This window comes from Patella vulgata, chromosome 5 (genome assembly GCF_932274485.2).
Source record: "Patella vulgata chromosome 5, xgPatVulg1.2, whole genome shotgun sequence".
NCBI lineage: Eukaryota > Metazoa > Mollusca > Gastropoda > Patellidae > Patella > Patella vulgata.
In genome coordinates this window covers 34,919,245-34,991,333 of record NC_065883.2, presented here as the reverse complement: position 1 = coordinate 34,991,333, position 72,089 = coordinate 34,919,245, and the positions used below count along the sequence as shown (strand labels likewise).

The following is a 72,089-nucleotide window of genomic DNA, read 5'->3' as shown; positions in this document are numbered from 1 at the left end:
TCCGATCTACTATAGATGTAATAACAGGCATACCATTTACGCTTGATGAAACAACATACAGAACATCTACGGCAAATGTAATAACAGACATACCACCTACGACAGATGTAGCAACAGGCATGTCATCTTCGACAGATGCAACACCAGACAAACCATCTACCACACATGTAATAACAAATATAGCATCTACCTCATATGTGGCAACTGATATGAGATCTACCACAGATGTAATAACAGATACACCATCTACCCCAGATGTAATGAAGGATATACCATCTACCACAGATGTAATAACACACAAACAATCTACCACAGAGGAAATAACAGATATACCGTCTACCACAGATGTAACAACTCACATACCATCTACCACAAATGTAACAACAAATATACCATCTAAGAAAGATGTAACAACGGACATGTCTCCTACTACAGATATAAGAGATGTTCCATCTACGATAGATTTAATAACATACATACCATCTACAGCAGATGTAATAACAGATATACTGTATACGGCAGGTGCAACAACATTTATATCATCTTCCACTGATGTAATAACATATATGCCACCAGCCACACATGGATCAACAAACATAGTATTCACTACAGATGTATTAACAGACATATCACCCACAACAGGCCCAACAACGGATATACCCCCTACTCAAGGTTTAAAAATCTACGTGCCATCTACCACAAATTCAATAACACACATATCATCTACCCCAGATGTAATAACAGATATACCATCAACCACAGCTATAATGACAGATATATCATCAACCGCAGATATAAAAACACACATAGCTCCTACTACAGGTGTAACAACGGAAACACACCCTACTATAGATGGAGCAAACCTCCCGTCTACCACGACATATGTAACAACAGGTACACCTTCTACTTCACGTGTAACAACATACATACCCCCAACTACAGAAATAACAGACGTTCCATTTACGATAGATGTAATAACAGATATGCCATCCATGACATATTTAAAAACAGATATATCATCTACGACAGATGTAACAACACAAATATCATCAGGGGTAATAACAGAAATATCACCAACAACAAGTGTAACAACCGACATACCTATTACTACTGCAGATTTAAAAACACGCATAGATGTAACAGACATACCATCTACGACAGAAGTAATACCAGGTATAGAAGGCATACCATCTACCACCGATCTAAAAACAGATATGACATCTACCACGGATGTAATAACAGACATTCCATCTACGACATATGTAACAACACACATACCTTCGACAGATGTAATATCCATGATAGATGTAGTAACAGATACACCATCTACTACAGATGTATTAACAAATACATCATCTATCACAGATGTATTAACAAATATACCATCCACCACAGATGTATTAACACATATACCATCTGTGAAAAATATAACTGAAGTACCGCCTACTGCATATGTAACAACGGACATACGATCTACCACAAATGTAATAACACACATATCATCTACCGTAGATGTAATAACAGGCATAACATTACCGACAGATGTAACAACAGGTATATCCTCCACGCCAGAAGTAATACCAGGCTTACCATCTACGGCGAGTGCAATAACAGAAATATCATCCACAACAGATGTAACTACTGATATACCAGCTACGGCAAGTGAAACATCGGACATACCGCGTAATACAAATGTAGCAGACGTACTATCAACGATAGATGTAATAACAACCATACCAACTAGCACCGATGTAACAACGTATATACCATCTACGCCAGATAAAACATCATATATACCAGCTACGGCAGATATAACAACATACCTATCATCAACGATAGATGTAACAGACATACCGTCTAGGAAAAATGAAACAACTATAACTTATGTTAGCGATACGACTGTCAGTTCTGGTAAGTTTTTCAATACTTGAATGGTTTGTATCTATCGTGATTGATGCAAGAAATTCTGTAATGTTTTGATAACATTTCTGTCACACTTGCCATTATATTTACAATTGTAGAAACAATATTTTACCCAGACCATATTCGAAGCAATAATAAATATGGTTATTAAATAATTTTGTTTTTACAGATGCAATTTTATGTGTAACGTTATCGCTACAGAAAGACTATGATGTTAAATATAGTGATAAAACATCTACAGAATATATATCATTAAAGACAAGTTTAGAGATAGGGGTAAGAAATAAGTTATGTAGTCGTTTCTAGTTAAATCAATAGAAAATATAGTGTAGTATAACTACCTAAACAGTATATCTTTTTTTTATAAGACGAGCCAAATTTAATCAATATAAAATATACTCATATTAGAAAATATTGTCTTATAGCAACGTAAATATTATCTTTGATATTTCCAGATGAAGAGTTTCATAAATAGTTCAAGTATATTGACGACAGCTGTTACAGATATAAGGTATATGACAGCATCCCCGTTTTGAATGTTTTCTGGTAACAAATATCATTTTTCTATTTTTACTCGTTTGGATTTGTTTTGATTCGACTGCAATTGTCGATTAAGTCACATGATAAATCATATATATATTTATATGCATATATATTCATTTATCTACCGTAAACAAAGAAGTATTTGTACTTTATCTTTATATATGTTGAGCGCAGATTACCCACCTCGGACAGATTACTCCCGCGCATGCGCGAATCTCCGTCTAATTTCCGATGAGTAATCTGCGCGCGCAAAGTGAACTTTGTCTGGACTAAAATGGATTACCGCGATGATAATCCGCCTAATCTTACTCGGTATTCACTATCATTGCGTTAGTATTAGTCATTTTAATGATTACATTTTAAAGAATTTTGTGACCGTCAGTTTACTGGTCGATCAAATCGGGGCAAATCGATACGGAAAGAAATGTATCACCGCATTTGACTACCAGAAAAGAGGAAGTAGTAGAGGGCTTTTGAGTTATAAAACAGTTTCCGTCGAGAGGTCTACATGACACACTTTGTGAACCTACATACGGGTCTCTAAGACTTCGTTACTAAAGTAACTACAATCGGTCAAACTATTATTACACTACAGCAAATATTTTTGACATTCAGTCACGTGGTCAGCACCGATTATGAGATACTGCTGACTAGAATTAAAAATCTTATTTTCTAAGCACACACGATAGTTATGCAGTGATTTTGAAAATTATTTCACTACAAAGACCACAGGAGGCAGGTCATATATAATAGAATATATAGTTGCGTCTGACACACTACAATATCTCTAAAAACATCGTGGGGTAATCAGCGCAAAGTTGGCAATCTGCGCGCCAGCTTCATAATCGCAGATTGCAATCTGAGCAGGATGACAGCGCACATTCTTAGAATAATAGATTTCCATGACTTATGTAAGAATTAAATTTGCCTATTGCAGGTCTTTCTTTTGACCTCAAATGTTATATAAATTATAAATTAGACATTTATTCACGTGACAAACCCATAATCAAGTCTCTAGATCATTGGATTGTAGCAATTTTAATGAATAGAAACACGATCGCGATTTGATAATTTAATAGAAAAAGATAATCGATATTTCTAACTGTAACCATTGTACTTGATAATCCTGACTATATTGTGAAGACTTCAAAGCCTGGTAACGTGGCTCAGAAACAAGTAATTTGACTGAAATTTTAAATGTAATCATTTTTCATTATCTGATTTTGAACTAACTAAATCTTAACTAATGCATCTTTAACACTATCAGCATTAATGTAGTACTACAGTAGAATATGGATTAACACTGTCAACATTAACTAGTAGCATTATAGCAGACTATGAATTAACACTATCATGATCTGGTAGTATCACAGCAGATAATTAAATACCACTATCATCATTAATGTTTGTATATTTGTAGACCTGGTAGTATTATAGTAGACTATGAACTAACACTATCAACATTAATGTTTGTATATTTGTAGACCTGGTAGTATTATAGTAGACTATGAACTCACAGTATCAACAGATCCTGTTATAAAAGATTGTAAACAAGACCGTATTTGTCAATCAGTAGCTAAGAAACTAGTTACTATAGAGAATACCAATTGTTTTCTACTGGATAATGTTTGTACACAAATATCTGCTCCAATACATGTCTTTTATGGTGAAAAAACTGATAATTCTACTGAAGGTAAAGCGTCACTTTAACTGTCATTACTGTTATTTAGCTAAACGATTACCCCCTGTAAGATTTCACTGCTGGGAAGTAAACTTTGTTTACCTTACCCCTATGAGCCACTGACCCCATTTGTAAAATTTCAGATTTCACCACTATTTGATTTTCGATTTTTCAGCCCCACAATTGCAGATGTTAGCCGCAAAAATGGTTTGTTTCATTTGCATATTGTGCCTATGAATTATATTAAATACCAAATTATATGTTCAAATTCTTTCTACGTGTAACTTCACATCACACGGCGTCGTACATAATTTATATACGGCGTAGTAACGTAAACTGGTCCTTCCGAATATTCACTGCTCATCACTTTGAGAAATCAGTTAAAAATTAGTCTCTATCGCGTTTACAGGGTTTTGGGAAAAAGAGGGATAACTCTGGAACGGAAGGCCGTAGCACGCTTAATATGCTTCCCAGTATATTTGGAAACGTCCGTTAAAATTGTAGCCTCTACCGGGGGGATTACTCCGGGACGAAAAGTCACAGCGCTTTGAATTTCTCATGACCCGGATGCTTCCCGTCAATTTTACAAAAATCCGTTAAAGGGTATAGCCTCTGCAGCTATCAATAGTGTTCAGCCACTCATGATTTGAAAGAAGGGGGTTCACGGTGGCTAAATGGGTAAGACGCTGGCTGGCTAGCCTGGAGGTCGGACTTTCGATCCCTGCATTGGCCCAGAAGGTTCATCCAGATTTTCCGACGTGGTTTCACCTTTATAGTGATGCAGGAAGAAGGGCCTGACAAGGACAGCTGTCTATTCGTTCGGATGGGACGAAAAACCCAGGTTCCGCGTACACTTAAAAGATCCCTTGACAGTTGGAATCCGATATAAGAGTAGGCCGTAGTGTCGCTGTCCGGGCAAAATTTCCCTCATAGCTAAAACCGCTCTAGCAAAAAAGCTTTTTCGGGTACGGTATGAAAAAATAAAACATTTTTACTGACAACAGCTTTTGGTTTAAGTATATTGGGGTTTTAATGCCGTAATACCTTAGGGCAGAGATTGAAAAAAAGGTTCGCTATCTTCTTGAATATCAGCTCCTTCCATTTAGTCAACCATTTGTTAATCAAACTCAAATCTATAGTTCACATTCGCCCGTAGTTTCAATAGGTAGATTTAATGGCGTATCGCATTGGTTCCCAACCTTTTGTAGGTTGCGACCCCAATCCAGAAACCAGCATCTGATCCCGACACCTCGAAGAGCAAAGTCACCTTTTACTATGAAACATCATCATTGCTACATTTATTATTGTTTTACTTATTTGACAAATTATGGTTTACATTTTTACACATTATAAAAATTGAGGAAAGACGATTGGCAATGTGGCAAGAGGTGTATATCAGAGATTTATATACTTTTCATTAAAACATACCATTTTTTAAAAAGTTTCAGTGTAGTCCGCCACGACCCCACGAAAAGTGTTTGGCGACCCAAGCTGCGGTCGCGACCAACAGTTTGGACACCCAGGCGTATCGCCTGTAAATAAAAATATATTAGAGATAATGTTTTCGGTACTATCACTGATATAAAAAAGAAAAAAAAGTAGACCCAATATACTGATCTTTAGGAAACACCCGTGGTTATGTTATTCGGAATAGCACTGCCGCCTCTAATGATGACAAGTTGTTTTCTGTTCGACAAATAATCTTCAATAAAAATTTACTTCGAATACCGAAACGGCTCAGGTGCTCGTCGGGAAGTCGTAACTCACCGGGTTTGCATAGGCTTTGCTGATCCCGGCCTGTGATGCATAATTGTTACAATTAGGTTTTCACATTTCTTCCTTCATGTTCACGGTAAAATGTTGAGCCTACATCAGTTGATGCGTGTGCAATTTAATGGCTCATTCTGACCTTTGACTATTCGTTAAATTTCATAAATACATGACTTCTCAATTTTCACTAAGATGAAATGAAAACATGTACAGTAGAATCTGTATTCAACAGCCACTCAAGGAAGTTTTCTTGGCTGACCGCTTAATGACATTGACCTTTTCATAAAATCCCTGTGTTTATTTGGCCGTCGCTGAAATTCGCTATTTGAACGAAAATTCTTTGACTCAAATCTCCGATATCAAAACCTAGCGGAGGCTTCCAATTTTATTTGACTTAGATAATCATAAATCCCCCGACTCGCTGCATTACATATCTATAAGTTCAAAATTAACGGATCTTTGCTATTTGGAGAAACACTGAATACACCGTTTTGAAAAATCACAAGTTTTAAGAGGGAGCTCAAACACTGGAAGGTGTTAATTTTACACTAGTGTATCTACTGTCACTGTCCGAAATTAATCACCCCCTCATTTAAACCTACTGCAGAACGAGCAGTTAAAATAACTCAAAACTGAGCTAGGAAATAGTCTAAATATGTCTTCTGTGGCCTGCCAACTTAACACCTGGGTTAGTGGTGTAAAAGTGTCCATTAAGCCCAGTTTTATAAAAATCCTTCTAGTGCACCATAACATTTGCATGGTTTTCTCCCTGACTCGTCATTAAAGTGTGTTATTGCGATCTAGGATAAAGTTTGTGATGGCATTTAAACCCACTTGCTATGATTGTTTAGTGGGGCCTCGAGTCGAAATGCATAAATGGAGGACATTAAACCCCATTTTATTTCATCTCAATTCATCTCCTAAAATACAGCTTATAATAATCTTTTGTGGAATTAAAAAAGAATATTGTGTTACGGCCTGGCCTTACAAATAAAAGGAAATATATCTCGCCATGTTACTAGACTTTAGAGCCTTCTATATTTAAAACTTATATTTTAGAGACAGCGGCCCAGTGTATAACCTGTAGTGGTGAGTGTGTGCTGGTTGGAACACGGTATCAATGTATGTAAGTGTAAACTTTTAGATTTATTTTAGTGCCACAGTAAGTATCGCCATTGTGTTAAAACATAACTTTTACCAGTCGATTAATTATGGACTTTTATCCAATATTCCCTACATAAGATCCAATGGATTTTTTTTTTCTTTAACCTTTGCAGATTTGTCAAAATGAAGACCGATCTAAAGATTGTGGGGGTGAATTTGATCAAATCTTATATTTCATAGAAAATGATATATTTGCCAGGTTTTTATACAGATTTGTCGAGTAATATTCATTTTAATGTTACTTTATAGGTCAACATCAATATCGTGTAAGTATGGTTTACCTCTATTTATTAGGCTAACATGACAAGTCAAAGAATTGTTTTACGGGGTTCCTCTTAATTTCGCAGGATTTACGTCGATAAAATCAGAGAATTATTATATTTGGTCTGGAAATGTCTAAATTGATGGTCAAACTATTTTAATTTAGTTACATAACTTAAAAGGGCATTAGGTAAGGTTATATAAAGAGCTGACAGTTATCGCTATAATAGTTAAACATGGATATTGAAAACAGAATATGCTTAAAATTTCAGTCAAATTGCTTCATTCTGAACCGAGATATTAGCGATTCAATTTTAGGCTAGCCACGATCGTCATTACTACCCTTGGTACGATAATTAACAAATTCTCCATTAGCCCATTTACGTTAAAACATCCATCACAAATCCACTACATATTGTAGGCTAGCGATGACATGACTTAATTATGGTCTGGGTAAGTTAATTAATGTCTAATTAATAATTTAGATAACATTTAAGGCCTAAAGAAAGACCTTTAATAGGCAGATTTAGCTCTTGCATAATGCACGTTTAAACTGAGATTATTTAGTCCAGTTTTTAAACTGGTAAACGGAACTACGCCATTGTAGAAATGTCGCTATCTTTTCATTTTTCTGAAATCTGTTAGATGCGGCGGTTAAATGCTTACTACTTTTATAAAGACATGTAGCAATATTGTCGTTGCGACATTGTTTTCAATTTATAGGCAAGTCATAGAGGAATAAGATTATATTATATTCCATTAATTAATATATTTGTCAAGTTATTAAATTCACATATATGTAGAATTGTGCTAAATCAACTTAGGGTATAAGTGACAGGTTGACACATAGAGAGAGTTATATAGCCAAAACATAAATGTTTCTGTGTGTCAATAAAATACCACGAGATTACACGCGAGTGGAAATATTCTAATTGCATCATTTGGCTTACTTTAACCAATCATATCAGAAATTGCACAGGTTTAGGGCCATGAACAGGCTTTCTGTGCGTGATATGCATGAGCTCTATAAAAGAAATCATAGTAAACTTTTAAGTAAGACTCCCGTTAGATTCCAGAGAGGTCCCATATGAGTTCCTAGACAGCCACTTGGCTGGCTATAGGGTGGAGAATGACTGTAGTTAATATTGTAATATGTACTGTGCATTGTACCATCTGTAAGCAGCTATATGATATATAAAATGTAAAAACGAACTGTTGCATTGTTATAACTGAGAAGACAAACGTCTTAGGAAACCAGTAAGAAGTAAATACACAACGTGAAGGAGAAGCAAAGACAGTTAGAGACAAATTCTAGACGATCACAAGGCTACAGAAATATGTAGTAAGAAAAGATGCATGGGCCGTACGTAGGATGTGGCGACCGGCCTGCAATCTCCCGCTCTCCACGTCAGACAGAAGACCCATGATGCTACAGACTGTCGCCTGTCCAACCTCGTGTTTTCTCCGTGTCCTCCAGTATCCTCCGGTATCCTCCCACTGCTAAAGGCCCCTACGCTCAAGCGAAATATTAAAATAAAATTGAACCGTATGGTAGTCCCGAAATGACCTAGTTTTTGTCGAGTGGACGTTAAACCCCCTCTCTCTCTCTCCCTCTCTATCTCTCAACATTAACCGCAATCTAGCTGTTAACCGTTTGTAGGTAATAACTCAATACAATGGAAATGTATAAATGCAATTTGTATTATATAAGTTTATTATATAATACTGACGTTCTAGCCGTGATTTTCTGTTGAATGAGAACTCCCAGCTGATGAATGAATTCAGGTCAGACACTGATTGTTATACTTTACATTGTAACATACAGAATAGCCATTTTTTTTTCAAAATTTTGGCCAGAAATAAATTTGAAATATATTAATAATGCCAGAAGTGATTGCTGTTAGGGGAACTTTATTCATCAAATACGGTTATTTATGAAAAATATTAATTTTATTGTTTAGGACCACGTTCTAAAATGGCCACGTTCTAATTTTTATACATATATACGGGGGCTGGCTGAAAAGTTCTAAGGCAGAAAGATCAATTGAATTGAAACAAACTTTTACCGCCAACAAGTAAAGTCAGTGAATGAATCAAAGACATAAGAACTGCAACTGTATTGTTATTATTGTCGTCGTACCAGACCATCTTGTGAACCTATACCCATTGAAATCACCAGAAATGGACAAAACTGGCTATAGGGCAGTCATCAAGTACCTGCAACTGGAAGGAGTAGCCCCAACACAGATATAAACCGGTCTCCACTTTAGGGAATGATGTCCCTTCATTTCCCACAGTAAAGAAGTTGGTTGCGGAATTTATCTATGGCAGAGAGAGAGTCTTGACGGTGAACGGCGTCCTGGAAGGCCATCATTACCAACCAGGTGCATGACATGGTGATGGCAGATCGACGATTAACCACTCCACATATTGCCAGTGCAGTGGGAACCTCTCTTATGAGGGTTATTATCGCCAACGAATGACAAACGTTAACTGCAAGCTGGGTGCCAAAGCTCTTGACTGCGGATCAGAAACGTGTCAGATACCAGACGTTTTGTGACAATCTGCGCCATTTTGAAGTAGATCCTGATAATGTCTCTTCCAGATTTCTAACAATGGATAAGACCCATTTCCGAAAATTAAAAAAACTAAATGCAATGAAATGAAATGGGGGTTTTACGTTCTACTGTTCTGCTCCGAACTGGGCTAATGAAGACGGGCATACGATGAGTGAAATTTTGTCCGGACAGTTGCACTATGGCCTACTCTTATATCGAATTCCAACTGTCAAGGGATATTTTACGTGCACGCCAATGTGTACACGCGACCTTGGTTTTTCGTCCCATCCGAACGACCAGACAGCTGTCCTTATTAGGCCCTCCCTCCTGCATCACTTTCTCGGCCAATGCAGGGGTCGAACGATTTAACCCCTTTAAGAATTGCACATCCAACATGAGCACAAAAACTTGATTTGTTGTCCTATTTCAAGGACTAGACACTGTTCTTGCCAGGTCCTCTGTCCTACACCACTAACAAGTTGAAAATTCTTGACCAACACCGGGATCGAACTGACGAGGGGAAACCACGTCAGAAAATCCCGATGGACTTTCTCGGCCAAAGCAGGGGTAAAAAAAACTAGTCGGTCATCATTTTCAATTTTTTTTAAGGATGTCTGAAGAAAATATTACTCTTGACCGAAGAGGAATATGCAGAAAAAAAAATGGAATCCATCGACTTTCTACGGGTATTTTAGAGATAGTCTTAAAACTTTTCAGCCAGCCCTCGTCTGTATAGAAGACCAAATACCGAAATGGAACAATATTAATGATTTGTGTTTCCTGTTTGAATATATTATATACGAAAGCAATATTTTAAACTAATGATTCTTGTTTTCTACATTCTTATGTCACCATTTCATGCACAGAATCAACATAAAACAACGTTTTATATATACACAATTTAATTGGGGGAGGGGGGAGTAAGTGTTTTCTAGGACAATATAAAGCCTATGAAAGATATTTTCTAATGAATGTTTACCATTAAATTATGATTTACTTAGTCGAACTAGAGTTGGATATTTAGCAAAACAGTTTGTAATATAAGCAGTTACCTAGAAATGGGCAATTTTGCATAAGTCACTGTTTTCGTTATTTTGCCTGTAAAATAGGCAATTATTATTGGATTTTAACAAAAATGACAGCATTTGATTCAAAAAGCAAGTATGCGTCGTAACAAATTTATTACAGTTTAAAATTGACACCAGAAGTGACGGCATTTTGTCAAAAAATGCATTTTTAACTTTTAAAATCAATATTTTTTTCAACCAAGAATTATTTAATATGTTTTAATAATTTTAACTTTTGGTTTACATTCACATATTAATAAAATTCATACGGTTATATTAATTTCACAAAATTATTTCTAACTTGTTCAGTTGCGGAGAAATAGGCGATTTTCAATAGGTCACTTTTCAAGGTTTTTGGTCAATAAAAGTGTCAATTACTATTCGATTTTCATAAAATTTTCACTGTGTGATACCTAATGCCATTTACGTTTTAAGATTTTCATTATCACCGGAAGTAACGTCATTTTGGCAAAAATTGTATTTTTAGCCTTCAAAACAGATATTTTATTCAATTGAGTCGGATTTGTAATGTTTTTAAAATTATGATATTTTATTCAATCAACAAACAGATTAAACCCATACGATCATACAGATACCAGAAAATGGTTTCTAACTTGTACGGTTGCAGAGAAATAAACGGTTTTCTACAAGTCACTTTTCAAGGTTTTGGGTCTATAAAAATGGCAATTATTATTCGATTTACATAAAATTTTCACCATGTGATGCCTTATGCCATTTCTAATTTCATAAAACAAATTGAACATTTTCATTATCACCGGAAGAACTGTACACTTACATGTAACAAATGTATAAAATGAATTGATATTGCTGTATCTGGTTGATTCGGCGTCCAATTTATTTGATGTGTGCAGTGTTTATGTGGAAACCTGTTTAATGGTTTCATTGGTACCGGAAGTGACGTATGTTTAGGGTAACGTGGTTAAGAGATCTCAGTTACAGTAAACTTGTTCAGCATACCTACCCAGTTTTACATAGTTGATCATTTATAGATTAACAAATAATACATTTCATTAGAATATGAAATATATTTGCTTAGATAATAAAAATACAAAATGAATAGCAGTATGTTTCCAATTCTTACAGATTATATAATAACATGTTTTTCAGCAAGTAGTGGAACAGAATCGTCCACGATAAATGTAACAACTAAGTATACGCCTACTTCTGTCACAGATGTAACAACAATATTGCCACCTACAACTGTTACAGTTGCACCTACGATAAATGTATCACGAACGTACATACCTATTACTACAGATGTTTCAACTACGACAGACGTAACAACACCCAAACCATCTACCACGGGTGTAATAACAGATATACCCGCTACTCCAGGTGTAACAGACAATATACCATCTACAACAGGTGTAATAATAGATATACCCTCTAAATCAGGTGTAACACCAGACATAACCCCAACTACAGATATAACAGACGCTGAATCTACGATAGGTGTAATAACAGATATACAATCCATGACAGATATAATAACAGAAATATCACCCACAACATATGTAACAGACATACCCTCTACTACAGGTTTAGCAACCGACATTCCTACTGCTACAGATGTTCCAATTATGACGGATTTAGTAAAACACATACCACCCACTACAGGTGTATCAACGAACATACCTACTACTACAGATGTTCCATTTACAAATGTAACAAAAAAACCACTATCTACGAGAGATGTAACAACATACACACCCCCTACTACAGGTTTAGCAACCGACACTCCTACTGCTACAGATGTTCCAATTACGACAGATGTAGTAAAACACATACCACCCACTACAGGTGTATCAACGAACATACCCACTACTACTACATATATAAGAACAAACATACGTGATACAACAGATGTTCCAACAACCACAGATGTAGTAGCACACATACCTTCTGCTACAGGTGTATCAACGAACATACCTACTACTATACATGTAAGAACGGACATACCTACTACTAGAAATGTTCAAACTACGACAGATGTAACTACAGGTGTAACTGCTGACACACCTACTACTACAGGTGTAACAAACGCCCCATCTACGATGCATGTAATAACAGGCATACCATCTACGCCAGATGTAACACGACTCAATCAATCTACCACAGATGTAACAACAGATTTGTCATCGACCCCTGATGTAATAACAAAAATACCTTCTACGATAGAGGTAATAACAGATAAAACATCTACCCCAAGTCTAACAACAAATATGCCATATTCGAAAGGTGTAAAAACAGACATATCTTCAACAACAAATGTAACAGATGTTGACATACCATCTAGAACAGATGTAATAACAGATATACCATCTACAGCAGATGTAATGACAGATCCTACGTCAGATGTAATAACAGAAATGTCACCCAAAACAGATGTAACAACAACGAACATACGCCCAACTTCAGGTTTAACAAATGGCATACCTACTGCTACAGACATACTCAATACTACAGATGTAATGGCTGACACACACACTACAGATGTAACAAACGTCAGATCTACTATAGATGTAATAACAGGCATACCATTTACGCCCGATGAAACAACATACAGAACATCTACGGCAAATGTAACAACAGACATATCACCTCCGACAGATATAACAACAGGCATACCACCTACGACATATGTAACAACAGACATACCATCTTCGACAGATGCAACACCAGACAACCCATCTACCACACATTTAATAACAGATATAACATCTACCTCATATGTAGCAACTAATATGGCATCTACCAGAGATGTAATAACAGATATACCATATACCCCAGATGTAAAAACACACAAACAATCTACCACAGATGAAATAACAGATATACCGTCTACCACAAATGTAACAACAAATATACCATCTAAGAAAGATATGGCATCTACCAGAGATGTAATAACAGATATACCATCTACCCCAGATGTAATAACACACAAACAATCTACCACAGATGAAATAACAGATATACCGTCTACCACAAATGTAACAACAAATATACCATCTAAGAAAGATGTAACAACGGACATTTCTCCTACTACAGATATAACAGATGTTCCATCTACGATAGATGTAATAACATACATACCATCTACAGCAGATGTAATAACAGATATACCGTCTACGACAGGAGCAACAACATACATACCATCTTCCACTGATGTAATAACATATATGCCACCTACCACACATGGACCAACAAACATAGCATTCACTACAGATGTATTAACAGACATATCACCCACAACAGGTCCAACAACGGATATACCCCCTACTACAGGTTTAACAATCTACGTGCCATCTACCACACATTCAATAACACACATAGCATCTACCCCATATGTAATAACAGATATACCATCAACCACAGCTATAATGACAGATACATCATCAACCGAAGATGTTACAGCTACGCCAGATATAATAACACACATACCTCCTACTACACCCCCTACTATAGATGGAGCAAACCCCCCGTCTACCACAGATGTAATAACAGATATACCATTCACGACATATGTAACAACGGGTACACCTTCTACTTCACGTGTAACAACATACATACCCCCAACTACAGATATAACAGACGTTCCATTTACGATAGATGTAATAACAGATATGCCATCCATGACAGATTTAAAAACAGATATATCATCTTTGACAGATGTAACAACACAAATATCATCAGGGGTAATAACAGAAATATCACCCACAACAAGTGTAACAACCGACATACCTATTACTACTGCAGATTTTAAAACACGCATAGCTGCTACTACAGATGTAACAGACATACCATCTACGACAGAAGTAATATCAGGTATAGAAGGCATACCATCTACCACCGATCTAAAAACACATATGCCATCTACCACGGATGTAATAACAGACATTCCATCTACGACATATGTAACAACACACATACCTTCGACAGATGTAATATCCAAGATAGATGTAGTAACAGATACACCATCTACTACAGATGTATTAACAAATACATCATCTACCACAGATGTATTAACAAATATACCATCCACCACAGATGTATTAACACATATACCATCTGTGAAAAATATAACTGAAGTACCGCCTACTGCATATGTAACAACGGACATACGATCTACTACAAATGTAATAACACACATATCATCTATCATAGATGTAATAACAGACATAACATTTCCGACATATGTAACAACAGGTATACCCTCCACGACAGAAGTAATACCAGGCTTACCATCTACGGCGAGCGCAACAACAGAAATATCATCCACAACAGATGTAACTACTGATATACCAGCTATGGCAAGTGAAACATCGGACATACCGCGTAATACAAATGTTGCAGACGTACTATCTACGATAGATGTAATAACAACCATACCAACTAGCACCGATGTAACAACGTATATACCATCTACGCCAGATATAACAACATATATATCAGCTACGCCAGATATAACAACTGACCCACCATCAACGATAGATGTAACAACAGACATACCGTCTAGGACAGATCAAACAACTATAACTTATGTTAGCGATACGACTGTCAGTTCTGGTAAGTTTTCAATACCATCTACGAAAGACGTAACAACATACATATCATCTAAGATAGATGTAACAAAAGACATTCCGTCTAGGATAGATCAAATAACGGGCGTGCCTCATACTGTAATAACACAGATACCATTTACCACAGATGTAATAACAAATATACCAACTGATATATCACCTAAAACTGTTACAGGTGTTACAACAAAAATACCACCTGAAACAAGCGTGTATACAGAACGATCAACTGTACCAGTCAAGGGGGTAACATCTACAACGCGTGTAGGAGTAAAAATACCCACCTCTTTAAAACCTAATATACCACCAACAATCATCGGGGATCTAGCAACACAGTCGTCGTCTACTACAACTTATGTTAACGATACGACTGTCAGTTCTGGTAAGTATTTAAATACTTGAATGTTTTGTATCTAGTCTGTGATTGATGCAAGAAATTCTGTAATGTTTTGATAGCATTTCTGTCACACTTGCCATTATATTTACAATTGTAGAAACAATATTTACCACAGACCATATTCGATGCAATAATAAATCTGGTTATTAAAAAATTTTGTTTTTACAGGTGCTGTTTTATATGTAACGTTATCACTACAGAAAGACTATGATGTTAAATATAGTGATAAAACATCTACAGAATATATATCATTAAAGACAAGTTTAGAGATAGGGGTAAGAAATAAGTTATATGGTCGTTTCTAGTTAAATCAATAGAAAATATAATGTAGTATAACTACTTAAACAGTATATCTTTTTTATATAAAACCAGCCAAATTTAATCAATATAAAATATACTCATATTAGAACATATTGTCTTATAACAACGTAAATATTATCTTTGATATTTCCAGATGAAGAGTTTCATAAATAGTTCAAGTATATTGACTACAGCTGTTACAGATATAAGGTATATGACAGCATCCCCGTTTTGAATTTTTTCTGGTAACAAATGTCATTTTTTATTTTTACTCGTTTTGATTTTAAATTCGACTACAATTGTCGATTAAGTCACAGGATCAATCATATATATATATAAAGTACAAATACCTCTTTGTTTACGGTAGATAAATGAATATATATGCATATATTTATATATGCATGTAAATATATATTTATACATTCTTAGAATAATAGATTTCCATGACTTATGTAAGAATTAAATCTGCCTATTGCAGGTCTTTCTTTTGACCTCAAATGTTATATAAATTATTAATTAGACATTTATTCACGTGACAAACCCATAATCAAGTCTCTATAGATCATTGGATTGTAGCGATTTTAATGAATAGAAACACGATCGCGATTTGATAATTTAATTGAAAAAGATAATCGATATTTCTAACTGTTACCATTGTACTTGATAATCCTGACTATATTGTGAAGACTTCAAAACCTGGTAACGTGGCTCAGACACAAGTAATTTGACTGAAATTTTAAATGTAATCATTTTTCATTATCTGATTTTGAACTAACTAAATCTTAACTAATGCATCTTTAACACTATCAGCATTAATGTAGTACTACAGTAGAATATGGATTAACACTGTCAACATTAACTAGTAGCATTATAGCAGACTATGAATTAACACTATCATGATCTGGTAGTATCACAGCAGATTATAAATTACCACTATCATCATTAATGTTTGTATATTTGTAGACCTGGTAGTATTATAGTAGACTATGAACTAACACTATCATCATTAATGTTTGTATATGTGTAGACCTGATAGTATTATAGTAGACTATGAACTAACACTATCAACATTAATGTTTGTATATTTGTAGACCTGGTAGTATTATAGTAGACTATGAATTAACATTATCAACATTAATGTTTGTATATTTGTAGACCTGGTAGTATTATAGTAGACTATGAACTAACACTATCAACAGATCCTGTTATAAAAGATTGTAAACAAGAAAGTATTTGTCAATCAGTAGCTAAGAAACTAGTTACTATAGAGAATACCGATTGTTTTCTACTGGATAATGTTTGTACACAAATATCTGCCCCAATACATGTCTTTTATGGTGAAAAACCTGATAATTCTACTGAAGGTAAAGCGTTACTTTAACTGTCATTACTGTTATTTAGCTAAACGATTACCCCCTGTAAGATTTCACTGCTGGGAAATAAACTTTGTTTACCTTACCCCTATGAGCCACTGACCCCATTTGTAAAATTTCAGATTTCACCACTATTTGATTTTCGATTTTTCAGCCCCACAATTGCAGATGTTAGCCACAAAAATACCAAATTATATGTTAAAATTCTTTCTACGTGTAACTTTACATCACACGGCGTCGTGCATTATTTATATACGACGTAGTAACGTAAACTGGTCCTTCCGAATATTCACTGCTGATCCCTTTGAGAAATCAATTAAAAACTATAGTCAACATCGCGTTCACAGGGTTTTGGGGAAAAGAGGGATAACTCTGGAACGGAAAGTCGTAGAACGCTTAATGTTTCCAAGAATATTTGGAAACGTCCGTTAAAAATTGTAGCCTCTACCGGGGGGATTACTCCGGGACGAAAAGTCACAGCGCTTTGAATTTCTCATGACCCGGATGCTTCCCGTCAATTTTACAAAAATCCGTTAAAAGGTATAGCCTCTGCAGCTATCTATAGTGTTCAACCACTCATGTTTAGAAAGAAGGGGGTTCACGGTGGCTAAATGGGTTAGACGCTGGCTCGCTAGCCTGGAGGTCGGACGTTCGATCCCTGCATTGGCCGAGAAGGTTCATCCAGATTTTCCGTCGTGGTTTCCCCTTGTCAGTGATGCAGGAAGGAGGGCCTGACAAGGACAGCTGTCTAGTCGTTCGGATGGGACGAAAAACCCAGGTTCCGCGTACACATAAAAGATCCCTTGACAGTTGGAATTCGATATAAGAGTAGGCCGTAGTGTCGATGTCCGGGCAAAATTTCCCTCATAGCTAAAACCGCTCTAGCAAAAAAGCTTTTTCGGGTACGGCATGAAAAAATAAAACATTTTTACTGACAAAAGCTTTTGGTTTAAGTATATTGGGGTTTTAATTCCGTAATACCTTAGGGCAGAGTGTGAAAAGAATGTTCGCTATCTTCTTGAATATCAACTCCTTCCATTTAGTCAACCATTTGTTAATCAAACTCAAATCTATAGTTCACATTTGCCCGTAGTTTCAATAGGTAGATTTAATGGCGTATCGCACTGGTTCCCAACCTTTTGTAGGTTGCGACCCCAATCCAGAAACCAGCATCTGATCCCGACACCTCGAAGAGCAAAGTCACCTTTTACTATGAAACATCATCATTGCTACATTTATGATTGTTTTACTTATTTGACAAATTATGGTTTACATTTGAACACATTATAAAAATTGAGGAAAGACGATTGGCAATGTGGCAAGATGTGTTTATCAGAGATTTATATACTTTTCATGAAAACATAGCATTTTTTCAAAAGTTTCAGTGTAGTCCGCCACGACCCCATGAAAAGTGTTTGGCGACCCAAGCTGCGGTCGCGACCAACAGTTTGGACACCCAGGCCTATCGCCTGTAAATAAAAATATATTAGAGATAATGTTTTCGGTACTATTACTGATATAAAAAGGAAAGAAAAAGTAGACCCAATATACTGATCCTTAGGAAACACCTGTGGTTATGTTATTCGGAATAGCACTGCCGTCTCTAATGATGACAGATTGTTTTCTGTTCGACAAATAATCTTCAATAATAGTTTACTTCGAATACCGAAACGGCTCATGTGCTCGTCGAGTAGTCGTAACTCACCGGGTTTGCATAGGCTTTGCTGACCCCGGCCTGTGATGCATAATTGTTACAATTAGGTTTTCACATTTCTTCCTTCATGTTCACGGTAAAATGTTGAGCCTACCTCAGTGATGCGTGTGCAATGTAATGGCCCATTCTGACCTTTGACTATTCGTTAAATTTCATAAATACATGACTTCTCAATTTTCACTAAGATGAAAAGAAAACGTGTACAGTATAATCTGTATTCAACAGCTACTCAAGGAAGTTTTCTTGGCCGACCGCTTAATGACATTGAGCTTTTCATAAAATCTCTGTGTTTGTTAGTTGCATAGGGAGCAAGTACTGATATTCGCATCGGTATATTTGGCAGTCGCTGAAACTCGCTATTTGAACGAAAATTCTTTGACTCAAATCTCCGATATCAAAAACTAGCCGAGGCTTCCAATTTTATTTGACTTAAATAATCTAGGGATTATGTCCTAGAAGGCAATATAGTTCATAAATCCACTGACTCGTTGCATTACATATCTATAAGTTCAAAATTCACGGACCTTTGCTATTTGGAGAAACACTGAATACATCGTTTTGAAAAATCACAAGTTTTAAGAGGGAGCTCAAACACTGGAAGGTGTTAACATTACACTAGTGTATCAACTGTAACTGTCCGAAATTAATCATCCCCACATTTAAACCTACTGCAGAACGAGCAGTTAAAATAACCAAAACCTGAGCGAGGAAATAGCCTAAAATATGTCTTCTGAGGCCTGCCAACTTAACACCTGGGATAGTAGTGTAAAAGTGTCCATTAAGCCCAGTTTTATAAAAATCCTTCTAAGTGCACCATAACATTTGCATGCTTTTCTCCCGGACTCGTCATTAAAGTGTGTTATTGCGATCTAGGATAAAGTCCGTGATGACATTTAAACCCACTTGCTATGATTGTTTAGTGGGGCCCCGAGTCGAAATGCATAAATGAAGGACATTAAACCCCATTTTATTTCATCTCAATTCATCTCATAAAATACAGCTTATAATAATCTTTTGTGGAATTAAAAAAGAATATTGTGTTACGGCCTGGCCTTACAAATAAAAGGAGATATATCTCGCCATGTTACTAGACTTTAGATTCTTCTATATTTAAAACTTATATTTTAGAGAAAGTGGCCCAGTGTATAACCTGTAGTGGTGAATGCGTGCTGGTTGGAACACGGTATCAATGTATGTAAGTGGAAACTTTTAGATTTATTTTAGTGCCACAGTAAGTATTCTCATTATGTTTAAACATTACTTTTACCAGTCGATTAATTATGGACTTTTATCCAATATTCCCAACATAAGATCCAATGGATTTTTTTTTCTTTAACCTTTGCAGTCTGTCAAAATCAAGACCGATCTAAAGATTGTGGGGGTGAATTTGATAAAATCTTATATTTCATAGAAAATGATATATTTGCCAGGTGTTTATACAGATTTGTCGGGTAATATTCATTTTAATTTTACTTTATAGGTCAACATCAATATCGTGTAAGTATGGTTTACCTCTATTTATTAGGCTAACATGACAAGTCAAAGAATTGTTTTCCGGGGTTCCTCTTGATTTCGCAGGATTTACGTTGATAAAATCAGAGAATTATTATATTTGGTCTGGAAATGTCTAAATTGATGGTCAAACTATTTTAATTTAGTTACATAACTTAAAAGGGCGTTGGGTAAGGTTATATAAAGAGCTGACAGTTATCGCTATAACAGTTAAACATAGATATTTAAAACAGAATATGCTGAAAATTTCAGTCAAATTGCTTCATTGTGAACCGAGATATTAGCGATTCAATTTTAGGCTAGCCACGCTCGATCGTCATTACTACCCTTGGTACGATAATTAACAAATTCTCCATTAGCCCATTTACGTTAAAACATCCATCACAAATCCACTACATATTGTAGGCTAGCGATGACATCAAGACTTGATTATGGTCTGGATAAGTTAATTAATGTCTAATTAATAATTTAGATAACATTTAAGGCCTAAAGAAAGACCTGCAATAGGCAGATTAAGCTCTTGCATAATGCATGTTTAAACTGAGATTATTTAGTCCAGTTTTTGAACTGGTAAACGGAACTACGCCATTGTAGAAATGTCGCTTTCTTTTCATTTGTCTGAATTCTGTTAGATGCGGCGGTTAAATGCTTACTACTTTTATAAAGACATGTAGCAATATTGTCGTTGCGACATTGTTTTCAATTTATAGGCAAGGAATGGAGGAATAAGATTATATTATATTCCATTAATTAATATATTTGTCAAGTAATTAAATTCACATATACATGTATGTAGAATTGTACTAAATCAACTTAGGGTATAAGTGACAGGTTGACACATAGAGAGAGTTATATAGCCAAAACATAACAGTTTCTGTGTGTCAATAAAATACCACGAGATTACACCACGTGAGTGGAAATATTCTAATTGCATCATTTGGCTTACTTTAACCAATCATATCAGAAATTGCACAGGTTTAGGGCCATGAACAGGCTTTCTGTGCGTGCTATGCATGAGCTCTATAAAAGAAATCATAGTAAACTTTTAAGTCAGACTTCCATTGGATTCCAGAGAGGTTCCACCTGAGTTCTTAGACAACCGCTTGGCTGGCTAGGGTGGAGAATGACTGTAGTTAATATTGTAATATGTACTGTGCATTGCATCATTTGTAAGCAGCTATATGATATATAAATTGTAAAAACGAACTGTTGCATTGTTATAACTGAGAAGACAAACGTCTTAAGAAACCAGTAAGAAGTAAATACACAACGTGAAGGAGAAGCAAAGACAGCTAGAGCCAAATTCTAGACGATCACAAGGCTACAGAAATATGTAGTGAGGAAAGATGCATGTGTCGTACGTAGGATGTGGCGACCGGCCTGCAATCTCCCGCTCTCCACGTCAGACAGAAGACCCATGGTGCTACATATTCGATTTGGTGCACGTGACTACGAGATCGAGTAACCTGGAAGAAGATTAGAAGAAAAGAGAGTATGCATCACACGTTGGATGCGGGGAGTTCTCCCGGCATATTTTCTACATCTAACCAGCGACTGCATAGCACTGCATAGTCTTACATATTCGATTTGGTGCCGTGCTGAAGTGTTGACCTTTGGGGTAAGAAGTCACTTTAGAAGAAGAATACATATTTGATTTGGAAGACGTTAAGAAGAAGAAAACCTGTACAATCCAGCAACAGAACAAATTTTTGTGGAAATACGAAATCTGGTGGAAATAGTCGAAAAAGTCGGTAAATACATTTTGTTTGGTAAATTAAATGTATTATATTTGTTTACAGACCAAATAATATTAATTTAAGGTTAAAATCTGATTAGAATCTAAATATTTGAAATTTAACTGTATGGAGAATAAAATATAATCATTCATAAGTTGAGATTTATAGGTTTATTAAACAATATAATATCACTGGTCTGGTTAGGTGGTAATTGAAAGCTAGGAATGCTGTGTTTATAAAATATGGACGATGTTTCGAGTGAATGGAGGGTACAGCCATTTGCTCGCGATATAATTCTATGTAATAATGTAATGTCACACTAGTGTTTGAATAGGCAAGGGCCCTGTTTGTTTTAGACATTCAGTGGTGTACGATAACAGTATATTTGCTTTGGTTGACCTGTAAAATAGAAGTTAAAATTGTAAATGATAAGGTCAAAAAGGTCACATTACTGACGGGGAAATATGAAATAATAATGAAATTGTTTTGGCGGAATTCTAAAACAGAAACAGATATTATAAAATTATAAAATTGTATATTACTTACGTAAGGTCAAAAGGTCAAAGTTAGATTGAAAATTTATAATTAAAAAGACACATCAAAGTTTATTAATAATTAAATAAAGTTTAATTTTAATTTAAAAGTAAGAGTTACTACTAATAATATTAAACTAATATCAAAATAAAGTTTTAAAGATTTAGTAATAGTTAGTTCTTGGTCTGATGGCAATGACATGTTTGATTGCCGGATAAAATTATACAAACCAATCATACTTAGAAGAAAAAAAGAAAGTTTCAACTTGATACTATGGTAGCTGAAACAGACCAATAGAAATCCAAGAAGAAGAAATGATTTACCAGTTTACCAAATTGAGATATCCCGAGACAGAATTTTAAGTGAAACTGAACTTTATAAAATATTACGTGATGTGTTATAGTGTTTTGAAATTAGGACATTTGAAGATTTAAAAAAGACAATTGGTGTTTAGGTTTAGGCTAAGTGAATTGTCATAGGATTTTACAGTGATGAAATTTTCGGAGAGCTTTTGCATGCGACTTATGACTTTTGATTTTTGATTATTTGTTTTTTTCTTTCACAGCTTAGTTTTATAGTATAGTAATCATTTATATTTGTCTGATGTGTGAATAATTACTTATATATATTCTTAAAGGGGGAAGAAATGTGGCAATATTGTCGTTGCGACATTGTTTTCAATTTATAGGCAAGGAATGGAGGAATAAGATTATATTATATTCCATTAATTAATATATTTGTCAAGTTATTAAATTCACATATATGTAGAATTGTACTAAATCAGCTTAGGGTATAAGTGACAGGTTGACACATAGGGAGAGTTATATAGCCAAAACATAACACTTTCTGTGTGTCAATAAAATACCACGAGATTACACGTGAGTCGAAATATTCTAATTGCATCATTTGGCTTAATTTAACCAATCATATCAGAAATTGCACAGGTTCGGGGCCATGAACAGGCTTTCTGTGCGTGATATGCATGAGCGCTATAAAAAAAATCATAGTAAACTTTTAAGTCAGACTTCCGTTGGATTCCAGAGAGGTTCCATATGAGTTCCTAGACAGCCGCTTGGCTGACTAGGGTGGAGAATGACTGTAGTTAATATTGTAATATGTACTGTGCATTGTACCATCTGTAAGCAGCTATATGATGTATAAAATGTAAAAACGAACTGTTGCATTGTTATAACTGAGAAGACAAAGGTCTTAGGAAACCGGTAAGAAGTAAATACACAACGTGGAGGAGAAGCAAAGACAGCTAGAGACAAATTCTAGACCATCACAAAGCTACAGAAATATGTAGTAAGAAAAGATGCATGGGCCGTACGTAGGGTGTGGCGACCGGCCTGCAATCTCCCGCTCTCCACCTCAGACAGAAGACCCATGGTGCTACAGACTGTTGCCTGTCCAACCTCATATGTTTTCTCCGTGTCCTCCGGTTTCCTCCCACTGCTAAAGGCCCCTACGCTCAAGCGAAATATTAAAATAAAATAGAACCATATGGTAGTCCCGAAATGACCTAGTTTTTGTCGAGTGGACGTTAAACCCTCTCTCTCTCCCTCTCTATCTCTCAACATTAACCCACATCTAGCTGTTAACCGTTTGTAGGTAATGACTCAATACAATGGACATGTATAAATGCAATTTGTATTATATAAGTTTATTATATAATACTGACGTTCTAGCCGTGATTTTCTGTTAAATGAGAACTCCCAGCTGATGAATGAATTCAGGTCAGACACTGACTGTTATACTTTACATTGTAACATACAGAATAGCCATTTTTTTCAAAATTTTGGCCAGAAATAAATTTGAAATATATTAATAATACCAGAAGTGATTGCTGTTAGGGGAACTTTATTCATAAAATACGGTTATTTATGAAAAATATTAATTTTATTGTTTAGGACCACGTTCAAAAATGGCCACGTTCTAATTTTTATACATATAGACGGGGGCTGGCTGAAAAGTTCTAAGGCAGAAAGATCAATTGAGTTGAAACAAACTTTTACCGCCAACAAGTACAGTCAGTGAATGAATCATAGACATAAGAACTGCAACTGTATTGTTATTATTGTCGTCGTACCAGACCATCTTGTGAACCTATACCCATTGAAAACACCAGAAATGAACAAAACTGGCTACAAGGCAGTCATCAAGTACCTGCAACTGAAAGGAGTAGCCCCAACACAGATATAAACCGGTCTCCACTTTAGGGAATGATGTCCCTTCATTTCCCACAGTAAAGAAGTTGGTTGCGGAATTTATCTATGGCAGAGAGAGAGAGAGAGAGAGAGTCTAGACGGTGAACCGCGTCCTGGAAGGCCATCAACACCAACCAGGTGCATGACATTATGATGGCAGATCGACGATTAAACACTCCACATATTGTCAGTGCAGTGGGAACCTCTCTTAAGAGGGTTATTATCGCCAACGAATGACAAACGTTATAGCAAGCTGGGTGCCAAAGCTCTTGACAGCGGATCAGAAACGTGTCATATACCAGACGTTTTGTGACAATCTGCGCCGTTTCGAAGTAGATCCTGATAATGTCTCTTCCAGATTTCTAACAATGGATGAGACCCATTTCCGAAAATTAAAAAGAAACTAAATGCAATGAAACGAAATGGAGGTTTTACGTCCTACTGTTCTGCTCCGAACTGGGCTAATGAAGACGGGAACACTATGGCCTACTCTTATATCGAATTTCAACTGTCAAGGGATATTTTACGTCCACGCCAATGTGTACACGGGACCTTGGTTTTTTGTACCATCCGAACGACTAGACAGCTGTCCTTATCAGGCCCTCCCTCCTGCATCACTTTCTCGGCCAATGCAGGGGTCGAACGATTTAACTCCTTTAAGAATTGCGGCCTGTAAGCGACACACAAAGAGAAAAAGGAATGAATGAATGACCTACTCTCATTTCGAATTCCCGCTGTCAAGGTTTCTTTAACATGCACATCCAACATGAGCACAAAATCTTGATTTTTTTGTCCTATTTGAAGGACTAGACACTGTTCTTGCCAGGTCCTCTGTCCAACACCACTAACAAGGGGAAAATTCTTGACCAACACCGGGATCGAACTGACGAGGGGAAACCACGTCAGAAAATCCCGATGGACTTTCTCGGCCAAAGCAGAATTAAAAAAAAGGAACTAGCCGGTCATCATTTTCAATTTTTTTAAGGATGTCTGAAGAAAATATTACTCTTGACCGAAGAGGAATATGCAGAAAAAAAATGGAATCCATCGACTTTCTACAGGTCTTTCAGAGATAATCTTGAAACTTTTCAGCCAGCCCTCGTCTGTATAGAAGACCAAATACCGAAATGGAACAATATTAATGATTTGTGTTTCCTGTTTGAATATATTATATACGAAAGCAATATTTTAAACTAATGATTCTTGTTTTCTACATTCTTATGTCACCATTTCATGCACAAAATCAAAATAAAACAACGTTTGATATATACACAATTTAATGGGGAGGGGGGGTAAGTTTTTTTAGGACAATATTAAGCCTATGAAAGATATTTTCTAATGAATGTTTACCATTAAATTATGATTTACTTAGTCGAACTAGAGTTGGATATTTAGCAAAACATCAGTCAACTAACAGTCATCCAGTGATTTCTGCTTCACAAGCATTTAATTACTGATCAATGTAGCTGGTATATTTACTCCAGTGTTTTGATAAGTAGACTTTGCCATCTTATTAAAACTCAAAGATCACTCTTCTTAATTAAGTTGTTATTGTTGTTTTTGTTATTGGTTAAGAGAACTCAGTTACAAGAAACTAGTTCAGCATACCTACCCAGTTTTACATAGTTGATCATTTATTAGATTAACAAATAATACATTTCATTAGAATATGAAATATATTTGCTTAGATAATAAAAATACAAAATGAATAGCAGTATGTTTCCACTTCTTACAGGTTATATAATAACATGTTTTTCAGCAAGTAGTGGAACAGAATCATCCACGATAGATGTAACAACTAAGTATACGCCTACTTCTGTCACAGATGTAACAACAATATTGCCACCCACAACTGTTACAATTGCACCTACGATACATGTACCTACCATAAATGTATCACCAACCTACATACCTATTACTACAGATGTTTCCACAACGACAGACGTAACAACACCCAAACCATCTACCACGGGTGTAATAACAGATATACACGCTACTCCAGGTGTAACAGACAATATACCATCTACAACAGGTGTAATAATAGATATACTGTCTACTTCAGGTGTAACAACAGACATAACCCCAACTACAGATATAACAGACACACCTACTACTACAGGTGTAACAAACGCCCCATCTACGATGCATGTAATAACAGGCATACCATCTACGCCAGATGTAACACCACACAAACAATCTACCACAGATGTAACAACAGATATGGCATCGACCCCTGATGTAATAACAAAAATACCTTCTACGATAGAGGTAATAACAGATAAAACATCTACTACAGGTGTAACGACAAATATGCCATATTCGAAAGGTGTAAAAACAGACATATCTTCAACAACAAATGTAACATATGTTGACATACCATCTAGAACAGATGTGATAACCGATATACCATCTACGGCAGATGTAATGACAGATATACCATCTACGGCAGATGTAATAACAGAAATGTCACCCAAAACAGATGTAACAACAACGAACATACGCCCAACTTCAGGTTTAACAAACGGCATACCTACTGCTACAGACATACTCAATACTACAGATGTAATGGCTGACACACACACTACAGATGTAACAAACGTCCAATCTACTATAGATGTAATAACAGGCATACCATTTACGCCCGATGAAACAACATACAGAACATCTACGGCAAATGTAACAACAGACATATCACCTCCGACAGATATAACAACAGGCATACCACCTACGACAGATGTAACAACAGACATACAATCTTCGACAGATGCAACACCAGAAAAACCATCTACCACACACGTAATAACAAATATAACATCTACCTCATATGTAGCAACTGATATGGCATCTACCCCAGATGTAATAACAGATATACCATCTACCCCAGATGTAATAACACACAAACAATCTACCACAGATGAAATAACAGATATACCGTCTACCACAGATGTAACAACTCACATACCATCTACCACAAATGTAACAACAAATATACCATCTAAGAAAGATGTAACAACGGACATGTCTCCTACTACAGATATAACAGACATACCATCTACAGCAGATGTAATAACAGATATACCGTCTACGGCAGGTGCAAACACATACATACATGGACCAACAAACATAGTATTCACTACAGATGTATTAACAGACATATCACCCACAACAGGTCCAACAATCGACGTGCTATCTACCACAAATTCAATAACACACATATCATCTACCCCAGAAGTAATAACAGATATACCATCGACCTCAGCTATAATGACAGATATACCATCTACCGCGGATGTTACAGCTACGCCAGATAAAATAACACACATACCTCCTACTATAGGTGTAACAACGGACACACCCCTTACTATAGATGGAGCAAACCCCCCGTTTACCACAGATGTAATAACAGATATACCATTCACGACATATATAACAACGGGAACACCTTCTTCTTCACGTGTAACAACATACATACCCCCAACTACAGATATAACGGACGTTCCATTTACGATAGATGTAATGAGAGATATGCCATCCATGACAGATTTAAAAACAGATATATCATCTACGACAGATGTAACAACACAAATATCATCAGGGGTAATAACAGAAATATCATCCACAACAAGTGTAACAACCGACATACCTATTACTACTGCAGATTTAAAAACACGCATAGATGTAACAGACATACCATCAAGGACAGAAGTAATATCAGGTATAGACGGCATACCATCTACCACCGATCTAAAAACAGATATGCCATCTACCACGGATGTAATAACAGACATTCCATCTACGACATATGTAACAACACACATATCTTCGACAGATGTAATATCCACGATAGATGTAGTAACAGATACACCATCTAATACAGATGTATTAACAAATACATCATCTACCACAGATGTATTAACAAATATACCATCCACCACAGATGTATTAACACATATACCATCTGTGAAAAATATAACTGAAGTACCGCCTACTGCATATGTAACAACGGACATACGATCTACCACAAATGTAATAACACACATATCATCTACCGCAGATGTAATAACAGGCATAACATTACCGACAGATGTAACAACAGGTATACCCTCCACGACAGAAGTAATACCAGGCTTACCATCTACGGCGAGCGCAATAACAGAAATATCATCCACAACAGATGTAACTACTGATGTACCAGCTACGGCAAGTGGAACATCGGACATACCGCGTAATACAAATGTAGCAGACGTACTATCTACGATAGATGTAATAACAACCATACCAACTAGCGCCAATGTAACAACGTATATACCATCTACGCCAGATATAACAACATATATACCAGCTACGCCAGATATAACAACTGACCTACCATCAACGATAGATGTAACAACAGACATACCGTCTTGGAAAGATGAAACAACTATAACTTATGTTAGCGATACGACTGTCAGTTCTGGTAAGTTTTTCAATCAATACTTGAATGTTTTGTATCCAGTCTGTGATCGATGAAGGGGATCACGTGTCTAAGTGGATAAGACGCTGGCTCGCTATCCTGGAAGTCGGGTGTTCGATCCCTGCATTGCCCGAGAAAGTTCATCCAGATTTTCCGGCGTGGTTTCCCCTTGTCAGTGATGCAGGACGGAGGGCCTGACAAGGACAGCTGTCTAGTCGTTCGGATGGGACGAATAACCGAGGTCCCGTGTACATATTGGCGTGCACGTAAAAGATCCCTTGGCAGTTTGAATTCGATATAAGAGTAGGCCGTAGCGCCGCTGCCCGGGCAAAATTTCCCTCATATGTCCGTCTTCAATAGCCCAGTTCGGAGCAGAACAGTAGGACTTTAAACCCCATTTCATTTCATTTCTGTGATCGATGCAAGAAATTCTGTAATGTTTTGATAACATTTCTGTCACACTTGCCATTCTATTTACAATTGTAGAAACAATATTTACCACAGACCGATATTCGCATCGGTAAATTTGGCCGTCACTGAAACTCGCTATTTGAACGAAAATTCTTTGACTCCAATCACCGATATCAAAAACTAGCGGAGGCTTCCAATTTTATTTGACTTAAATAATCTAGGGATTATGTCCTAGAAGGCAATATAGTTCATAAATCCCCTGACTCGCTGCATTACATATCTATAAGTTCAAAATTCACAGACCTTTGCTATTTGGAGAAACACTGAATACATCGTTTTGAAAAATCACAAGTTTTAAGAGGGAGCTCAAACACTGGAAGGTGTTAATATTACACTAGTGTATCTACTGTAACTGTCCGAAATTAATCATCCCGAAATTTAAACCTATTGCAGAACGAGCAGTTAAATAACCCAAAACTGAGCTAGGAAATAAAATATGTCTTCTGAGGCCTGCCAACTTAACACTTGGGTTAGTGGTGTAAAAGTGTCCATTAAACCCAGTTTTATAAAAATCCTTCTCGTGCACCATAACATTTGCATATTTTTCTCCCCGACTCGTCATTAAAGTGTGTTATTGCGATCTAGGATAAAGTCCGTGACCGTCTTTAAACCCACTTGCTAAGATTGTTTAGTGGGGTCCCGAGTCGGAATGCATTAAAATAACCTAGTTTCTGTATAGTGCACGTTAACCCCCCCCCCCTTCTCTCTCTCTCTCCCTCTCTCTCAACATTAACCCAAATCTAGCTGTTAACCGTTTGTAGGTAATGACTCAATACATTGGACATGCATCAATGCAATTTGTATTATATAAGTGTATTATATAATACTGACGTTCTAGCCGTGATTTTCTGTTGAAAGAGAACTCCCAGCTGATGAATGAATTCAGGTCAGAAACTGACTGTTATAATTTACATGGTAACATACAGAATATGCATTTTTTCAAAATTCTGGCCAGAAATAAATTTGGAATATATTAATAATACCAGAGGTGATTGCCGTTAAGGGAACTTTATTCATCAAATACGGTTATTTATGAAAAATAGTAATTTTATCGTTTAGGGCCACGTTCTAATTTTTATACATATATACGGGGGCTGGCTGAAAAGTTCTAAGGCAGAGAGATCAATTGAGTTGAAATAAACTTTTACCGCCAACAAGTACAGTCAGTGAATGAATCATAGACATAAGAACTGCAACTGTATTGTTATTATTGTCGTCGTACCAGACCATCTTGTGAACCTACCCATCGAAATCACCAGAAATGGACAAAACTGGCTATAGGGCAGTCATCAAGTACCTGCAACTGAATGGTGTAGCCCCAACACAGATATAAACCGGTCTCCCTGACTCGCTGCATTACATATCTATAAGTTCAAAATTCACAGACCTTTGCTATTTGGAGAAACACTGAATACATCGTTTTGAAAAATCACAAGTTTTAAGAGGGAGCTCAAACACTGGAAGGTGTTAATATTACACTAGTGTATCTACTGTAACTGTCCGAAATTAATCATCCCGAAATTTAAACCTATTACAGAACGAGCAGTTAAATAACCCAAAACTGAACTAGGAAATAAAATATGTCTTCTGAGGCCTGCCAACTTAACACTTGGGTTAGTGGTGTAAAAGTGTCCATTAAACCCAGTTTTATAAAAATCCTTCTCGTGCACCATAACATTTGCATATTTTTCTCCCCGACTCGTCATTAAAGTGTGTTATTGCGATCTAGGATAAAGTCCGTGACCGTCTTTAAACCCACTTGCTAAGATTGTTTAGTGGGGTCCCGAGTCGGAATGCATTAAAATAACCTAGTTTCTGTATAGTGCACGTTAACCCCCCCCCCCCCCCCCTCTCTCTCTCTCCCTCTCTCTCAACATTAACCCAAATCTAGCTGTTAACCGTTTGTAGGTAATGACTCAATACATTGGACATGCATCAATGCAATTTGTATTATATAAGTGTATTATATAATACTGACGTTCTAGCCGTGATTTTCTGTTGAAAGAGAACTCCCAGCTGATGAATGAATTCAGGTCAGAAACTGACTGTTATAATTTACATGGTAACATACAGAATATGCATTTTTTCAAAATTCTGGCCAGAAATAAATTTGGAATATATTAATAATACCAGAGGTGATTGCCGTTAAGGGAACTTTATTCATCAAATACGGTTATTTATGAAAAATAGTAATTTTATCGTTTAGGGCCACGTTCTAATTTTTATACATATATACGGGGGCTGGCTGAAAAGTTCTAAGGCAGAGAGATCAATTGAGTTGAAATAAACTTTTACCGCCAACAAGTACAGTCAGTGAATGAATCATAGACATAAGAACTGCAACTGTATTGTTATTATTGTCGTCGTACCAGACCATCTTGTGAACCTACCCATCGAAATCACCAGAAATGGACAAAACTGGCTATAGGGCAGTCATCAAGTACCTGCAACTGAATGGTGTAGCCCCAACACAGATATAAACCGGTCTCCCTGACTCGCTGCATTACATATCTATAAGTTCAAAATTCACAGACCTTTGCTATTTGGAGAAACACTGAATACATCGTTTTGAAAAATCACAAGTTTTAAGAGGGAGCTCAAACACTGGAAGGTGTTAATATTACACTAGTGTATCTACTGTAACTGTCCGAAATTAATCATCCCGAAATTTAAACCTATTACAGAACGAGCAGTTAAATAACCCAAAACTGAACTAGGAAATAAAATATGTCTTCTGAGGCCTGCCAACTTAACACTTGGGTTAGTGGTGTAAAAGTGTCCATTAAACCCAGTTTTATAAAAATCCTTCTCGTGCACCATAACATTTGCATATTTTTCTCCCCGACTCGTCATTAAAGTGTGTTATTGCGATCTAGGATAAAGTCCGTGACCGTATTTAAACCCACTTGCTAAGATTGTTTAGTGGGGTCCCGAGTCGGAATGCATTAAAATAACCTAGTTTCTGTATAGTGCACGTTAACCCCCCCCCCCCCCTCTCTCTCTCTCCCTCTCTCTCAACATTAACCCAAATCTAGCTGTTAACCGTTTGTAGGTAATGACTCAATTCATTGGACATGCATCAATGCAATTTGTATTATATAAGTGTATTATATAATACTGACGTTCTAGCCGTGATTTTCTGTTGAAAGAGAAATCCCAGCTGATGAATGAATTCAGGTCAGAAACTGACTGTTATAATTTACATGGTAACATACAGAATATGCATTTTTTCAAAATTCTGGCCAGAAATAAATTTGGAATATATTAATAATACCAGAGGTGATTGCCGTTAAGGGAACTTTATTCATCAAATACGGTTATTTATGAAAAATAGTAATTTTATCGTTTAGGGCCACGTTCTAATTTTTATACATATATACGGGGGCTGGCTGAAAAGTTCTAAGGCAGAGAGATCAATTGAGTTGAAATAAACTTTTACCGCCAACAAGTACAGTCAGTGAATGAATCATAGACATAAGAACTGCAACTGTATTGTTATTATTGTCGTCGTACCAGACCATCTTGTGAACCTACCCATCGAAATCACCAGAAATGGACAAAACTGGCTATAGGGCAGTCATCAAGTACCTGCAACTGAATGGTGTAGCCCCAACACAGGTATAAACCGGTCTCCACTTTAGGGTATGATGCCCCTTCCTTTCCCACAGTAAATAAGTTGGTTGCGGAATTTATCTATGGCAGAGAGAGAGTCTTGACCGTGACCCGCGTCCTGGAAGGCCATCAACATCAACCAGGTGCATGACATGGTGATGGCAGATCGACGATTAACCACTCCACATATTGCCAGTGCTGTGGGCACCTCTCTTAAAAAGGTTGAGCACATTATTGCCAACGAATGACAAACGGTAACTGCAAGATGGGTGCCAAAGCTCTTGACTGCGGATCAGAAACGTGTCAGATACCAGACGTTTTGTGACAATCTGCGCCGTTTTGAAGTAGATCCTGATAATGATTCTTCCAGATTTGTAATGGATGAGACCCGTTTCCGAAAATGAAAAAGGAACTAAATGCAATGAAATGAAATGGGTTTTAACGTCCTACTGTTCTGCGCCGAACTGGGCTAATGAAGACGGGTATACGGTGAGTGAAATTTTGTCCGGACAGTTGCACTATGGCCTACTCTTATATCGAATTCCAACTGTCAAGGGATATTTTACGTGCAGGCCAATGTTTACACGGGACCTTGGTTTTTCGTCATACCCGAACGACTAGACAGCTGTCCTTATCAGGCCCTCCGTCCTGCATCGGGGGTTGGATGGCCGAATGGTTAGCACGTGCGTGCTGTATCATACGGCCTGCCATTGAGTCAAGTAGCGTGGGTTCGAATCCCCGGTGTGTGCGTGACAATGACAAGGAGTAGAGTCGCCTGTCCAACCTCGTGGGTTTTCTCCGGGTCCTCCGGTTTCCTCCCACTGCTAAAGACCCCTATGCGCAAGCGAATTATTAAAATAAAATTAAACCATATGTTAGTCCCGAAATGACCTAGTTTGTGTCGAGAGGACGTTAAACCCTATTTCTCTCTCTCTCTCTCTCTCTCTCTCTCTCCGTCCTGCATCACATTCTCGGCCAGTGCAGGGGTTGAACGATTCAACTCCTTTAAGAATTGCGGCCTGTAAACGACACACAAAGAGAAAAAGGAATGAATGAATGACTGACCTACTCTCATTTCGAATTCCAGCTGTCAAGGTTTCTTTAACATGCACATACAACATGAGCACAAAATCTTGATTTTTTGTCCTATTTGAAGGACTAGACACTGTTCTTGCCAGGTCCTCTGTCCAACACCACTAACAATGGGGAAATTCTTGACCAACACCGGGATCGAACTGACGAGGGGAAACCACGTCAGAAAATCCCGATGGACTTTCTCGGCCAAAGCAGGGGTAAAAAAAAGAACTAGCCGGTCATCATTATCATTTTTTCTTATGATGTCTGAAGAAAATATTACTCTTGACCGAAGAGGACTATACAGAAAAATAAATGAAAACCATCGACTTTCTACAGGTCTTTCAGAGATAGTCTGAAAACTTTTCAGCCAGCCCTCGTACAGAAGACCAAATACCGAAATGAAACAATATTAATGATTTGTGTTTCCTGTTTGAATATATTATATACGAAAGCAATATTTTAACCTAATGATTCTTGTTTCTACATTCTTATGTCACCATTTCATGCACAAAATCAACATAAAACAACGTTTTATATATACACAATTTAATGGGGGGGGGGGGTAAGTGTTTTCTAGGACAATATAAAGCCAATGAAAGATATTTTCTAATGAATGTTTACCATTAAATTATGATTTACTTAGTCGAACTAGAGTTGGATATTTAGCAAAACATCAGTCAACTAACAGTCATCCAGTGATTTCTGCTTCACAAGCATTTAATTACTGATCAATGTAGCTGGTATATTTACTCCAGTGTTTTGATAAGTAGACTTTGCCATGTTATTAAAACTCAAAGATCACTCTTCTTAATTAAGTTGTTGTTATTCAAACTCAAAGATGACTCTTCTTGTTGGATTTTAACTTTCGATACATTTTGGCATAGCCGGAGACAGGGCACATATCTACGTTACTTTTGATTTTTAATTTTCGACAAATCTTCCCAGATATTAGGCGCCAAATTTAGAAAATTTAAATTTTTACAAAAAACTTTTTTATTTATAAATATATATTAGTCGTGTTTTACACAAAATTAACGAGTCATCTGACTTGAGCAAAAATGTGAATTTTTCTGTCTCAGTAATTTTCCTTGGCCGCCATTGGCTAATTCAGTTTTTCAGTCCTAGATTAATTATTGTTCGATTTGTATAAAACAAAGTTCATATGCTCCGTTGTCTCAATTGTCATTTTTTTTTGTTACCGATAGAGTTATCTGTCGGCACCGGAAGTGGCAGTTAAGTGCCATTTTGACAGTTAAGTGCCATTTTTCGAAAGCAAATATTATTTTTTTTTTTTTTAAAAAAACTGATATAACTAAAAGAGTGTGCCCTTTAAAGGCGCAAAGAAGTGTGAGCTCAGTTTTTTTAATTTCGAGTTCATTTTCGAGCAAATTCGATTAAGATGTGAAAAAAGGTGTAAAATTGACCTATTTACAACCCATTCAGGCTTTTCGGATTTTAAAATATTTCTACGTAACTTTTATAAACTTGTAGCTATAATTCATACGAAGAAAATGTATGTTAAAATTAGTTTGTAATATAAGCAGTTACCTAGAAATGGACAATTTTTCATAAGTCACTGTTTTCGTTATTTTGCCTGTAAAATAGTCAATTATTATTAGATATTAACAAAAATGACACCATTTGATTCAAAAAGGAAGTATGCATCGTATCAAATTAATTACAATTTAAAATTGACACCGGAAGTGACGCCATTTTGTCAAAAAATGCATTTTTAACTTTTAAAATCGATATTTTTCCATCTAAAAATTATTTAATATGTATTAATAATTTTAACTTTTGGTTTAAATTCATATATTAATAAAATTCATACGGTCATGTAGATAACATAAAATTGTTCCTAACTTTTTCGGTTACCGAGAAATAGACGGTTTTCTACAAGACACTTTTGAAGGTTTTTGGTCCATTAAAGTGTCAATTATTATTCGATTTTCATAAAATTTTCACTGTGTGATACCTAATGCCATTTACGATTTCATACAAGTAATTTAAGATTTTCATTATCACCGGAAGTAACGTCATTTTGGCAAAAACTGTATTTTTAGCCTTCAAAACAGATATTTTAATCAAATGAGCCTGATTTGTAATGTTTTTAAAATTTTAAAATTATGATATTTGATCATACAGATACCAGAAAATGGTTTCTACCTTGTACGGTTGCAGAGAAATAAACGGTTTTCTACAAGTCACTTTTCAAGGTTTTGGGTCTATAAAAATGGCAATTATTATTCGATTTACATAAAAGTTTCACCATGTGGTGCCTTATGCCATTTCTGATTTCATAAAACTAATTGAACATTTTCATTATCACCGGAACTACTGTACACTTACATGTAACAAATGTATAAAATGAATTTATATTGCTGGATTTGGTTGCTTCGGCGTCCATTTTATTTGATGTGTGCAGTGCTTATGTGGAAACCTGTTTAATGGTTTCATTGATACCGGTAGTGACATATGTTTAAAGTAACGTGGCACCGGTGAAACCCGTCATTACTGCATCGCAGTTCTAGTTAAGTTGTTATTGTTGTTGGTTAAGAGATCTCAGTAAACTTGTTCAGCATACCTACCCAGTTTTACATAGTTGATCATTTATTAGATTAACAAATAATACATTTCATTAGAATATGAAATATATTTGCTTAGGTAATAAAAACCAATATGAATAGCAGTATGTTTCCAATTCTTACAGGTTATATAATAACATGTTTTTCAGCAAATAGTGGAACAGAATCATCCACGATAGATGTAACAACTAAGTATACGCCTACTTCTGTCACAGATGTAACAACAATATTGCCACCTACAACTGTTACAATTGCACCTACGATACATGTACCTACCATAAATGTATCACCAACCTACATACCTATTACTACAGATGTTTCAACTACGGCAGACGTAACAACACCCAAACCATCTACCACGGGTGTAATAACAGATATACCCGCTACTCCAGGTGTAATAACAGATATACCATCTACAACAGGTGTAATAATAGATATACCGTCTACTTCAGGTGTAACAACAGACATAACCCCAACTACAGATATAACAGACACGCCTACTACTACAGGTGTAACAAACGCCCCATCTACGATGCATGTAATAACAGGCATACCATCTACGCCAGATGTAACACCACGCAAACAATCTACCACAGATGTAACAACAGATATGGCATCGAACCCTGATGTAATAACAAAAATATCTTCTACGATAGAGGTAATAACAGATAAAACATCTACCCCAAGTCTAACGACAAATATGCCATATTCGAAAGGTGTAAAAACAGACATATCTTCAACAACAAATGTAACAGATGTTGACATACCATCTAGAACAGATGTAATAACAGATATACCATCTACAGCAGATGTAATGACAGATCCTACGTCAGATGTAATAACAGAAATGTCACCCAAAACAGATGTAACAACAAGGAACATACGCCCAACTTCAGGTTTAACAAACGGCATACCTACTGCCACAGACATACTCAATACTACAGATGTAATGGCTGACACACACACTACAGATGTAACAAACGTCCGATCTAGTATAGATGTAATAACAGGCATACCATTTACGCTTGATGAAACAACATACAGAACATCTACGGCAAATGTAACAACAGACATACCACCTACGACAGATGTAGCAACAGACATATCATCTTCGACAGAAGCAACACCAGATAAACCATCTACCACACATATAATAACAAATATAGCATCTACCTCATATGTGGCTACTGATATGGGATATACCACAGATGTAATAACAGATACACCATCTACCCCAGATGTAATAAAAGATATACCATCTACCAGAGATGTAATAACACACAAACAATCTACCACAGATAAAATAACAGAGATATCGTCTACCACAGATGTAACAACTCACATACCATCTACCACAAATGTAACAACAAATATACCATCTAAGAAAGATGTAACAACCGACATGTCTCCTACTACAGATATAACAAATGTTCCATCTACGATAGATGTAATAACAGACATACCATCTATAGCAGATGTAATAACAGATATACTGTCTACGGCAGGTGCAACAACATATATACCATCTTCCACTGATGTAATAACATATATGCCACCTACCACACATGGACCAACAAACATAGTATTCACCACAGATGTATTAACAGACATATCACCCACAACAGGTCCAACAACGGATATACCCCCTACAACAGGTTTAGCAATCGACGTGCCATCTACCACAAATTCAATAACACACATACCATCTACCCCAGATGTAATAACAGATATACCATCAACCTCAGCTATAATGACAGATATACCATCTACAGCAGATGTTACAGCTACGCCAGATACAATAACACACATACCTTCTACTACAGGTGTAACAACGGACACACCCCCTACTATTAATGGAGCAAACCCCCCGTTTACCACAGATGTAATAACAGATATACCATTTACGACATATGTAACAACGGGTACACCTTCTACTTCACGTGTAACAACATACATACCCCCAATTACAGATATAACAGACGTTCCATTTACGATAGATGTAATAACAGATATGCCACCCATGACAGATGTAATAACAGATATATCATCTACAACAGATGTAACAACACAAATATCATCAGGTTTAATAACAGAAATATCATCCACAACAAGTGTAACAACCGACATACCTATTACTACTGCAGATTTTAAAACACGCATAGCTGCTACTACAGATGTAACAGACACACCATCTACGACAGAAGTAATATCAGGTATACAAGGCATACCTACTACCACAGGTGTAATAACTGACATACCTACTACTACAAATGTTCAAACTACGACTGATTTAATGACAGACATAGCCCCTACTACAGGTATAACAGATGACACACCTCCTACTACAGATGTAACAAACGCCCCATCTACGATAGATGTAATAACAGATATACCATCTACACCAGATGTAAAATCACATAAACAATCTACCTCAGATGTAACAACAGATATGGCATCGACCACAGATATACCATCTACGATACCATCTACCACAAGTATAACAACAAATATACCATCTTCGAAAGAATTAAAGACGGACATATCTACAACAGCAAATGTAACGGATGTTGACATACCATCTAGAACAGATGTAATAACAGATATGCCATCTACGGCAGATGCAATAACAGAAATATTGCCCAGAACAGATGTCATAACGGACATATCCCCTACTTCAGGGTTAACAACCGACATACCTACTGCTACAGATGTAAGAACCGACATACATATTACTACAGATGTTCCAATTACGAAAGATGTTATAACAGACACATCCCCTACTACAGCTGTAACAGCTGGCAATTCTCCTACTACAGATGTAACAAACATCCCATCTACGATAGTTGTAATACCAAACATAACATTTACGACAGATGTAACAACAAACATGCCATCTACCACAGATGTTATAACAGATATGCCATATACCAAATATGTAACAACAGATATGTCATCTACCACACAAATAATAACAGATATACCATCTACCACAGATGTTGCAACTAGGACAGATGTAATAACATACATACCCCCTACTACAAGTGTAACAACGGACACTCCCACTACTACAAATCGGGCATCTACGATATATGTAATAAAAGACATACCATTCACGACAGGTGTAACAACGGACATACCTACTACCACACGTGTAACAACAGATATACCCCCTACTACAGATATAACATACGTTCCAATTGCGATAGATGTAATAACAGATATACCATCAACGACAGATATAATAACAGATAAGCCATCTACCACAGATGTAACAACACACACACGATCTACCAGAAATTTAAGAACAAATATACCATCTACGAAAGATGTAACAACGGATACATCTCTTTCTACAGATGTTCCATCAACGATAGATGTAATAGCAGACATACCATCTACAACAGATGTAATTACAGATAAAACATCTACCACAGATGTAATGACAGATATTGCATCTACGGACATGTCATCTACAACAAATGTAATAAGACACATATCATCTCTAACAGATGTATTAACTGATATACCGTCTTCGACAGAGGTATCAAAATATATACCATCTACGATAGAGGTAATAACAGACATACCATCTACGACCAAAGTAACAACAGACACACCCCCTACTACCGGTGTAACAGCTGACACACGTCCTATTACAGACGTAACAGACGTTCCATTTACGACAGATTTTACAACAGACATACCCCCTACTACAGGTGTAACAGCGGACACACCTCCTACTACAGATGTAACAAACACCCCATCTACGATAGGTGTAATAACAGATATACCATCTACGCCAGATGCAAAAACACTCAAACAATCTACCTCAGATATAACAACGGATATGCCATTGACCTCAGATATACCATATTCGATAGTGGAAACAACAGATATACCATCTACCAGATATGTAACAAAACACGTACCATCTACCACAAGTGTAACAACAAGTATAACATCTTCGAAAGAATTAGATGTAACAACACAAATATCATCAGGGGTAATAACAGAAATATCATCCACAACAAGTGTAACAACCGACATACCTATTACTACTGCAGATTTTAAAACACGCATAGCTGCTACTACAGATGTAACAGACATACCATCTACGACAGAAGTAATATCAGGTATAGAAGGCATACCATCTACCACCGATCTAAAAACACATATGCCATCTACCACGGATGTAATAACAGACATTCCATCTACGACATATGTAACAACACACATACCTTCGACAGATGTAATATCCACGATAGATGTAGTAACAGATACACCATCTACTACAGATGTATTAACAAATACATCATCTACCACAGATGTATTAACAAATATACCATCCACCACAGATGTATTAACACATATACCATCTGTGAAAAATATAACTGAAGTACCGCCTACTGCATATGTAACAACGGACATACACATATCATCTACCATAGATGTAATAACAGAAATAACATTTCCGACATATGTAACAACAGGTATACCCTCCACAACAGAAGTAATACCAGGCTTACCATCTATGGCGAGCGCAATAACAGAAATATCATCCACAACAGATGTAACTACTGATATACCAGCTACGGCAAGTGAAACATCGGACATACCGCGTAATACAAATGTAGCAGACGTACTATCTACGATAGATGTAATAACAACCATACCAACTAGCACCGATGTAACAACGTATATACCATCTACGCCAGATATAACAACATATATATCAGCTACGCCAGATATAACAACTGACCCACCATCAACGATAGATGTAACAACAGACATACCGTCTAGGAAAGATGAAACAACTATAACTTATGTTAGCGATACGACTGTCAGTTCTGGTAAGTTTTTCAATACTTGAATGTTTTGTATCTAGTCTGTGATCGATGCAAGAAGAAAGAGAGAGAAATGGTGTTTAACGTCCACTCGACACAAACTAGGTCATTTCGGGACTTACATATGGTTTAATTTTATTTCAATAATTCGCTTACGCGTAGGGGTCTTTAGCAGTGGGAGGAAACCGGAGGACCCGGAGAAAACCAAGGAGGTTGGACAGGCGACCCTACTCCTTGTCACGTACAACCGGGGATTCGAAACCACGCCAGTCGACTCAATGACAGACTTTATAATACAGCGGGTGCACGCTAACGATTCAGCCATCCAACCCCCCTCGATGCAAGAAAGTCTGTAATGTTTTGATAACATTTCTGTCACACTTGCCATTATATTTACAATTGTAGAAACAATATTTACCACAGACCATATTCGAAGCAATAATATTAATAAATCTGGTTATTAAATAATTTTGTTTTTACAGGTGCTGTTTTATATGTTACGTTATCACTACAGAAAGACTATGATGTTAAATATAGTGATAAAACATCTACAGAATATTTGTCATTAAAGAAAAGTTTAGAGATAGGTGTAAGAAATAAGTTATATGGTCGTTTCTAGTTTAATCAATAGAAAATATAATGTAGTATAACTACCTAAACAGTATATCTTTTTATATAAAACCAGCCAAATTTAATCAATATAAAATATACTCATATTAGAACATATTGTCTTATAACAACGTAAATATTATCTTTGATATTTCCAGATGAAGAGTTTCATAAATAGTTCAAGTATATTGACTACAGCTGTTACAGATATAAGGTATATGACAGCATCCCCGTTTTGAATTTTTTCTGGTAACAAATGTCATTTTTTATTTTTACTCGTTTCGATTTTAAATTCGACTACAATTGTCGATTAAGTCACAGGATAAATCATATATATATATATAATATAAAGTACAAATACTTCTTTGTTTACGGTAGATAAATGAATATATATACATATATTTATATATGCATATAAATATATATTTATACATTCTTAGAATAATAGATTTCCATGACTTATGTAAGAATTAAATCTGCCTATTGTAGGTCTTTCTTTTGGCCTCAAATGTTATATAAATTATTAATTAGACATTTTTTTCACGTGACAAACCCATAATCAAGTCTCTAGATCATTGGATTGTAGCGATTTTAATGAATAGAAACACGATCGCGATTTGATAATTTAATTGAAAAAGATAATCGATATTTCTAACTGTAACCATTGTACTTGATAATCCTGACTATATTGTGAAGACTTCAAAGCCTGGTAACGTGGCTCAGAAACAAGTAATTTGACTGAAATTTTAAATGTAATCATTTTTCATTATCTGATTTTGAACTAACTAAATCTTAACTAATGCATCTTTAACACTATCAGCATTAATGTAGTACTACAGTAGAATATGGATTAACACTGTCAACATTAATATTATTGTAATCTAGTAGCATTATAGCAGACTATAAATTAACACTATCATGATCTGGTAGTATCACACCAGATTATAAATTACCACTATCATCATTAATGTTTGTATATGTGTAGACCTGGTAGTATTATAGTAGACTATGAACTAACACTATCAACATTAATGTTTGTATATTTTTAGACCTGGTAGTATTATAGTAGACTATGAACTAACACTATCAACAGATCCTGTTATAAAAGATTGTAAACAAGAAAGTATTTGTCAATCAGTAGCTAAGAAACTAGTTACTATAGAGAATACCAATTGTTTTCTACTGGATAATGTTTGTACACAAATATTTGCTCCAATACATGTCTTTTATGGTGAAAAAACTGATAATTCTACTGAAGGTAAAGCGTCACTTTAACTGTCATTACTGTTATTTAGCTAAACGATTACCCTCTGTAAGATTTCACTGCTGGGAAGTAAACTTTGTTTACCTTACCCCTATGAGCCACTGACCCCATTTGTAAAATTTCAGATTTCACCACTATTTGATTTTCGATTTTTCAGCCCCACAATTGCAGATGTTAGCCACAAAAATGGTTTGTTTCATTTGCATATTGTGCCTATGAATTATATTAAATACCAAATTATATGTTCAAATTCTTTCTACGTGTAACTTCACATCACACAGCGTCGTACATTATTTATATACGGCGTAGTAACGTAAACTGGTCCTTCCAAATATTCACTGCTGATCCCTTTGAGAAATCAATTAAAAACTATAGTCTCTATCGCGTTCACAGGGTTTTGGGGAAAAGAGGGATAACTCTGGAACGGAAGGTCGTAGAACGCTTAATATGCTTCCCAGAATATTTGGAAACGTCCGTTAAAATTGTAGCCTCTACCGGGGTGATTACTCCGGGACGAAAAGTCACAGCGCTTTGAATTTCTCATGACCCGGATGCTTCCCGTCAATTTTACAAAAATCCGTTAAAAGGTATAGCCTCTGCAGCTATCTATAGTGTTCAACCACTCATGTTTAGAAAGAAGGGGGTTCACGGTGGCTAAATGGGTAAGACGCTGGCTCGCTAGCCTGGAGGTCGGACGTTCGATCCCAGCATTGGCCGAGAAGGTTCATCCAGATTTTCCGACGTGGTTTCCCCTTGTCAGTGATGCAGGAAGGAGGGCCTGACGAGGACAGCTGTCTAGTCGTTCGGATGGGACGAAAAACCCAGGTTCCGCGTACACTTAAAAGATCCCTTGACAGTTGGAATTCGATATAAGAGTAGGCCGTAGTGTCGATGTCCGGGCAAAATTTCCCTCATAGCTAAAACCGCTCTAGTAAAAAAGCTTTTTCGGGTACGGCATGAAAAAATAAAACATTTTTACTGACAACAGCTTTTGGTTTAAGTATATCGGGGGTTTTAATGCCGTAATACCTTAGGGCAGCGAGTGAAAAAAATTCAAATCTATAGTTCACATTCGCCCGTAGTTTCAATAGGTAGATTTAATGGCGTATCCAGAAAGCTGCGACCCCAATCCAGAAACCAGCATCTGATTCCGACACCTCGAAGAGCAAAGTCACCTTTTACTATGAAACATCATCATTGCTACATTTATGATTGTTTTATTTATTTGACAAATTATGGTTTACATTTTTACACATTATAAAAATTGAGGAAAGACGACTGGCAATGTGGCAAGATGTGTATATCAGAGATTTATATACTTTTCATGAAAACATAGCATTTTTTCAAAAGTTTCAGTGTAGTCCGCCACGACTCCACGAAAAGTGTTTGGCGACCCAAGCTGCGGTCGCGACCAACAGTTTGGACACCCAGGCCTATCGCCTGTAAATAAAAATATATTAGAGATAACGTTTTCGGTACTATTACTGATATAAAAAAGGAAAAAAAAGTAGACCCAATATATTGATCCTTAGGAAACACCTGTGGTTATGTTATTCGGAATAGCACTGCCGCCTCTAATGATGACAGATTGTTTTCTGTTCGACAACGGTTGTACGTGACAAGGAGTAGGGTTGCTTGTCCAACCTCGTGGGTTTTCTCCGGGTCCTCCGGTTTCCTCCCACTGCTAAAGACCCCTACGCGGAAGCGAATTATTGAAATAAAATTAAACCATATGTTGGTCCCGACATGACCTAGTTTGTGTCGAGTGGACGTTAAACCCCATTTCTCTCTCTCTCTGTTCGACAAATAATCTTCAATAATAGTTTACTTCGAATACCGAAACGGCTCATGTGCTCGTCGGGTAGTCGTAACTCACCGGGTTTGCATAGCCTTTGCTGACCCCGGCCTGTGATGCATAATTGTTACAATTAGGTTTTCACATTTCTTCCTTCATGTTCACTGTAAAATGTTGAGCCTACCTCAGTGACGCGTGTGCAATATAATGGCCCATTCTGACCTTTGACTATTCGTTAAATTTCATAAATATATGACTTCTCAATTTTCACTAAGATGAAATGAAAACATGTACAGTAGAATCTGTATTCAACAGCCACGCAAGGAAGTTTTCTTGGCCGACCGCTTAATGACATTGAGCTTTTCATAAAATCTCTGTGTTTGTTAGTTGCATAGGGAGCAAGTACTGATATTCGCATCGGTATATTTGGCCGTCGCTGAAACCCGCTATTTGAACGAAAATTCTTTCACTCAAATCTACGATATCAAAAACTAGCGGAGGCTTCCAGTTTTATTTGACTTAAATAATCTAGGGATTATGTCCTAGAAGGCAATATTAGTTCATAAATCCCCTGACTCTATAAGTTCAAAATTCACGGACCTTTATTTGGAGAAACACTGAATACATCGTTTTGAAAAATCACAAGTTTTAAGAGGGAGTTCAAACATTGGAAGGTGTTAATATTACACTAGTGTATCTACTGTAACTGTCCGAAATTAATCATTCCCACATTTAAACCTACTGCAGAACGAGCAGTTAAAATAACTCAAAACCTGAGCGAGGAAATAGCCTAAAATATGTCTTCTGAGGCCTGCCAACTTAACACCTGGGATAGTGGTGTAAAAGTGTCCATTAAACCCAGTTTTATAAAAATCCTTCTAAGTGCACCATAACATTTGCATGCTTTTCTCCCGGACTCGTCATTAAAGTGTGTTATTGCGATCTAGGATAAAGTCCGTGATGACATTTAAACCCACTTGCTATGATTGTTTAGTGGGACCTCGAGTCGAAATGCATAAATGAAGGACATTAAACCCCATTTTATTTCATCTCAATTCATCACATAAAATACAGCTTATAATAATCTTTTGTTGAATTAAAAAAGAATATTGTGTTACGACCTGGCCTTACAAATAAAAGGAGATATATCTCGCCATGTTACTAGACTTTAGAGTCTTCTATATTTAAAACTTATATTTTAGAGACAGCGGCCCAGTGTATAACCTGTAGTGGTGAGTGCGTGCTGGTTGGAACACGGTATCAATGTATGTAAGTGTAAACTTTTAGATTTATTTTAGTGCAACAGTAAGTATTCTCATTATTTTAAAACAACTTTTACCAGTCGATTAATTATGGACTTTTATCCAATATTCCCTACATAGGATCCAATGGATTTTTTTTTTTCTTTAACCTTTGCAGATTTGTCAAAATGAAGACCGATCTAAAGATTGTAGGGGTGGATTTGATAAAATCTTATATTTCATAGAAAATGATATATTTGCCAGGTTTTTATACAGATTTGTCGGGTAATATTCATTTTAATTTTACTTTATAGGTCAACATCAATATCGTGTAAGTATGGTTTACCTCTATTTATTAGGCTAACATGTTAAGTCAAAGAATTGTTTTACGGGGTTCCTCTTGATTTCGCAGGATTTACGTTGATAAAATCAGATAATTATTATATTTGGTCTGGAAATGTCTAAATTGATGGTCAAACAATTTTAATTTAGTTACATAACTTAAAAGGGCGTTGTGTAAGGTTATATAAAGAGCTGACAGTTATCGCTATAATAGTTAAACATAGATATTGAAAACAGAATATGCTGAAAATTTCAGTCAAATTGCTTCACTCTGAACCGAGATATTAGCGATTCAATTTTAGGCTAGGCACGATCGTCATTACTACTGTTGGTACGATAATTAACAAAGTCTCGATTAGCCCTTTTACGTTAAATCATCCGTCACAAACCCACTACATATTGTAGGCTAGCGTTGACATCGAGACTTGATTATGCTCTGGATAAGTTAATTAATGTCTGATTAATAATTTAGATAACATTTAAGGCCTAAAGAAAGACCTGCAGTAGGCAGATTTAGCTCTTGCATAATGCATGTTTAAACTGAGATTATTTAGTCTAGTTTTTGAACTGGTAAATGGAACTACGCCATTGCAGAAATGTCGCTATCTTTTCATTTGTTTGAATTATGTTAGATGCAGCGATTAAATGCTTATTACTTTTATAAAGAATGTCGCCCGTCCAACCTCATGGCTTTTCCCCGTGTCCTCCGATTTCCCCCCACTGCTAAAGGTCCCTACGCTACCCCCTCCCTCTCTCTCTCTCTCTCTCTCTCTCAACATTAACCCAAATCTAGCTGTTAACAGTTTGTAGGTAATGACTCAATACAATGAACATATATAAATGCCATTTGTATTATATAAGTGTATTATATAATACTGACGTTCTAGCCGTGATTTTCTGTTGAATGAGAACTCCCAGCTGATGAATGAATTCAGGTCAGACACTGACTGTTATACTTTACATGGTAACATACAGAATATGCATTTTTTTCAAAATTTTGGCCATTCGGAATATATTAATAATACCAGAGGCGATTGCCCTTAAGGGAACTTTATTCATCAAATACGGTTATTTATGAAAAATAGTAATTTTATTGTTTAGGGCCACGTTCTAAAATGGCCACGTTCTGAAAAGTTCTAATGCAGAAAGATCAATTGAGTTGAAACAAACTTTTACCGCCAAAACGTACAGTCAGTGAATGGATCATAGACATAAGAACTGCAACTGTATTGTTATTATTGTCGTCGTACCAGACCATCTTGTGAACCAACCCATTGAAATCACCAGAAATGGACAAAACTGGCTATAGGGCAGTCATCAAGTACTAAAAGGAGTAGCACCAACACAGATATACACCGGTCTCCACTTTAGGAGATAATGTCCTTTCCTTTCCCACAGTAACGAAGTTGGTTGCGGTATTTATCTATGGCAGAGAGAGTCTTGACGGTGACCCGCGTCCTGGAAGGCCATCAACATCAACCAGGTGCATGACATGGTGATGGCAGATCGACGATTAACCACTCCACATATTGCCAGTGCTGTGGGTACCTCGCCAACGAATGACAAACGTTTCTGCAAGATGGGTGCACATGCTCTTGACTGTGGATCAGAAACGTGTCAGATTCCTGATGTCCCGTTACAGGCTGTGCCGTTTTGAAGCAGATCCTTGATAATGTTTTTTTCCAGATTTGTAATGATGGATGAAAAAGGAACTAGCCGGTCGTCATTTTCATAGTAATGATGACTTTTTTGTAGGGTGACTGAAGAAAAAATTCCTCCTGACCGGCACCAGAGGCCTTGCAACATCGTTGGCAAAAGTGTGTACACCTCGAAGAAAAATAACTGGAAACCATCGACTTTGTACAGATCTTTCACAGATAGTCTTAAAACTTTTCAGCCAGCCCTCGTCTGTATAGAAGACCAAATACCGAAATGGGACAATATTAATGATTTGTGTTTCCTGTTTGAATATATTATATACGAAAGCAATATTTTAAATTAATGATTCTTGTTTCTACATTCTTATGTCACCATTTCATGCACAAAATCAACATAAAACAACGTTTTATATATACTCAATTTAATGGGGGGGGGGGGGGGTAAGTGTTTTCTAGGGCAATATAAATCCTATGAAAGATATTTTCTAATGAATGTTTACCATTAAATTATGATTTACTTAGTCGAACTAGAGTTGGATATTTAGCAAAACATCAGTCAACTAACAGTCATCCAGTGATTTCTGCTTAACAAGCATTTAATTACTGATCAATGTAGCTGGTATATTTACTCCAGTGTTTTGATAAGTAGACTGTGCCATGTTATTAAAACTCAAAGATCACTCTTCTTAATTAAGTTGTTATTGTTGTTTTTGTTATTGGTTAAGAGAACTCAGTTACAGGAAACTTGTTCAGCATACCTACCCAGTTTTACATAGTTGATCATTTATTAGATTAACAAATAATACATTTCATTAGAATATGAAATATATTTGCTTAGGTAATAAAAACCAAAATGGATAGCAGTATGTTTCCAATTCTTACAGGTTATATAATAACATGTTTTTCAGCAAGTAGTGGAACAGAATCATCCACGATAAATGTAACAACTAAGTATACGCCTACATCCGTCACAGATGTAACAACAATATTGCCACCTACAAACTCAACAAGAGCAGCAATTGCACCTACGATACATATACCTACCATAAATGTATCACCAACCTACATACCTATTACTACAGATGTTTCAATTACGACAGACGTAACAACACCCAAACCATCTACCACGGGTGTAATAAAAGATATACCCGCTACTAGAGGTGTAATAACAGATATACCATCTACAACAGGTGTAATGTCAGATATTCCATCTACCACAGGTTTTATAACAGATATACCGTCTACTTCAGGTGTAATAATAGATATACCCTCTACTTCAGGTGTAACAGCTAATATACCCCCAACTACAGATATGGTAGACGTTCAATCTACGATAGATGTCATAACAGACATGTCATCTATGGCAGATTTAATTTCAGATATACCATTTAGGTCAGATGTAATAACAGAAAAATCGCCCACAACAGATGTAAAAACGGACATACCCCCTACTACAGGTTTAGCGACCTACATACATACTACTACAGATGTTCCATCTACGACAGATGTAGTAAGACACATACCACCTACTACAGGGGTATCAAAGAAAATACTTACTACTACAGATGTTCCAACTACGACAGAAGTAGTAGCACACATATCCCGTACTACAGATTTAACAACCAACATATCTACTACTAAATATATAAGAACCAACTTACGCGATACAACAGATGTTCCAACAATCACAGATGTAATAACACACATAACGTCTGCTACAGGTGTATCAACGAACATACCTACTACCACAGGTGTAATAACTGACATACCTACTACTACAAATGTTCAAACTACGACAGATTTAATGACGGACATAGCCCCTACTACAGGTGTAACAGATGAAACACCTCCTACTACAGGTGTAACAGATGAAACACCTCCTACTACAGATGTAACAAACGCCCCATCTACGATAGATGTAATAACAGATATACCATCTACACCAGATGTAAAATCACATAAACAATCTACCTCAGATGTAACAACAGATATGGCATCGACCACAGATATACCATCTACGATACCATCTACCACAAGTATAACAACAAATATACCATCTTCGAAAGAATTAAAGACGGACATATCTACAACAGCAAATGTAACGGATGTTGACATATCATCTAGAACAGATGTAATAACAGATATGCCATCTACGGCAGATGCAATAACAGAAATATTGCCCAGAACAGATGTCATAACGGACATATCCCCTACTTCAGGGTTAACAACCGACATACCTACTGCTACAGATGTAAGAACCGACATACATATTACTACAGATGTTCCAATTACGAAAGATGTAATAACAGACACATCCCCTACTACAGCTGTAACAGCTGACAATTCTCCTACTACAGACGTAACAAACATCCCATCTACGATAGTTGTAATACCAAACATAACATTTACGACAGATGTAACAACAAACATGCCATCTACCACAGATGTTATAACAGATATGCCATATACCAAATATGTAACAACAGATATGTCATCTACCACACAAATAATAACAGATATACCATCTACCACAGATGTTCCAACTACGACAGATGTAATAACATACATACCCCCTACTACAAGTGTAACAACGGACACTCCCACTACTACAAATCGGGCATCTACGATAGATGTAATAAAAGACATACCATTCACGACAGGTGTAACAACGGACATACCTACTACCACACGTGTAACAACAGATATACCCCCTACTACAGATATAACATACGTTCCAATTGCGATAGATTTAATAACAGATATACCATCAACGACAGATATAATAACAGATAAGCCATCTACCACAGATGTAACAACACACACACTATCTACCAGAAATTTAAGAACAAATATACCATCTACCAAAGATGTAACAACGGATACATCTCTTTCTACAGATGTTCCATCAACGATAGATGTAATAGCAGACATACCATCTACAACAGATGTAATTACAGATAAAACATCTACCACAGATGTAATGACAGATATTGCATCTACGGACATGTCATCTACAACAAATGTAATAAGACACATATCATCTCTAACAGATGTATTAACAGATATACCGTCTTCGACAGAGGTATCAAAATATATACCATCTACGATAGAGGTAATAACAGACATACCATCTACGACCAAAGTAACAACAGACACACCCCCTACTACCGGTGTAACAGCTGACACACGTCCTATTACAGACGTAACAGACGTTCCATTTACGACAGATTTTACAACAGACATACCCCCTACTACAGGTGTAACAGCGGACACACCTCCTACTACAGATGTAACAAACACCCCATCTACGATAGGTGTAATAACAGATATACCATCTACGCCAGATGCAAAAACACTCAAACAATCTACCTCAGATATAACAACGGATATGCCATTGACCTCAGATATACCATATTCGATAGTGGAAACAACAGATATACCATCTACCAGATATGTAACAAAACACGTACCATCTACCACAAGTGTAACAACAAGTATAACATCTTCGAAAGAATTAGATGTAACAACACAAATATCATCAGAGGTAATAACAGAAATATCATCCACAACAAGTGTAACAACCGACATACCTATTACTACTGCAGATTTTAAAACACGCATAGCTGCTACTACAGATGTAACAGACATACCATCTACGACAGAAGTAATATCAGGTATAGAAGGCATACCATCTACCACCGATCTAAAAACACATATGCCATCTACCACGGATGTAATAACAGACATTCCATCTACGACATATGTAACAACACACATACCTTCGACAGATGTAATATCCACGATAGATGTAGTAACAGATACACCATCTACTACAGATGTATTAACAAATACATCATCTACCACAGATGTATTAACAAATATACCATCCACCACAGATGTATTAACACATATACCATCTGTGAAAAATATAACTGAAGTACCGCCTACTGCATATGTAACAACGGACATACGATCTACTACAAATGTAATAACACACATATCATCTACCATAGATGTAATAACAGACATAACATTTCCGACATATGTAACAACAGGTATACCCTCCACGACAGAAGTAATACCAGGCTTACCATCTACGGCGAGCGCAATAACAGAAATATCATCCACAACAGATGTAACTACTGATATACCAGCTACGGCAAGTGAAACATCGGACATACCGCGTAATACAAATGTATCAGACGTACTATCTACGATAGATGTAATAACAACCATACCAACTAGCACCGATGTAACAACGTATATACCATCTACGCCAGATATAACAACATATATACCAACTACGCCAGATATAACAACTGACCCACCATCAACGATAGATGTAACAACAGACATACTGTCTAGGAAAGATGAAACAACTATAACTTATGTTAGCGATACGACTGTCAGTTCTGGTGAGTTTTTCAATACTTGAATGTTTTGTATCTAGTCTGTGATCGATGCAAGAAGAAAGAGAGAAATGGGGTTTAACGTCCACTCGACACAAACTAGGTCATTTCGGGACTAACATATGGTTTAATTTTATTTCAATAATTCGCTTTCGCGTAGGGGTCTTTAGCAGTGGGATGAAACCGGAAGACCCGGAGAAAACCCACGAGGTTGGACAGGCGACCCTACTCCTTGTCACGTACAACCGGGGATTCGAAACCACGCCAGTCGACTCAATGACAGACTTTATGATACAGCGGGCGCACGCTAACGATTCAGCCATCCAACCCCCCTCGATGCAAGAAAGTCTGTAATGTTTTGATAACATTTCTGTCACACTTGCCATTATATTTACAATTGTAGAAACAATATTTACCACAGACCATATTTTAAGCAATAATATTAATAAATCTGGTTATTAAATAATTTTGTTTTTACAGGTGCTGTTTTATATGTTACGTTATCACTACAGAAAGACTATGATGTTAAATATAGTGATAAAACATCTACAGAATATTTGTCATTAAAGAAAAGTTTAGAGATAGGTGTAAGAAATAAGTTATATGGTCGTTTCTAGTTTAATCAATAGAAAATATAATGTAGTATAACTACCTAAACAGTATATCTTTTTATATAAAACCAGCCAAATTTAATCAATATAAAATATACTCATATTAGAACACATTGTCTTATAGCAACGTAAATATTATCTTTGATATTTCCAGATGAAGAGTTTCATAAATAGTTCAAGTATATTGACTACAGCTGTTACAGATATAAGGTATATGACAGCATCCCCGTTTTGAATGTTTTCTGGTAACAAATGTCATTTTTTATTTTTACTCGTTTTGATTTGTTTTCATTCGACTGCAATTGTCGATTAAGTCACAGGATAAATCATATATATATATATAATATAAAGTACAAATACTTCTTTGTTTACGGTAGATAAATGAATATATATACATATATTTATATATGCATATAAATATATATTTATACATTCTTAGAATAATAGATTTCCATGACTTATGTAAGAATTAAATCTGCCTATTGCAGGTCTTTCTTTTGGCCTCAAATGTTATATAAATTATTAATTAGACATTTTTTTTACGTGACAAACCCATAATCAAGTCTCTAGATCATTGGATTGTAGCGATTTTAATGAATAGAAACACGATCGCGATTTGATAATTTAATTGAAAAAGATAATCGATATCTCTAACTCTAACCATTGTACTTGATAATCCTGACTATATTGTGAAGACTTCAAAGCCTGGTAACGTGGCTCAGAAACAAGTAATTTGACTGAAATTTTAAATGTAATCATTTTTCATTATCTGATTTTGAACTAACTAAATCTTAACTAATGCATCTTTAACACTATCAGCATTAATGTAGTACTACAGTAGAATATGGATTAACACTGTCAACATTAATATTATTGTAATCTAGTAGCATTATAGCAGACTATGAATTAACACTATCATGATCTGGTAGTATCACACCAGATTATAAATTACCACTATCATCATTAATGTTTGTATATGTGTAGACCTGGTAGTATTATAGTAGACTATGAACTAACACTATCAACATTAATGTTTGTATATTTTTAGACCTGGTAGTATTATAGTAGACTATGAACTAACACTATCAACAGATCCTGTTATAAAAGATTGTAAACAAGAAAGTATTTGTCAATCAGTAGCTAAGAAACTAGTTACTATAGAGAATACCAATTGTTTTCTACTGGATAATGTTTGTACACAAATATTTGCTCCAATACATGTCTTTTATGGTGAAAAAACTGATAATTCTACTGAAGGTAAAGCGTCACTTTAACTGTCATTACTGTTATTTAGCTAAACGATTACCCTCTGTAAGATTTCACTGCTGGGAAGTAAACTTTGTTTACCTTACCCCTATGAGCCACTGACCCCATTTGTAAAATTTCAGATTTCACCACTATTTGATTTTCGATTTTTCAGCCCCACAATTGCAGATGTTAGCCACAAAAATGGTTTGTTTCATTTGCATATTGTGCCTATTAATTATATTAAATACCAAATTATATGTTCAAATTCTTTCTACGTGTAACTTCACATCACACGGCGTCGTACATTATTTATATACGGAGTAGTAACGTAAACTGGTCCTTCCGAATATTCACTGCTAATCCCTTTGAGAAATCAGTTAAAAACTATAGTCTCTATCGCGTTCACAGGGTTTTGGGGAAAAGAGGGATAACTCTGGAACGGAAGGTCGTAGAACTCTTAATATGCTTCCCAGAATATTTGGAAACGTCCGTTAAAATTGTAGCCTCTACCGGGGTGATTACTCCGGGACGAAAAGTCACAGCGCTTTGAATTTCTCGTGACCCGGATGCTTCCCGTCAATTTTACAAAAATCCGTTAAAAGGTATAGCCTCTGCAGCTATCTATAGTGTTCAACCACTCATGTTTAGAAAGAAGGGGGTTCACGGTGGCTAAATGGGTAAGACGCTGGCTCGCTAGCCTGGAGGTCGGTCGTTCGATCCCAGCATTGGCCGAGAAGGTTCATCCAGATTTTCCGACGTGGTTTCCCCTTGTCAGTGATGCAGGAAGGAGGGCCTGACGAGGACAGCCGTCTAGTCGTTCGGATGGGACGAAAAACCCAGGTTCCGCGTACACTTAAAAGATCCCTTGACAGTTGGAATTCGATATAAGAGTAGGCCGTAGTGTCGATGTCCGGGCAAAATTTCCCTCATAGCTAAAACCGCTCTAGCAAAAAAGCTTTTTCGGGTACGGCATGGAAAAATAAAACATTTTTACTGACAACAGCTTTTGGTTTAAGTATATCGGGGGTTTTAATGCCGTAATACCTTAGGGCAGCGAGTGTAAAAAAATTCAAATCTATAGTTCACATTCGCCCGTAGTTTCAATAGGTAGATTTAATGGCGTATCGCACTGGTTCCCAACCTTTTGTAGGTTGCGACCCCAATCCAGAAACCAGCATCTGATTCCGACACCTCGAAGAGCAAAGTCACCTTTTACTATGAAACATCATCATTGCTACATTTATGATTGTTTTATTTATTTGACAAATTATGGTTTACATTTTTACACATTATAAAAATTGAGGAAAGACGATTGGCAATGTGGCAAGATGTGTATATCAAAGATTTATATACTTTTCATGAAAACATAGCATTTTTTCAAAAGTTTCAGTGTAGTCCGCCACGACTCCACGAAAAGTGTTTGGCGACCCAAGCTGCGGTCGCGACCGACAGTTTGGACACCCAGGCGTATCGTCTGTAAATAAAAATATATTAGAGATAATGTTTTCGGTACTATCACTGATATAAAAAAGGAAAAAAAAGTAGACCCAATATATTGATCCTTAGGAAACACCTGTGGTTATGTTATTCGGAATAGCACTGCCGCCTCTAATGATGACAGATTGTTTTCTGTTCGACAACGGTTGTACGTGACAAGGAGTAGGGTTGCTTGTCCAACCTCGTGGGTTTTCTCCGGGTCCTCCGGTTTCCTCCCACTGCTAAAGACCCCTACGCGGAAGCGAATTATTGAAATAAAATTAAACCATATGTTGGTCCCGAAATGACCTAGTTTGTGTCGAGTGGACGTTAAACCCCATTTCTCTCTCTCTCTGTTCGACAAATAATCTTCAATAATAGTTTACTTCGAATACCGAAACGGCTCATGTGCTCGTCGGGTAGTCGTAACTCACCGGGTTTGCATAGGCTTTGCTGACTCCGGCCTGTGATGCATAATTGTTACAATTAGGTTTTCACATTTCTTCCTTCATGTTCACTGTAAAATGTTGAGCCTACCTCAGTGACGCGTGTGCAATATAATGGCCCATTCTGACCTTTGACTAATCGTTAAATTTCATAAATACATGACTTCTCAATTTTTACTAAGATGAAATGAAAACATGTACAGTAGAATCTGTATTCAACAGCCACGCAAGGAAATTTTCTTGGCCGACCGCTTAATGACATTGAGCTTTTCATAAAATCCCTGTGTTTGTTAGTTGCATAGGGAGCAAGTACTGATATTCGCATCGGTATATTTGGCCGTCGCTGAAACTCGCTATTTGAACGAAAATTCTTTCACTCAAATCTACGATATCAAAAACTAGCGGAGGCTTCCAATTTTATTTGACTTAAATAATCTAGGGATTATGTCCTAGAAGGCAATATTAGTTCATAAATCCCCTGACTCTATAAGTTCAAAATTCACGGACCTTTGTTATTTGGAGAAACACTGAATACATCGTTTTGAAAAATCACAAGTTTTAAGAGGGAGCTCAAACATTGGAAGGTGTTAATATTACACTAGTGTATCTACTGTAACTGTCCGAAATTAATCATTCCCACATTTAAACCTACTGCAGAACGAGCAGGAAATAGCCTAAAATGTGTCTTCTGAGGCCTGCCAACTTAACACCTGGGATAGTGGTGTAAAAGTGTCCATTAAACCCAGTTTTATAAAAATCCTTCTAGTGCACCATAACATTTGCATGCTTTTCTCCCGGACTCGTCATTAAAGTGTGTTATTGCGATCTAGGATAAAGTCCGTGATGACATTTAAACCCACTTGCTATGATTGTTTAGTGGGGCCTCGAGTCGAAATGCATAAATGAAGGACATTAAACCCCATTTTATTTCATCTCAATTCATCTCATAAAATACAGCTTATAATAATCTTTTGTGGAATTAAAAAAGAATATTGTGTTACGACCTGGCCTTACAAATAAAAGGAGATATATCTCGCCATGTTACTAGACTTTAGAGTCTTCTATATTTAAAACTTATATTTTAGAGACAGCGGCCCAGTGTATAACCTGTAGTGGTGAGTGCGTGCTGGTTGGAACACGGTATCAATGTAGTATGTAAGTGTAAACTTTTAGATTTATTTTAGTGCAACAGTAAGTATTCTCATTATGTTAAAACAACTTTTACCAGTCGATTAATTATGGACTTTTATCCAATATTCCCTACATAGGATCCAATGGATTTTTTTTTTCTTTAACCTTTGCAGATTTGTCAAAATGAAGACCGATCTAAAGATTGTAGGGGTGGATTTGATAAAATCTTATATTTCATAGAAAATGATATATTTGCCAGGTTTTTATACAGATTTGTCGGGTAATATTCATTTTAATTTTACTTTATAGGTCAACATCAATATCGTGTAAGTATGGTTTACCTCTATTTATTAGGCTAACATGATAAGTCAAAGAATTGTTTTACGGGGTTCCTCTTGATTTCGCAGGATTTACGTTGATAAAATCAGATAATTATTATATTTGGTCTGGAAATGTCTAAATTGATGGTCAAACAATTTTAATTTAGTTACATAACTTAAAAGGGCGTTGTGTAAGGTTATATAAAGAGCTGACAGTTATCGCTATAATAGTTAAACATAGATATTGAAAACAGAATATGCTGAAAATTTCAGTCAAATTGCTTCACTCTGAACCGAGATATTAGCGATTCAATTTTAGGCTAGGCACGATCGTCATTACTACTGTTGGTACGATAATTAACAAAGTCTCGATTAGCCCTTTTACGTTAAATCATCCGTCACAAACCCACTAGATATTGTAGGCTAGCGTTGACATCGAGACTTGATTATGCTCTGGATAAGTTAATTAATGTCTGATTAATAATTTAGATAACATTTAAGGCCTAAAGAAAGACCTGCAATAGGCAGATTTAGCTCTTGCATAATGCATGTTTAAACTGAGATTATTTAGTCTAGTTTTTGAACTGGTAAATGGAACTACGCCATTGCAGAAATGTCGCTATCTTTTCATTTGTTTGAATTATGTTAGATGCAGCGATTAAATGCTTATTACTTTTATAAAGAATGTCGCCCGTCCAACCTCATGGGTTTTCCCCGTGTCCTCCGATTTCCCCCCACTGCTAAAGGTCCCTACGCTACCCCCCTCCCTGTAGGTAATGACTCAATACAATGAACATATATAAATGCCATTTGTATTATATAAGTGTATTATATAATACTGACGTTCTAGCCGTGATTTTCTGTTGAATGAGAACTCCCAGCTGATGAATGAATTCAGGTCAGACACTGACTGTTATACTTTACATGGTAACATACAGAATATGCATTTTTTTCAAAATTTTGGCCATTCGGAATATATTAATAATACCAGAGGCGATTGCCCTTAAGGGAACTTTATTCATCAAATACGGTTATTTATGAAAAATAGTAATTTTATTGTTTAGGGCCACGTTCTAAAATGGCCACGTTCTGAAAAGTTCTAATGCAGAAAGATCAATTGAGTTGAAACAAACTTTTACCGCCAAAAAGTACAGTCAGTGAATGGATCATAGACATAAGAACTGCAACTGTATTGTTATTATTGTCGTCGTACCAGACCATCTTGTGAACCAACCCATTGAAATCACCAGAAATGGACAAAACTGGCTATAGGGCAGTCATCAAGTACTAAAAGGAGTAGCACCAACACAGATATACACCGGTCTCCACTTTAGGAGATAATGTCCTTTCCTTTCCCACAGTAACGAAGTTGGTTGCGGAATTTATCTATGGCAGAGAGAGTCTTGACGGTGACCCGCGTCCTGGAAGGCCATCAACATCAACCAGGTGCATGACATGGTGATGGCAGATCGACGATTAACCACTCCACATATTGCCAGTGCTGTGGGTACCTCGCCAACGAATGACAAACGTTTCTGCAAGATGGGTGCACATGCTCTTGACTGTGGATCAGAAACGTGTCAGATTCCTGATGTCCCGTTACAGGCTGTGCCGTTTTGAAGCAGATCCTTGATAATGTTTTTTTCCAGATTTGTAATGATGGATGAAAAAGGAACTAGCCGGTCGTCATTTTCATAGTAATGATGACTTTTTTGTAGGGTGACTGAAGAAAAAATTCCTCCTGACCGGCACCAGAGGCCTTGCAACATCGTTGGCAAAAGTGTGTACACCTCAAAGAAAAATAACTAGAAACCAAAGCAGGGGTAAAAAAAGAACTGGCCGGTCATCATTATTATTTTTTTATTTGATGTCTGAAGAAAATATTACTCTTGACCGAAGAGGACTATACAGAAAAATAAATGGAAACCATCGACTTTCTACAGGTCTTTCAGAGATAGTCTTAAAACTTTTCAGCCAGCCCTCGTCTGTATAGAAGACCAAATACCGAAATGGGACAATATTACTGATTTGTGTTTCCTGTTTGAATATATTATATACGAAAGCAATATTTTAAATTAATGATTCTTGTTTCTACATTCTTATGTCACCATTTCATGCACAAAATCAACATAAAACAACGTTTTATATATACTCAATTTAATGGGGGGGGGGGTAAGTGTTTTCTAGGGCAATATAAAGCCTATGAAAGATATTTTCTAATGAATGTTTACCATTAAATTATGATTTACTTAGTCGAACTAGAGTTGGATATTTAGCAAAACATCAGTCAACTAACAGTCATCCAGTGATTTCTGCTTAACAAGCATTTAATTACTGATCAATGTAGCTGGTATATTTACTCCAGTGTTTTGATAAGTAGACTGTGCCATGTTATTCAAACTCAAAGATCACTCTTCTTAATTAAGTTGTTATTGTTGTTTTTGTTATTGGTTAAGAGAACTCAGTTACAGGAAACTTGTTCAGCATACCTACCCAGTTTTACATAGTTGATCATTTATTAGATTAACAAATAATACATTTCATTAGAATATGAAATATATTTGCTTAGGTAATAAAAACCAAAATGGATAGCAGTATGTTTCCAATTCTTACAGGTTATATAATAACATGTTTTTCAGCAAGTAGTGGAACAGAATCATCCACGATAGATGTAACAACTAAGTATACGCCTACATCCGTCACAGATGTAACAACAATATTGCCACCTACAAACTCAACAAGAGCAGCAATTGCACCTACGATACATATACCTACCATAAATGTATCACCAACCTACATACCTATTACTACAGATGTTTCAACTACGGCAGACGTAACAACACCCAAACCATCTACCACGGGTGTAATAAAAGATATACCCGCTACTAGAGGTGTAATAACAGATATACCATCTACAACAGGTGTAATGTCAGATATTCCATCTACCACAGGTTTTATAACAGATATACCGTCTACTTCAGGTGTAATAATAGATATACCCTCTACTTCAGGTGTAACAGCTAATATACCCCCAACTACAGATATGGTAGACGTTCAATCTACGATAGATGTCATAACAGACATGTCATCTATGGCAGATTTAATTTCAGATATACCATTTAGGTCAGATGTAATAACAGAAAAATCGCCCACAACAGATGTAAAAACGGACATACCCCCTACTACAGGTTTAGCGACCTACATACATACTACTACAGATGTTCCATCTACGACAGATGTAGTAAGACACATACCACCTACTACAGGGGTATCAAAGAAAATACTTACTACTACAGATGTTCCAACTACGACAGAAGTAGTAGCACACATATCCCGTACTACAGATTTAACAACCAACATATCTACTACTACATATATAAGAACCAACTTACGCGATACAACAGATGTTCCAACAATCACAGATGTAGTAACACACATAACGTCTGCTACAGGTGTATCAACGAACACACCTACTACCACAGGTGTAATAACTGACATACCTACTACTACAAATGTTCAAACTACGACAGATTTAATGACAGACATAGCCCCTACTACAGGTGTAACAGATGACATACCTCCTACTACAGATGTAACAAACGCCCCATCTACGATAGATGTAATAACAGATATACCATCTACACCAGATGTAAAATCACATAAACAATCTACCTCAGATGTAACAACAGATATGGCATCGACCACAGATATACCATCTACCACAAGTATAACAACAAATATACCATCTTCGAAAGAATTAAAGACGGACATATCTACAACAGCAAATGTAACGGATGTTGACATACCATCTAGAACAGATGTAATAACAGATATGCCATCTACGGCAGATGCAATAACAGAAATATTGCCCAGAACAGATGTCATAACGGACATATCCCCTACTTCAGGGTTAACAACCGACATACCTACTGCTACAGATGTAAGAACCGACATACATATTACTACAGATGTTCCAATTACGAAAGATGTAATAACAGACACATCCCCTACTACAGCTGTAACAGCTGACAATTCTCCTACTACAGATGTAACAAACATCCCATCTACGATAGTTGTAATACCAAACATAACATTTACGACAGATGTAACAACAAACATGCCATCTACCACAGATGTTATAACAGATATGCCATATACCAAATATGTAACAACAGATATGTCATCTACCACACAAATAATAACAGATATACCATCTACCACAGATGTTCCAACTACGACAGATGTAATAACATACATAACTCCTACTACAAGTGTAACAACGGACACTCCCACTACTACAAATCGGGCATCTACGATAGATGTAATAAAAGACATACCATTCACGACAGGTGTAACAACGGACATACCTACTACCACACGTGTAACAACAGATATACCCCCTACTACAGATATAACATACGTTCCAATTGCGATAGATTTAATAACAGATATACCATCAACGACAGATATAATAACAGATAAGCCATCTACCACAGATGTAACAACACACACACGATCTACCAGAAATTTAAGAACAAATATGCCATCTACGAAAGATGTAACAACGGATACATCTCTTTCTACAGATGTTCCATCAACGATAGATGTAATAGCAGACATACCATCTACAACAGATGTAATTACAGATAAAACATCTACCACAGATGTAATGACAGATATTGCATCTACGGACATGTCATCTACAACAAATGTAATAAGACACATATCATCTCTAACAGATGTATTAACAGATATACCGTCTTCGACAGAGGTATCAAAATATATACCATCTACGATAGAGGCAATAACAGACATACCATCTACGACCAAAGTAACAACAGACACATCCCCTACTACCGGTGTAACAGCTGACACACGTCCTATTACAGACGTAACAGACGTTCCATTTACGACAGATTTTACAACAGACATACCCCCTACTACAGGTGTAACAGCGGACACACCTCCTACTACAGATGTAACAAACACCCCATCTACGATAGGTGTAATAACAGATATACCATCTACGCCAGATGCAAAAACACTCAAACAATCTACCTCAGATAAAACAACGGATATGCCATTGACCTCAGATATACCATATTCGATAGTGGAAACAACAGATATACCATCTACCACATATGTAACAAAACACGTACCATCTACCATAAGTGTAACAACAAGTATAACATCTTCGAAAGAATTAGAGACGCACATATCTTCAACAACCAATGTAACCGATGTTGACATTCCCTCTAGAACAGATATAATAACAGATATACCATCTACGACAGATGTAATAACAGATATGTCATCTACGTCAGATATAATAACAGAAATATCTCCCAAAACAGATGTAACAAAGGGCATACCCCCTACTTCAGGTTTAACAACTGACATAACTACTGCTACAGATGTAAGAACCGACATACCGATGACTATATATGTTCCAATTACGAGAGATGTAATAGCAGACACATCCCCTAGCAATCCTGCTACTACAGATGTAACCAACGTTCCATTTACGATAGATGTAATAACAAACATAACATCTACGACAGATGTAACAACAAACATGCCATCTACCGCAGATGTAACAACAGTTGTGTCATCTACTACAGATATACCATCTACCCTAGATGTTCCAACTACGACAGATGTAATAACACACATACCTCCTACTACAGGTGTAACAACGGACACGCTCCCTACTACAGATGGGGCATCTACGATAGATGTCATAAAATACATACCATCAACGACAGATGTAATAACAGATATACCATTCACGACAGGTGTAACAACGGACATACCTACTACTACACGTGTAACAACAGATATGCCTCCAACTACAGATAGAACAGACGTTCCATCTGCCATACATGCAATAACAGACATAACATCTACAACAGATGTAATTACAGATAAAACATCTACCACAGATGTAATAACAGATATTGCATCTACCGGCATGTCATCTACAACAAATATAATAACACACAGGTCATCTACAACAGATTTAGTAGTAGTAGGCATACAATCAACGGCGCATGTAAAAATAGAAATGTCATCTACAACAGATTTAAAGACAGATATATCATCTACGACAGATGTAACAACACAAATACCATCTACGACAGAGGTTATAACAGATATATCACCCACATCAGGTGTAACAACCAACATTCCTAGTACTACTACAGATCTTCCAACTACGACAGATGCAAAAGCACACATACCTGCTACTACAGATCTAACCAACATTCCATCTACGATAGATCTTATAACAGGCATACCATCTACGACAGAAGTACCAACAGGTATACCCTCTATGACAAATGTAATAGTAGGCAATCCATCTACCACCGATCTAATAACAAATATATCAACTGATATACCAACCAAACCTGTGTCAGGTGTCACAACAAGAATACCATCTGAAATAGTAGGAACAGAAGTACAAACTGCAATGGTATCGTATGTAACAAAAGAAAAGTCAGTGACGACTAGTGAATATGTTAGCTCCGAATTACCGACTTTAACAGTTATGGGTGTAACAAGAGAAAATATAGGTGTAACAAAAGAACTCTCTTCTACAGCACATTCCACAGAAAATCTATCAACAGTTGCAGATGTCTATCCAGAACGATCTACTGTAGCAGTTAGAGGGGTAACATATACGAGTGTAGGAGCAAAAATACCCACCTCTTTAAAACCTAATATACCACCAACAATCATCGAGGATCTAGCAACACAGTTGTCATCTAAAACTTTCACGGATGTTACAACAAAATTCCCATCTGCTGTAACTTATGTTAGCGATACGACTGTCAGGTCTGGTAAGTTGTTCAATACTTGAATGTTTTGTATCTAGTCTGTGATAGATCCAAGTAATTCTGTGATTTGTTGATAACATTTCTGTCCCACTTGCCTTTTTTAGAAACAATATTTTACCCAAACCCTATAACAAGTAATAATAGATTTGGTTATTAAATAATTTTGTTTTTACAGGTGCTGTTTTATATGTAACGTTATCACTACAGAAAGACTATGATGTTAAATATAGTGATAAAACATCTACAGAATATATATCATTAAAGACAAGTTTAGAGATAGGGGTAAGAAATAAGTTATGTGGTCGTTTCTAGTTAAATCAATAGAATATATAATGTAGTATAACTACCTAAACAGTATATCTTTTTATATAAAACCAGCCAAATTTATCAATATAAAATATACTCATATTACAACATAATGTCTTATAGCTACGTAAATAGTATTTTTAATATTTCCAGATAAAGAGTGTCATAAATAGTTCAAGTATATTGTCTATGGTTGTTGCAGATATAAGGTACGTGACAGCATCCCCGTTTTGAATGTTTTCTGGTAACAAATATAATTTTCTATGTTTACATTTAGTGTCAACGACAATATGAATTGTGACACAAAAGATCTCATATATGTCTTGACTTGCAATGGTGTCTAAATTTTTACATAGGGGAGACGTCCACGCATCTACGGGATAGAGTACGCAACCATCGACGGGATTATAATATTGAAAATCGGCCCTTATTTGTAAATAGACATATCTATAAATGTGCACAACACCTACAATTAAAATTCCAAATTTTCCCTTTTTATAAAATGAAAGTCGATGACACCACGAAAAGGAAATTAATGGAAAACCATTTTATTAAAAAAAATACGTTCCTCGACTTAATAGTCAATAAGTACCAATTGGCCATTAGCTTCATTAATTTTCTTAAATCTATCCCATGATTATCTTCACTCATTGTTCATTAATTGAACCCATATACTACAGATCAACACACCTGTGTACATGTTTTCTATTAGTTAACGATATACTATGTAACCATAGACAATGGTAACTATAGCCAATTAAAACCACAGTGTTACTATGTAAATATGTATAAATATACTATACTGTCCATCTTTATACAATGACATTATTTATGAATAGTCCCAATCAGTTTGTGTCGGCATACCTTTTTTTATCTTTTCATCATTTACCGTGAAACAAAGTAGCGCAGCTTTGCGGTTGTGCTAATAATTTTGGATATATATAATATATATATATAATTGAAATTAAAGATGGCAAAATAAAACTACATTTTTATGCTAACGTTTTCACCGCGATAGCTACTCTTCAGGCAATAAATGCCTGGAGAGCCGCTATCGCGGTGAAAACCCCATGGACACTTGACATGCTTTGAGAGTATGTTCACAGATGAAGACCTTATCGCCCCAACAGAATCACTGAGCTGCACATGCCACACACAATAGCGCCATACACGTGGGAGGGGTTCATTGTCAAATTTGACACTTCAAGGAAGGGTTGATAAAAACTGTCGCGTGCTGGTTTATCTATCCATGTTTGCTTTCCTATCGGTTCTTGCATAAGATATACTGTTTAGCGTATCTTTGCTTTAGTGTGTTACGTTTAATTTGATGCCCCCCCCCCCCTGGGGTGTAAGGGGTGATAAGAATATACCCTTCGTTTGTCCTGCGTGTCGTAAAAGGCGACTAAAAGGAACCCTGTAATGGGGCAACGTGTTTGCCGTGCGTTGCGACCCGTGTCGGCGGAGAGTGGAATCCTGGTAATTGAGTGGGGATTCGGCTAGCGAGCCCTTTCTCCGCAACACATTACTTTGGCCCATGTTTCATCTAGACGGGAGGGAGCCACGGTGGCTAGGTGGTTAAGGCGCTGGTTCGCTAGCCTGGAGGTCGGGTGTTCGATCTCTGCATTGGCCGAGAAAGTTCATCCAGATTTTCCGACGTGTTTTCCCCTTGTCAGTTGTGCAGAACGGAGGGCCTGACAAGGACAGCTGTCTAGTCCTTCGGATGATACGAAGAACCGAGGTCCTGTGTATATATTGGAATGCATGTAAAAGATTCCCGGGCAGTTGGAATTCGATATAAGAGTAGGCGATAGTGCCGCTGCCCGGGCAAAATTTCCCTCATAGCACACTGTATGGCGTATGCCCGACAATACTATATACCGGAAAACAACCGGAAAACACCATTTTATACTGAATACCGGAAAACACCGGAAAAACACTAAACACCGGAAAATACCCTAAATAGGTAACCCGGAGACTGGCACCCTAAATAGGTAACCGGGAGCCTGATCCTCTTGTGTGTTAGGGTTAGGGCTAGGGTTAGGGTTAGTTTCCGGTTTATAGTATAGCCCTTCTCCGGGTTAACCATTTAGGGTGGTTTCCGGTATTTAGTGTGTTTTCCGGTATTTAGTGTTTTTCCGGTGTTTTGCGGTATTCAGTATAACATGGTGTTTTCCGGTAGTTTTCCGGTATTTTCCGATATATAGTATAGCCCGCGTATGCCCGTCTTCATTGGCCCAGTATAGGACTAGAACAGTAGGACGTTAAACCCCATTTCATTTCATCTAGACGGGAGGTCGGAGTGGCCCACTCTGATCAATCGGCTGTGGTCATGTCAGCATCAAAGAGGGTACTTCTTTTTTTCTTTTTTTTTTTCGTGCTTTATCAACGTAACCTTTGTGTCCTAGGTACCCTCTTTGACGCGATGGCTTGGCTCAATCAAGTTCGATATATATTTATGTATACATCTTACTTGAGTATACCCTTCGCCTAGCCCTGGGGCAATAAACAGGTAAGCCGTGCTAGCCCTCCCCTTTTAGGCAGGAAAGTAACCTGGGGGAAGGCGAAGGGTGAAACATCCATTATTTTTTTATGGATCCCCCAATCCCCAACTCAACATTAAAAAGGTGAAGATTCGGATATTCCGTCAAAGGTATCTAGATCATGGCCAAATTTCTCCTTATCGAGAGCACCTCTAATATCGATCTTTCAAGAGTTTCGCATTTCTTGATATCCAAAGGAATCGCCGGCTTGGCCGGGGAGCCCAAAAGTGGAGCACTATTGATAGAATGTAGCAAAGAACAACATGCAAACATGTTATTTAAATCTGACATGCTTGCTAATTATCCTATCAAAGTAACTCCACACAGATCTTTGAACTCATCTAAAGGTGTTATTCGCTGCCGGTACCTTGAGGGCAGCAGTTAGGAAGAAATGGTTGAACATTTATCATCACAAAGTGTCACACATGTTAAAAGAATCAGTGTTCGACGTGGTGATAAAATAGTTCCCACAAGTACATACATGTCCCGACATCCCGAAATCGATAAATGCAGGATATCTTAACATACCTGTTGATGCCTATATTTCTAATCCTTTGAGATGCTTTAAATGTCAGAAATACGGCCACAGTAAAACTGTATGCAGAGGAAAAGAGACGTGTGGCCTTGATGGCCACGAAAGCTCATCCTGTGCTGTTAGATTTTGGTGTGTCAACTGCAAACGTAAACATTCTGCTTACTCCAGAGAATGTCCCGTCTGGCAAAAGGAAAAGAAAGTTCAACAGGTAAAGTTTGAGAGAAAGCGCTCTTATGATGCTAAGAAGCAGGTGGAAATAACTACATTCATTCCATCTACTGGGTCCTTCGCCAGCAAAGCGAAGGTCCAGACAAGATCAGTTATCGTTCAGACATCAGAATCTTGCCTAAGAGGAGAAACACCAGTTTTACAGGATTAGCCTTCAAAAATTTCATTAACTCCAAATGAGACTACGAGCTCAACTCAAACCCTTGTGAGCTCGGATAAAAATACCAAATAAAATGGTAACAAAGGTGATAATAAACAAAAGCCTCCCATCGCTATCAAACCGATCCCCCTTCCCAAGAAAAACAAGAAAAAGGGAACCGGAAAGGTTCTGGCCCAATAGATTTGTAGAACAGATTTGGAGTTGTTGATATACACAACGCCCCTCCCCATAACAAACCCCCTAGACATCCTGTAAAACCTCCCTGTCTCTATTTTTCTTAATGGAGACATTCCGCAGAGTCAAGTCACGCTCAACTTGCCTTTACAGGCAGTTGCAGTTAGGGTGACTTTGCATTTTCCAGTAACACTCTTCCATCAAGTTTGCATCTGAACCCTAGAGATCTTGATGACCTTGTTGCACAACTTCCTCTCCCATTTATAATTATGGGAGATTCAATGGTCGTCATTCACTCTGGGGTAGTCCAGATGATAACAACATAGGTAAACAAATAGCGGACTTCATTAACATTAATAATTTGTCTTCATTAAATGATGACTAGCCTGCTTATTTACATCCTGCCACAGCTTCTTTTTCTTCCCTCGATCTCACCATTTGCTCTCCGATCCTGTTTCAGGATTTTACATGGAGGGTAAATGAAGATCTGTGTGGCAGTGACCATTTTGCGATCTTGATTGATAATAATGGTCCCTCTTAATGAGCGTGATCTTATTCTGAGACGATTAAAGAACCATCCTTCCATGGAGAATATCGCGGCATACCAAATGGTCCAGACGAAGGCCCGTAGAACCATACGTCAAGGAAAGAAATCTTCATGGCAAGGTTACGTCTCAAGGATCAATTCTCGTACGTACCACTTCAAAATCGGTATGGGATAGGATTCGTAGGATTAAAGGTACAAGTAGTGCATTATCAGTTAACCATCTAAATGTTGATAATAACACCTTAAATACATTTCCTAATATTGCTATTTCTCTGGCCGAAATATTTTCATTCAATTCATCATCCAATTTCTCCTCCAATGCCTTTCGAGGCATTAAACAACAGGGGAAAGGGCGGCTTAATTTAAGTCACGCAATGATGAATGCTACAATGATACTTTTTCCATTGCAGAGCTTCGGGATTCGCTAAAACGAGCTCGGGACACTGCAACTGGTCCAGATTGAAATACACTACCAGATTTTAAAACATTTACCTTTTCCAACACTCTTAATTTTACTTGATCTTTTTAACCGGATATGGGTTGATGGAAATTTCCCTCCTTTGTGGCATGAAGCCACAATAATTCCCATCCCTAAACCGGGTAAAGATCCTACGAATCCTACCAACTATCGTCCAATCGCTTTAACTAGCTGTATTTGCAAAACCATGGAGAGATTGGTCAATCGAAGTCTTGTTTGGTACCTTGAGTCCAACAACCTGATAACAGACCTCCAATGTGGATTTCGGAGCACTCTTGATCATCTCGTTAGATTTGAAACGTTCGTCAGGGACGCTTTCATCCAGAAGCAACATTTAGTTGCGCTATTTTTTGTACTGGAGATAGCATCTGGTACCATTTGAAACATGGTATCATGCGCGACCTCCATAACCTCGGCCTACGAGGTCGCTTACCTATCTTCATTAAGAATTTCCTGGAAGATAGGTTATGTAAAGGACGCCTGGGATCAATATTCTCTGACCCATTTCCTGAGGAAATGGGAGTTCCCCATCGAAGCATATTATCTCCTACTCTCTTTGCGATAAAAAAATTAATACTATCCCAGCGTGCCTTAAACCAGGTACAAATGGCGCGCTTTATGTTGATGAATTTCAGATGTGCTATGGTAGTACAGACATGCGGATAATCGAACGTAAGTTGCAGCTTTGTTTGAATTCACTTCAACAAAGGGCAACCGAAAATGGATTTCGTTTTTCGAAATCCAAGACTGTCTGCATGCATTTCTGTCAGAAACGAGGTTTGCATCCGGATCCAGAATTGTTCTTGGATGGCAATCGCCTACCAATCGTGGATGAAACCAAATTTCTGGGGCTGATATTTGATAAGAAGTTATCATTTATCCCCCATATTAAAAACTTAAAAAAGAAATGTCTGAAAGCCCTCAACATATTGAGAATCTTATCAAATACCGTAAGGTCTTGTTCCGATTATATCGAGCATTAATAAGATCAAAACTCGATTATGGGTGTATTGTGTATGGGTCTGCCCGCGAGTCTTATCTCAAAGAGCTCGACACCATACACAACCAGGGAAAGTTTATACGTCGAGGCGCGTGAGCCCACACTGCACAACAGACGTGATAAACTGACCCTGCAGTATGCTACGAAAATCGCATCTCTTCCAAATAAAATTTCATTTAACACCATATTTACACTCTATTATGAGCACTTATATCTGCTCAAGACCCAAGTTATTCCACCTTTCGGTATTCGCATACAACCCATTTTGTCTGACGTTGGTATCGGCCTTGACAGTATTGCGAATACCCCTTTCTTTAGGACTCCATCGTGGGCTATATCTCCCCCAAAGATCGAT

General features: G+C 36.7%; 1 protein-coding gene across 1 annotated transcript; it reads left to right on the top strand.

Annotated features, from left to right (window-relative positions):
• The first annotated feature begins 19,534 nt into the window (after nt 1–19,534).
• On the top strand, nt 19,535–46,443 carry LOC126822089 (integumentary mucin A.1-like). Its single transcript, XM_056100973.1, has 6 exons — nt 19,535–19,554; nt 20,830–20,846; nt 27,098–27,310; nt 37,911–38,074; nt 41,102–41,567; nt 46,436–46,443. Exons 1-6 carry the CDS (start codon nt 19,535–19,537, stop codon nt 46,441–46,443), a joined length of 888 nt encoding a protein of 295 aa, XP_055956948.1.
• The last annotated feature ends 25,646 nt before the right edge of the window (nt 46,444–72,089 follow it).

What these genes read in the sequence shown, in the direction of transcription:
- LOC126822089 (XM_056100973.1), top strand. Translation starts at nt 19,535, where the DNA reads ATGAAAAGAAAACGTGTACA. An exon ending in ACCCAAACCATCTACCACGG is followed by an intron (nt 27,311 to 37,910) that starts GTGTAATAACAG and finishes GTGTAATAACAG; the next exon opens with ATATACCCGCTACTCCAGGT. An exon ending in ACGCCCCATCTACGATGCAT is followed by an intron (nt 38,075 to 41,101) that starts GTAATAACAGGC and finishes ATACCATCTACG; the next exon opens with ATAGAGGTAATAACAGACAT.